General features: G+C 36.3%; 1 protein-coding gene across 1 annotated transcript; it reads left to right on the forward strand.

Moving 5' to 3' along the window:
• The first annotated feature begins 10,090 nt into the window (after positions 1-10,090).
• LOC138713453 (trypsin-1-like) lies at positions 10,091-55,356 on the forward strand. Its single transcript, XM_069845566.1, has 7 exons — positions 10,091-10,245; positions 19,513-19,592; positions 32,461-32,552; positions 40,548-40,686; positions 45,593-45,706; positions 46,541-46,684; positions 55,046-55,356. Exons 1-7 carry the CDS (start codon positions 10,200-10,202, stop codon positions 55,193-55,195), a joined length of 765 nt encoding a protein of 254 aa, XP_069701667.1. The 5' UTR covers positions 10,091-10,199; the 3' UTR covers positions 55,196-55,356.
• The last annotated feature ends 16,733 nt before the right edge of the window (positions 55,357-72,089 follow it).

The following is a 72,089-nucleotide window of genomic DNA, read 5'->3' on the forward strand; positions in this document are numbered from 1 at the left end:
TCTTGTCTGTGTGACTTAGGACTACATCATTCTCACCCCTTCAATTTGTGATGAGTATATGACACTTTCATAATGACTATAATAGCCTATTTCAGCTTAAGTGCCTATATATGTCACTGTCTGTTTAAGAGCCTTAAATAAGTAGTAAATTGGTGCAAGTTAGGCATTTTTCATTTAAATTGTATTTTTCTATTTTTATCCATATCTAATTTTTAGCGATATTTGCCACCACGTGTCATCACATAGAGTATATAATTTGTAATATGTTTAAAATGTATTAAATAGGCCTAGGTGGCTACAGACTGGATTAACATGCAGAAAATTATCATCTGGTCGCTATCATCGACGACAGACGGTGAGCTTTGAGTTTAGCGCAATGAAGTCCAACAGGCCTCTAAATTTTCCAACGGTCAAAGTTTAAATACTCTATGTTGCCGCTTTCTCACTCATTATTTTATACATTATGTCTTGCATGATCATATTTGATCATCTTAACATATCATCTAGGTAACTAACGCCGCCTTCCAGGTGCCCCAAACTCACGAGTTACACGTAAGCCATTGTCACTACCAGGGAGACGACCAGAAATGTCGAAAAACAACTTGGCGGCAATAGCAAAAAATAATGTCTTGCTATTCTCCTTATATAGACCAAAGTGGCAGCTACGCTAATCCCATTTCAATTACTGAGCACGTGCCAGCCACGTGGAAATAATGAATGCATCAATTTATTTTCTTCTCAACTGTCGCCCATCATACTGATCCAGTAATACAATTGTGCCAAGAAGCTCAAATAGTTTCATATATATCTCAGGGGGAGTCAAACGAAAACCGTATTTTTTTTCATTTAATTTATTGAACAAAAGTGAAAGACAAATGTATCATTTTTCGACATAATCTCTTTGACATTCAACACAGGTCTTCCAGCGCGTAGGAAGTGCACGGATTCCAATAAAAAAATCTTGTGGTCGTGTGCGCACCCACTCATGCACCGCCTGGTGTACCTCTTCATCAGAACGAAATGTCTTTCCTGCCATCCCATCATCGCCTCTTTGAGTGGTCCAAACATGTGATAATCACTCGGGGCGAAGTGTTGTGAGTATGGCGGATGTGGAAGAGTATCGAAGTGAAGGTCATTGACAGTTGCAACTGTTGTACGGGCAGTATGAGACCGTGCACTGTCATGTTGCAAAATGACACCTGTAGTCAGACGTCCACTTCGCTTTGATTTGATTGCAGGCCGAAGATAATTTTTTAACAAATCTGAATATGACTCACTGGTGATGGTGTTTCCCCTAGACGTGTAGTGCTCTAAGATAACGGCTCGTTCATTTCAAAAGACAGTCAGCATAACCTTTCTTGCAGATGGCTGCGTCCGAAACTTCTTGGATTTTGGTGATAAGAAATGGTGCCATTCCTTGCTTGCCCTCTTTGTTCCGGATTGGTGTTAGTATACCCAGGTTTCATCTCCAGTAACGATTCTCGCAAGGAAGTCATCACCTTCTGCTTCAAAAGTTCTTCACAGGCGTCAACACGTCGCTGTTTGAGTTCTGGAGTGAGCTGCCGTGGCACCCACCTTGCAGACACTTTATGAAACTTAAGCACGTCATGAATAATGTGATGTGCTGAACCATGACTAATGTTCAGATTTGTGGCTATTGCATCCAACGTTACACGTCGATTTTCCATCACTATGGCTTCAACTGCTGTAATAGACTCTGGTGTCACAATGCGGTGTGCCTGACCCAGGCGGGGATCTGTCACAACGCCGGTACTGGACTTTCTACTCCACTCATACACTTGCTGCTTGGATAAACACGCATCACCATATTGGACCTTCATTCGCCGATGGATTTCAATAGGTTTCACACCTTCATTGCTTAAAAACCGTATGACAGAACGTTGTTCTTCGTTGGTGCATGTCGCAAGTGGGGCAGCCTCTTTAAATAAATTGATACTGTCACAGCGTTTTGCTTGTCTGCACTATACTGCCATCTGTAGGGCTTTGTTAATAGCAGTGGTAACAGTACTGCCAACTTGCAGGGCAATGGCGCAAAATTTACAATTTTTATTACACTTTTAAGGTTTTCAATTTACTCCCCCTTTTGTGAGTGAGTGAGTGAGTGAGTGAGTGAGTGAGTGAGTGAGTGAGTGAGTGAGTGAGTGAGTGAGTGAGTGAGTGAGTGAGTGAGTAGGTTATTTTACGACGCTTTATCAACATCTTCGGTTATTTAGCGTCTGAATGAGGTGAAGGTGGTAATGCCGGTGAAATGAATCCGAAAGTTACCCAGCATTTGCTCATATTGGGTTGAGGGAAAACCCCGGAAAAAACCTCAACCAGGTAACTTGCCCCGACCGGGAATCGAACCCGGGCCACCTGGTTTCGCGGCCAGACGCGTTGACCGTTACTCCACAGGTGTGGACGAGTGAGTGAGTCTATGTATGTATATATATATATATATATATATATATATATATATCATTGGCCGGATGACAATTGACAATTTTACATTAAAATATTTATCCGCCTAGTCTTCGTATTATCCGGTTTTCGGTCATTAGCCGTAACATATACCGTGTGACACAGAAGTCAGTTGACAAATAGGAAACATTACTAATTGTAAAACTGAAATAATTATTGTACAGAGTAACATAATGACGTGCTCCCTACAAGATGCCCGTAATCTGAGTGACCGTTGTCATTTGTACTATTAGGTTGGCAGTACATATTCCCCGTTTGTACCGCTAGAATTCTCCATCTTTTTTCTCCTAGTCCTTATCAATTTTACTGAATTAGTTTCTGCGAAATACGTAAAATAAATACAATATATAAAATGAAATAGACCAGGGTATGGAAAACATTTAGGCCTAGTTTGTGTTTTGTTTCGTTTGTTGTTTGAAGCTACTGTGTTAGCCTATTATTTTGAGTTGAGTAAAGGTTGAAGAAGATACCTACCATTATTGTTCATTGTTTTCAGCTGTTACATTGATATTAATTGAAAGTCAAAGGGATAATGTTGACTCTTGAACAGCTTGTAGAGCTAGTACTGCTCTGTGGGAACAATCATAGGACAACAACAAAAGCTACAGACGAGTTTCATCGTCGTCATCCTGACATTCCAAAACCATCATACCAAAATGTAGCCAAATTATTACATAAATTTAAAACAACTTTCAGTGTACTCGACAAGCAACGAATTGGAAGTCCCAGCGGACAGCATTCAATAGACGTGATTGCGAAGATGACGGCCAGCCCTAAAAGGTCAGTGCACAATGTGGCTCGAGAAAGTGGTATCAGTAGAAAATCTGTTCCCAGAATATTGAAATATGCACGTTTTCACACCTATAGATTACAAAATGTACACTACACACAATGCAAGAAGAGGATCCACTCAAGAGGCGAACATATTGCAGCATGTTCTGTTCAGTGATGAATGCTTATTATTTCTGGATTGGCCGCTCATACACAAAATGCACGATACTGGTCCATAGAAAACCCAAGATGGATACGTGAAGATAACAACCCTGATGCTCCAGAATTTATAGTGTGGTGTGGAATACTAGGTGATATGGTTATGGAACCATATTTCTTTCATGGAAATTCAAACCAACACACATATGGGGAATTGCTGGACAACACTGTAATGGAAGATTTGCCACTGAACAAACGGATAAGAATATGGTTTCAACAAAATGAGGCCATGACACATTATGTTCTAACAGTTCGCCAGAAATTAATGAGATGTTTGGTGTACATTGGGTTGGACGAGGTGACTTCAATCATGGTCTTCACGGTCACCAGACCTCATAGACCTTGATTTCTTTGTATGGGGTTTGTGAAACAGCACGTTTTTCAGACAGAGCCTAAGTCTATAAATGATTTGAAACAAAGGCTCACCCATGTTATTCAGCACAGTCCACCTGCAACACTTTTAAGCGTGACAGAAGAATGTCAGGAGTGAGTGAGGCACTGTCAAGTAAATGGAGTACATTCTGAACATTTGCGGTAGTGAACGTACTATATACAATTGCCTTTCCAATTAGAGTAATGTTTCCCACTTTTAACTGACATTTGTGTCACACGGTATAATAACCACAGTGCACTTCTGATATTATAGTCGCGACGCTGTTATTCCCGGCGTGACTCCTCCTCTTTGCTTATGTCTTAGGAAGTCAAGGCTCTATAAAGTCTAGGTAGGTAGTATCGTTCGCCATTTTTGTTCTTTCGTTGCCGAGCTACCAGACGAGGGACCTATTTGCCATACCGTTAAACATTATCATGTCGTAGCTCCTACGATAATAAATCAAACGCACTATAATTGAGCAGATAATTGAGCGGCAAATAACGTCCTCGTGTGCATTCTGCGAACCCCAACGAAAGAGCCAAAATGAAGGGCAATTATATATTATTTATCCAGCCTTAGGAAATGCTTTACATCTTCATCAGCGAATCACAAGACGCACACGTTTAAATGTAGCCGATCTGCAACGTGATTGGCTTCCGGAAATTAGAGCGAAGGGACTATAACAATAGTGTCAAGCAACTTCTCACAGCGGAAACAAGTACATCTTTGGCTTTGTTTTGCCGCGCCACCAACAATATCATCCTATTTATTAAAAATATTGTTACAAGAAAAGAAACAATTTCTGACTTTTCTAGGGAAGCACGTGGAAGATACGAGACCAGAATGCGGTGTTGCAGTAAGCAGCATTCCCCTTCCCATCATGCCGGAGTGAAACATCAGGCAGGCAGAGATCTTGTGTTTATTACTATTTAGCGCGGAAACATGTTACGATGACAACTGAGCTAAGGATCTACGGGGCAACTTGCCTAAAAGGCGAATGAATTGAATTTACGGGAGGGGGCACTAATGTCCGAGCACTGCGACCTGTTACGGTCTATTACTCTAACCCTCAAGCCAGGCGCGTTCCAAAACCCACACCGGTTGACTACGTACCGAGGTGTCGAGCAGGCAACTCCCCTCGTCCCTAGGCCAGCCCCCTAAAAGGCGAATAAAGAATTTAGTATGTATTGGTGGGCCCATTAGATTAGCCGGTAGAAGGGAGTTTTAAAACACGTTACGGAGCTATTAGAAGCAACTTTCTTGGTTGCGACAGCTAATCAATTTCATTGTCCGATAATAATAATAGACCTTAAACTTCATTTTCCGAGTAAATTTGAGGTGCTTGCTACCTATTTTAAGAATCACTGTAGCAGAGAGAAGTTGTTCCTAAGTAGATCGTAGTGATAAAACTATAATATCATATTGGTGGAAAGTTCATAGTTTTTTTCAACAGTAATCTCACTATAGGTTTTGATTTATCTAGAGAAAATCAAAACTCGAGTGGGATTTAATTGACTATTACACGATTAGAAGAAAGTAGGCTATATAAAGATTAGAAGTAACAAAGTGTACAATAAAATATTAATTGGCTTACGAAAATACAACTGTCTTCAAATGTATTATTGTACCATCTCAACATTACGCTAGATGGCAGTAGTGTTTTATGATGATGTTTTCTTGTTACCGGTATCAGTTGTGCCAACTATGGAATCATCATTGAACTCTTTGGACTGTTACTAGTCAAGAAGGCTTTGTTGATTCAATTTCATTTTTATTAAAACATTTACATTCCATTTCAATCATCAGGATCCCAGTAATCAACGTCACTTGACAGATGAGTTTCAATAAATCTTAGTATTAAACAATCTCTGTTACGTGACTATCCATAATATATAGCAGAAGCTATAACAAACATAACCTAAATAATATAAACAAGTGTTAGAAAAGTTTTAATTAGGGATGATGAAATAAACAAGAAACGTTTTAATTAACGATGATGAAATAAAAAATAAACATGGATAATTTTAAAAGAAACAATTATTGAAAGTACAATTTTCAAATTTGAATGTTTTGGTGGTTCAGTTGATGTTATATTGGACGTGTGCGTAAAAGAAGTGAACTCGTTGGTGTACATGGTGTATCCCTCAACTCATTCAGAATTTCCGAATGGTGCTCTTCATATATGACCAGTGATCTTTATTAATTCTTGTTCTTGAATGCCAAAATGCGAGTCATATTTGAAAGTGATGTGCATCGACTGGAGTGGTTTGTAATTTTCTGTTTTTTGACGGCCAGATCAGTGCAGTTTGAAATGTTGGCAAACAAAGAAACAAATGTTAGGGTAGTGATAAAAATAAACAAATGCTAGGGACGCGATAAAATTAAACAAATGCTAGGGATGCGATAAAATTGTGCGATAAGCGGCCATGATTGGTTGAAAGACGTCCTTTCGTACCGTTTTATTGTTCGAAAGTAGTGTGACGTAGTAAAAGTGTAATAGTCAGAAAAAAATGTTTTTCCCCAGATGTTTAACAATATTTTATTCGCCAACTATTGTGAATAGGGTAGTGATTTTTGTCCATATCGATACGAAATCTAATAAAGAATAATTTATCCCTCTGGCGTATTTCAATAGCTTGAACGGTCTTCGTGAAAATTTAATTTCAAAAACCTCTAAATTCAAGCCATTGCACGAAGCGAACAAGTGGCAACATTTTCCTAGAGAGCAGGTCACGTACCGAGACTCACCGAGTTCGTTGACCTCTTACATCTGTATCACGAGTAGAGCGTATTAGCGACGATGTTGCCGGACTGCTGAAACTTCAAATTTAATTTTCTAATTAACCGTGCATTTAATCAAAAAAGGTAATATAGGTTTTCTAATCATTTACGTGTACCCTATCGTCCCTTTCAATCTACAAGGTTAACTCACTTTACTCTGTATATATAAACCGATCCCTTGCCTCGCAGTATCTTTGGCGTCTTTTGTCGTCTTCAATGTCGTCACTTTAGATTGTGCCAAAGCCATCTCCATTTACAAGCCGGAGCATGGGTAGGTTTGACAACGCTGAGTGGAGGCGGGAGGAGGCGAAATAAAGGCATGACGTTTGACGCTTTAGTGCTTGATTTTTTTGTCAAATGTACATTTTCGACATTAATTGATACAAAACTAAGTGCATATGATCAAGAGCCAGTGTATTGAATCCGAAATGGTATTTTATTTGAGTTTCAGATTACCGCGTAAGTACTTGCATAGAGCCACTAATAGCTTTAAAAAAAATTAAAAGCATACGTGTTTTTTATTGATGATACAAGGGAAAATAATAAATACTTAAAGAAATGTTACTTGTACCAAAAATAAATAAAATAACGATGTACTTTCGCAATACCCTATTCCAATCAATTAACCAATATGTGGCTAGTAAATTGATAATGTTTTGCTGCTTTATGTTGTTTCACCTCTGACGTGAAAGGTCTAGGATATCATATACATTTTAATTTCATGTGATTATCTGTCGTGCTTTTCTATAAATATTTAAGATGCCCAGGAAACCAGTTTTAGTTTGAACCTCGTCAGTCACCATAACAATACTGTTATCCTAAATTATTTGTTATAGATTTTCTAAAATATAATTTTAAATAGCCAAGGCCAAATATAAAGATCTATGAAAAAGTGAAGAAACATACCTTCAACATAATACGTAACAAAACACATCATTATCTAATAATTATGTGCCAATTAGCGTAAACTCAGTGAACTTTAAATTCTGTAAATACGAAGTGAAAAGAAATATGTTTATAAATTTATTACGAAAGAAATAATATTAATAAATAACTTCGTAAACCAACAAAGTGAGTGTATGCATCTACAAAGTACAGTTAGTTCTGACGTTTAGCAGGCAATCTGAATCTTCAACAAAACTGCAACATTTATGAGATCACAAAACAGCTGTTTGCAATGAATTTGAAAATCAACGGCGTAACTTTATTGATATAGCAGGCGAGACCCAACAATTTGGCTAGAATTCTGATACACCACAAACCACAAGTAAGACTATAAAAATGTGGTTTATACAATATTTAATATTTAGAATAATTGTCAATCACTTTGTCATTAATAATAACCTTAAAAAAGCTAAAGACTGCAGCCATATTTCCATTTATTGTCTTGTTTTCATCACCAACACGCAATTCGTTTATAATACATCAACAATTAACGTTTGGTACTACAGCGAACATAATTCCATCGACACACACTTATATTGTAACATTAATTTACATTGAAAATCGGCATTAGTACAAACACGTGTTCTGGATATTAGGCCTCCGTTTGACAGTTAATTACAGTGTTGCCGACGTATGGCTCTGGCTTGTAACTGAAGAAGGCTCTGGTTGTGCTTAACCATTTCTTCCTCCTGGTCGCATAGAACGCAGAATGGACTCGATGTTAAGTTCTTAGCCGAACAGTATGCAGGCGGAAGTTTACAAGAGCCTCACTCCTTGGTCAGTCGGGTGTATGCATGACATAATCTTTCCACTCTTATTGCGAGTTCTTCATTTCTTCTGATTGTGAAAGTCTTCTTTACTATAGTTTTAATAGCATGGAATGCTATGTGTTGTAAGATACTAGTATCCTTTTCCTCGAGGGCAGTGGTTCCCAAACTTTTTTGATCGCGGATCCCTTTCGATTCGAAAAAAGATTCACGAATCCTCAAATTAATTAAATTCAATTCAATTAATTTATTATTAATTAATTTAACACTTTGTTACATGGCACACACAGGGCGTCCGGAGGAATTTTATTGCCTGTAGTAAATCCAAGAGCCAAATATGATTAATATATTTTCGTTTTTTGTTTATTCACTCGTTTTTAAATTAGCAGCGCTGGGGTGTGATACATAGGTGATCGATTGGTTTCTGAATTTGTAGAACTGTCATTTTTATTGTCTTATACTAGCCATCGACATCCTGACGACTCTGTATAGGCCTAATACGAAAATTAAAATTATTCGTAATATTAAATTAATATTATTATGTTCGGAATCAAATACATGTGGTTATTAACACAGTTTGATATGAACACCTCACATAAGCCTGCCCGCACTGAATGAATAAAAACTGACTTCACAATGAAAGTAGCAGAAGCATAACGCGTGTACAACAATGGAAGAAATTCGATTCTTTTTGAAAAGTACGTCTCAAAATGTATTGCTGACTAAATAACATTGTCAATCAAATTTATTTTACAAATAAGCCATTACAAGCAAATTTACAAAACTTATTCTCACACTGTTGGTCTCGAGAGAAAAAATTGCAAACATTCATACACTTACTTACTTACAAATGACTTTTAAGGAACCCGCAGCTTCATTGACGCCCTCACATAAGCCCGCCATCGGTCCCTATCCCTATCGGAAACATTCACACACCAAGCAGATAAGAACTATTAATAACTCGCAACCCTCGCCAAGCAGATATCTTACATTTTCAGTAGAATTAACTACCTTAACTGAAAAAATAAAGTCGTGTTTTTACAACAGCTCGAAAGCCAGATCACGCAAGGATGAGATCTGGTCACCTACTCTTGCCGAATACACTAAGTTTCACAAGTACAGTCGCGTCGAGAAAAGCTGTAGTATTATATGTTATTTATTTCAAAATATATATTACCAACCGCGGATCCTCTGATAAGTGTTGACAGATCCCCAGGGATCCGCGGAGCACACTTTGAGAACCACTGCTATAGGGTATATGCATGCTGGTATAGGCCTAAAGTCAGAGCTCTATAATATGTAACACATTTTTATTCTGAAAAGCGTGCTTCAATTTATTATTAATAAGCCTAGTTAGTACAACTGTTACAATTTCATTACTGTTTCGTGTTCATATTTTGAAGATGCAAATGACACTTCCTCTTCCTCTTAAACATTGCACCACATTCGCCTTCTTGGAATACCACTATCTCTGTGGTACGGTAACATAAATGCTCTTAATGTAGCATGATTATCATTGGTCTATTGTGTATCATTAAGCTTATTTCATTGGCTAAGAGAAGTTCGCGTGGAATTCTCTGAACAATGCAGGGACAAATAATTCACATTTGACGAGTACTCGTGCATCAGTTTATCTCGACTTGTGTAACCATCCTCTCACTTATCACCTCTTGAGCGAGTTAACACGTTCCGTCAATTGCAGTGTAATGAAACTCCACTTATATCGACCAAAATGTGAATTCCCACAGATAACGGGGATGCATGAGCAGTGAGATAAGGCACACTTGATTAGTACTTAAATCACGATATGTTGCTCTCCGAGTTACACTCGCTCCGTTCCGTACATAATAGTTTACTTCGTCATGTTTTATATCATTTTAGTCACTGTGTTAGGTTCAGTATTTGCGGGTAAGTAATTTGTTTTCTTCTATCGTAATACTCAATTGTGTACTGAATTAAGACAATGTGATTTCTTCCTTCCTCCGCGATAAACACATTAATTTAACATGTCATGAAGTGTTATGCAGCACATAAAATTAGCCAAGGTAGGTAAGGATGGAAACAATAAATGCATTATTTTAAAGAAAAATAGACAAATTGTACAGATTAAAGAACATATTTAAAAATATTACTAGACTAAAGGCATACACTGTCAGTCACTTTTCTACGAAATTAATTTTCATAAACGCTTGCCACTGTTAGATTCCGTATTTTCACGGTGATTGTGGTGTGAACAATTTGCTATATTCAATCTGTCTCCAAAGTCAGCGTCTTCGAAATTTCGAAACTATCTACATGTTTCATCATTACAACCATATTATCTAAGCATAGGATAGTCCGTTATGCCTGAGTAGCCAAAAAACAGAACATAACCAGACAATCCAACACTGCAGGCAACCTCTACAATTTTTAATAATACTTTCTATACAATGAAAATTTATTTTTGTGTGACGTCTGCGACTGACGATGTATTTCTGTAATGTCATCCTGTAAAAATATGATGATTATGATGATTATTATTATTATTATTATTATTATTATTATTATTAATCTAAATATTTACGAGGATTGGTGAGAAAGTAATGCCTCCTATTTTTTTCTCCTTAAATAACCTTTTTCTATAATCCACTGCAGTAACAGCTTCCTCAGTCAACAGATGGCAGCACTGCATCAGTTTAGATAATGGCTAACATCGACGTACGTATACGTGGTATGGTGGAATTCCCGAATGCGGAAGCTGAAGCGCCCATTCGCATTCATGAAAGACTGAAGATGCAACAGTGGATGTCAGCACTGTTAGACGATAGGTTTATCGCTGTACAGAAGCTGAAAGGGAAACACCGTTGGCTGATGAAAAACGAAGTGGCGGCCAGCGACTGCGGTAACTGTACCCTACAGTAAAAGATATGGTTGTCATGTAGCGACGAAGAATTGAACTGATACATACACAATACTTCAGTGTTTCCGATTTACGCCACATGTTGCCTGCAGTGCTTCAACAGCAAACTCGCCAAGGCTGGGAGTCAGTGACCTTCAGTGCCATGGTGTGACTGTAACGCGATTATTTGTCCCACACTTGGGTAAACTTTTGCCCAGGTTATTCAGTTTTAGTTACCTCGTAGTACCATTATTGCGGTACATTTTATAAACAAAACCACGTCTGTTCGCATTTGTATTTTTGTTGTGACTTGTCCTGCTAACGTAAATGAATTCGTTCTGTTCTATTAGGCCTATATAGTTGTTAATACTGTTGTAATTTAATTCATTGTTACATCTATTAACAACAGATGAATTGTGCCGCATGTTCTCCATTGATAAAGACAGTGTGATGGCCATTATTGATAAACTGGGTACCAAAAAGTTAGTTCGACCAGAATAAAGAGGCAAGAAAAACAATAGCCTCCGATCTGTTATCGTTTTAGTGTGGAAGGCGAGAAGTTCTTGGCGAAAATTGTAACTGGAAATTAGATTTGGGTTCATTTTTTTTAACCCGAGTTCGAAAGGCAGTCGATGGAATGGCAACACAATGTCGCGGAAGAAGAAAAAAAATTCAAAACTTTGCGATCTGCAGGGAAAGTTATGGCGACAGTCTTTTGGAATGCGGGATGTGTGATTCTGATTAACGTTTCAAGCAGAGGCGCACGATAAATTCCGTTCAATACGTCTAAATTCTCAAGAAGCTTAAAGCACGTCTTCGGCGAGTTCGTCCATTAAAAGTTACGGTGGATATTTTTCTTTTCGATGATAATGCAATATCACACACCAGTCTATACACCACTGCACTGGCGAGATTGCGAAAATTGTGTGGGAAGTCTTGCCTCATTCACCATACAGCCCTGACCTACCATCATCAGACTTCCATCTGTTCGGTCCACTAGACTAAAGGAAGCTCATCATGGACATGACTTTAAAGATGAGGAAACCCTGAATAATTCCGTGCGCCAATGGCTGAGGAAAAAGGACTGTGATTTTTATCGCACTGAAATACATGCTCTTATTTCAAGGTGGACAAAAACTGTGGAAAAATACGTGTTAACTTGTTCTAAAATGTTGGCATCAAAGTGAATTTTGTTTCTTGCCGTATTATATTTCTCATGAAATGCCATTATTTATTTTCCCATATATTTTGTAAAAGTCATAGTAATAAAAATATGAATTCAGTTTTAAAGCCCATACATGATTAAGAGAGTATATTATCTTGGCAAGACCTAAGCCTATGGTTCTGAAGCCTGGACAATGAATAGGAGCCATTAGATATCCAGTAAATAACAGTGAAATGAGATTCTCGAAGAAAACAGTAAGATACACAATTTGGCATAAAGAACGAAATGAACATAATTTTGAAGAACTGGAAGTTAAGTCGGTGACTGATATCCTACATCAATACAGAGCTAACTGGAAGAATCATACAAAAAGGACGCCGGAGATCATATGGCCGAAAGCACCCTCAGGTTATCGTCCTTTCGGAAGAGGATCTATTAGAAAATCCTTTTAAAAATGACATGAAGACCTCAAAGTTTCACTAGGTCCAAAATTTGAACTCGATTATTATTATTATTATTATTATTATTATTATTATCATTATCATTAATCCTTACCTACCTAACACAGAATGTAAACGATAATGCTATTCTGTAAATGACAGCAAATAATAATAATAATAATAATAATAATAATAATAATAATAATAATAATAATAATAATAATCATCATCATCATCATCATCGTCATCATAATCATAATCATAAAGCTCAGTTGGTAAAATAACTAGGTACGGACTGTAAGGTCTCAGGTTCAATTCTGGTTGTTGATGGAAATTTTTGTCGTTGCAAAGCTTTCAGAGTCGCTCTGATGTTCACTCAACCTCCTATAAAATTTAGTACCAGGTCATTCCCGCAGGTAAAAGGCGATCGGAGCGTGATGCAAATCACACCACTTCATTGTAGTATCGAGGTTAAGAAAGCATGGATCTCTACCTCTATGACCCCAAGCATCCTTATTGCGTACGGGCCTAAAGGGATGAGGGTGGGTTGGTTATTGTGGCCCCACGTTGGGCGCCATTTGTGGGTGGTTGGTGTTATTGAGGCCCCACGTTGGGCGCCATTTGAGGGTGGGTGCGTCTCGGTGTTGCGTGAGATTCACTCAGGGTAGCCGAGGTACGGTTGTGGTGTAGGATGATGTCGGGAATAAGACCAAGCCGGCTACTTATATAAAAGGCAGTGTAAACTCCAAACTATAAGTTTATTGTCGTATTCACTTGGTAAACCCTAGAGTATGTATTTCCGGGTGACTTATAATTCAATCGTTGGTTGCACTTCTGTATCGACTCTATGGCCACTCTGAATAAGACCTAACCGATACTATAAATTCAATACTCTGCCCAGTACACTATGATCGAAGCTCCTAAACGTTGACGAGTGGTCTCGCCGATGACAAAGTTCTATCTATCGAGTCCTCGCCGGAAGAAAGACTATTAAGTTGGGCCGCCGACACGGAAAAAAAGATGTCGCGCCGTCTACACGAAGAAAAGTAGTTATCCTGTCGGCACGAAACGAAGTAGTTATTCTGCCCTGTATGTAGGGCCGTCGACACGAAAAGGAGTAGTGATTGTGCCCTGTATGTAGGGCCGCCGACACGATGAGATGTTGTGGTTGTGTCGACACGAAGCGGAATAGTCGTCCTCTCTTCTCCGCGTCACCCTTATTTATAAAAACCTATCCTACGCTAAAACTAACTATCCTATTGGCTAACAACTACGTCACTTAACCGGCCTAAAATCCACTCTCTATTGGTCCAAAGTGACCTCATAAGCTGGACCAAGATCTCTTCTTATTGGGCGCGAAATACGTCATGTCTAAATTTAAACTTTGGATTTCCCATAACATCTAATTAGTTTGAAGATCTTGGAGAACCCCGTTCTTTGGAAAACCCATGCTCGCAATTACTTTCCCACGGGTCTAGTCCAACTTTGGCTTTTCCGCATCGCCGAGTGTCTATATACAATCCCGCACAAGGTGGCCCTAAATCTGTCCGATGCTGACAGGTGACGAGAGGGTGTGAACCATCTGCGTGTGAAACTAATTCTAACCAAGTCTCTGGGACATCCCCGCGAATACATGTAACAAAAATATGGAGATATCACTTCGCTATTAAATCGGTCTCTCCCTCTCCTAATTACTGCTTCAGGGAGGATACCAAATACGATTCGAGACTTTTCGGATTTCAACGTGATACGATATGTTTGTGTTTTTGCACCTTGTCATAGATCAAAAACACCCAACGCAACGTTTCGGAGTTGTATATCACCTAAATTATGAGAGAAGGCAGGGAAAGAGGAACCGCTACTTTGCAACGGATCCAACAAATAAATATATTTCCATTTGCCTGTCTTTCCTGATGATAAACCCTATACGCAGATTCGAAACGTTGGATATTTCTGCATCTATGACACAGTGCAAAACCCCAAGAATCTTGCATCTCTGTAGGTAGCCCATTTAATAGCACAAAAATTTAGATTTGGTCCCGACAAACGTTGTAAAATTTGTGGCACTTATGTGACTGTAGGCGGTTTTTCTCTTTGTACTTTGCACTTATCACCGTATCACTAGTAGGTTATTATTATCGCTTCAGTCCAATCTCTACCTTTTAAAAGAGACGTCACATAATAATAATAATAATAATAATAATAATAATAATAATAATAATAATAATAATAATAATAATAATAATAATAATAAATCGGTCTGTGATCACGTGAACTGAAGTACAGTGCTAGATGTTTAGCCTCATGCACAAATAGCTTCGTTAACAACATAAGTCTTCCTGCCTCTTGCACACTTCCTCCAACTTACTGTAGCTGGAGGTCGGGAGTTCTTTAATCTTCCCATTATAATCAAAGGCGTTTCAGAGGATTTTTTTAATACTGCCACCCTTCGAAAATATTTTTAAGGAATATCTTTAATGTTCCTCAGTAATTTTTTACTGCTAAATGAAAACTGGAAGTCCGGTTTGTGGTTACACACTTGTGATTTACCATCGTACTCACCGGGGACAGCTTAGCCGAGTGCGCTACTCCATCGCACAGGTAGCAGGTCTGTCTCGGGGAGTTGATAGGATAGTAGATCAAAAGTGATTATGAAGAGGTAATGAGGATTGGGAAGGAGTTCGGTCGTGATCTTGAAATGGTAACTCCCAGCATTAGCCTGGAGGGATTTGAGAGACCATAAAAAGCATAGGCGGTCCCTGGAATCGGATTCCGGATCTCACGAATGAAAGGTGAGAATGATAATCATTACACCACTGTGCTATAATATAATATAATAATTAATCATAATAAAGTGGACAGCTTCAAATACTTGGGGTGTACCATAAGCAGTAACATGAGCTGCTGCCAGAAAGTCAAAAGAAGGACAGCAATGGCCAAGGAAGCTTTTAATAGAACCTCTGGAAAATGAACTAAAGAAGAGAATAGTGAAGTGCTTTGTATGAGTGTGGCATTGTATGGGGCAGAAACATGGACGAAATGAAGAGAAGCTACTAGAAGCATTTGAAATGTGGATGTGGGGAAGAATGCAACGAGTGAAATGGACAGAGAGAACAAGAATTGAAGCTGTGTTGGGAAGAGTAGGTGAAGAAAGAATGATGCTGAAACTGATCAGGAAGAGGAAAGGAGTCACTGGCTGAGAAGAAACTGCTTACTGAATGATACACTGAAAGGAATGGTGAACAGGAGAAGAGTTCGGGCCAGAAGGATGTATCAGATGATAGACGGCATTAAGATATGTGGATCATATGCGGAGACAAAGAGGAAGACAGAAAATAGGAAATATTGGAGAAAGCTGGGTTTGCAGTGAAAAACCTGCCTTTGGGCAGAACACTATGAATGAATGAATCGATCTATGGTCAAGCGAACTGTACACTAGGGCCACTGGGCTATTAGATGTTTGGCTTCATGCGCAAGTTGCTTCCTTTAACAATCTGTTAAGTTGCACCTACATGATTTAATTTTCTATGTCTGGAGTACAAATGCAATTTGGGAAGAATATCGAAAGAATCAAGTTGAAAATGCACGTTTAATTACTATGCATGCAGATTGTGTACATGATGCGCCGTGTTGAACGTCATCTTCACTATTAAACATCAATCCAATACTTTGGCCTACTCGATTCCCAAAATTGTGGTTGAACACTCCATAGGCACTCGTATTTGCAACAATCTTCAATAAAGACAATCATACTTGCCGCCATTTTCAGCTTGAAAGGTCCATCATCACCAAATAAAATCAATAAAATTAAACATGTTTTTTGTTAAAAGATAAAGAATGGGTGATTCTTATAGAATTTTTCGTGCTGATTTCAGATCTGTTTTCAAAATGTTTCTATCACCCAGGACTTTTGAGTAATTATATGAAATGTACTTCAGACTTTTCTAGTATTGATATCTTGTAACATTTTACCTAAAATCATATTTATTTACCTAAAATGTGTGTGAAATAGATTTTAGGCTTTACTTCGCTTGAGAAACATCTCTTTTGATGTCCAGCGTAGTCTAACAGAATTTTTGGGCTCCATTTTCTTAGTAACACCTTACCATTTCAGAAAATTCCCGATGAAAACGCTCCTCATATTCGTTGCTTACTACCCGAAGGTTTTTAGGAAAGAAAAAATAGATGGAATCGAAGAAGTTATTTTGAGAGATACATGACACCCCACCGCATTATAGTTCTGAATCATTTGCTGACAAGTTCTCTGTAATCTTTTATCTATGGTTCCTACAAAATAACAGTCTGTTGAATGATCCTTAGGTTCCCGGGATATCATTGGTACTAGAAAAGGCATACGACGGGATCCTTCTAGCCAACCAGTTAGGCTAATAGAATAAAATTACATAAAGCACAACAGATTTCAGTCAGGGACCCAGTTCCTGTCCTCATCTATTTTGAAATCAAAAGAACACTCGTAAGCTCTTTTAGCTAGTAGTAAAATTCACCTGTGTGCTTTCATAGTTAATTAACCACAAACGTAAAAAAATTGTCTGTGATTTACACAGTATTTCGAGGTATGTTTTACTTTATAAGATACTTTTACCACACTTAAAATGAGAAAAAAGAAAACATAGGATATGAAACTTGTTTCATGATTGTAAGTTCCAACTCAACTGAGAATTAATACTAACTCTTGCAGTCTTATGAGGAATAAAATTAATTTTTATGAATTCTGACTTCACAGGCAACAGTGATTTAAAGTGTTAAAGCAATAAAATGAAATATTTGAAATATTTTCTTTCCATTAGCATGTTAAGGACTGTATATAGCAATAAAAATACATCATTTTTTCTAAAATTACAAAAAAAATTGTGGGTGGCAGAAAAATTCTGACTTCATTTTTGGAATCAGCAGATGACATTACGTAAGAAACAGCAGAAATTACACATTTAACAAGATCATTGTTTACCAGTGAATTTTCAGTTTATTCACGGCCACCTAAAACAATCAGCAACTCGCTGCATGCTACTGTTGAAAGAAATAACGCACAAGATATCCACCGGCGATCGGTAGTTTTCAATTGCTGCATGCGCTCTCATTTTTAGTGGAAAAGAATGTATTTCGTTCACTCTTGCATGCATTGCTTGAATGCATTAAGCTCAAAGAAAAGTTGAATCGTGTAGGTGCACCTTTACATGCCTCTTTCACATGCCTCCAACTTAGCTGTAGGTCGGGTATTGCTTATCTTTCTAATAAATCACAGATATTCTCTAGAACTTTTTCTATACTATCTTCTTCGAAAATACTTTTAAGGAATACATTTCCTGTTACCCAGTAATCTTCCACTTAAAAAAAAGGTCGGTTTGTAAGTTATAAACTTAAAATTCCCCTATAATACCCTAATGAAATTACTATACTGAAACCACTATACAGTCACGAAGCTCAATACGTAGTAAATATGCATCCATAGATAGTTGTTAACCACTAGGATCGCTAATATCCCCCCATTACAGAAAATGCGAAATAGTACTGGCACAGTCTATTGTTCCTAGCACCCTCACAACTCAAGCTTCGTGACAGTATATACAGGGACATCATTTTATTTTTACTTCAATTTTTATTGTACCTGAGTTTTTGAATGTACTTCACTCCCACCCCTTCAACCGTCTTCCACATAGATCCAAGACCGCATATACAGTCATAATAGCCACAGTACGTTCCAAAAATATGTTCGCATTTTCCAGTGACGAAAGAGCTTTCAATATTGAATCATTTTCGCATAGGTACTGTCGTCCATTTGCCTACGTCGTATCCCGGTTTCCCCAACCAGCTTTTATTCGCCAGCTAGTGGCTGGGCTGCCTTAGCTCTTTTCTGAGAACATTAATTTCTGTTAGGAATTGGACATCTACGTAATATTATACAACTATTTAAAATAACTTAAATAAAAGGGCCTCGTTAAGTAATTAACTGTCACGTGAGTTCCCTCCTTTCTACGACCCTACGACATAACCACTTGGACGGACAGTAGATAGTATGTCTGAGTAATTTTATCTTTTCGGATCGGTCAGAAGTGAAGATTGAATTTACAGTACGCAAGGTACTCTTTTATAGAGTAGGTACAGAATTATTTCAACATGAGTTACTAGTACGAAGAACTGGTAATTGGAATTAAGTACAATATGCTATAGTGCGATAATATGCACATTAGGACTGAAGCCTGTATCGAAATGTGTTTAATATTCATATTATGATTATTTTTCAATTTAACTTCATTCTCTACATTGTACGCTAATGTGCTGTAGACAGTATAATGTACACTGCATAATGAATACGTCCACATGGACAGCTCAGTTCGTGAGTAAAAACACTTATTGTTAATACTGTACTGTATTTTGATTAAACAAAAACCTAATGAAAATGATTAAACTCAAAAGCGCAATATTTCCTAGTTTACGTAAATGGATTAACTACTTTTCTTCCCTCCTATACCTAGTAAAGTGATTTATTTGTATATTACGTCAGTACCATCGAACTCCAGTCTTGGAAGGGGATAGCAAACAGCGTTGATCCAGAGGTATAGTCAAGTTAATATTAAAAATGTTAGTAAAAATAAAATGATGTCCCTGTACTATAGACTGTGCTGAAACCTATACTTCATCATAAGAAATTAAAAATTATGCATTGAAAACAGGACCTTTGCTTCGAGACGTTTCTGATGACTGGCGAATAATAAACGGCACTAATGCAGAACCTGGGCAGTACCCTTATCACGTGAGTATTCATTGCATCTTCATTTACGTAATTTCAATACTCCTATATTATTTTAAGTAGGTTAATTTTTCTACACAAGGGAATTTATTAGTAAGATATAATTAAAAAATTATTTGGTACCTCCTTGGAAGTTTTATAAAAGCGTAAGGTATTCTTAAGATAAAATGACAGCAAAAATTAAATTTTATAAGAATTAATATTTATATAATATTTGCAGACTCTGAGAGGCAAGGAAATATTTGTATATTGTATTGAGATGCCAGATTTTGTATGAAGAACCAGTTGTCCACACCTGTGGAGTAACGGTCAGCGCGTCTGGCCGCGAAACCAGGTGGCCCGGGTTCGAATCCCGGTTGGGGCAAGTTATCTGGTTGAGGTTTTTTCCGGGGTTTTCCCTCAACCCAATACGAGCAAATGCTGGATAACTTTCGGTGCTAGACCCCGGACTCATTTCACCGGCATTATCACCTTCATATCATTCAGACGCTAAATAACCTAGATGTTGATACAGCGTCGTAAAATAACCTAAGAAAATAAATAAAAATAAGTATGAACCAGTTGTAATTTTCATTAGTAGCTCTACAATATGTAAGTCTATTTCTTTATTATGAAATTGTAATTTTACAAAATTAGATGCCAGATATATAACGGATTGAGTTCCAATTAGCCTAAAGCCACAAGTTACAACAACATATTTGTTATTAACGGAGAAAAATTCGCTCCAACATCGAGGATCGAACCCGGGTCTCCCAGTTCTACGTACTGGGCGTTCTAACCACTGAGCTACGCCGAAGTTCAATCCACCGCACCGGATCGAATCTTTCTCCTTTGGTTCTTTTCCCTTGTGACCTTACTCCGTGTTCGACTTATGTATATTGATTGACATAATATATTTTAAGTCAACAGTCATCTCATCACACAAGGAGCGCACTCAATTGAGTGACTTGGTGGCCGGTACTCCTACAGTATATGCACTGTTAGGCGAATAATCTATGTGGAGATTAATTTTTGGTCCTACAGAATTATCTGTAATGGTCACCATTAAAATGTGTTATTAACGGAGAAAAATTCACTCTGGCGCCGAGAATCGAACCTGGATCTTCCAGTTCTACGCACTGGGCGCTCTAACCACTGAGCTATGCCGAAGTTCAACCCACCGAAGCGGATCGAATCTTTCTCCTTTGTTTCTTTTCCCTTAGTGGTCTTACTAGTCTAGTGTCTAGTGTCTGAACTATAGACGGTGTAATATTCGTTAAAGTAGGTAATGTAAAGCACCGGATAACTTGTGCTGGAGATTTGAACTTCTGAACTGTGAGCTGTTGTGCAATGTTACTTTTATTCTTCCTACTTTTTAATTTTCTTTAGTGTTAGTTTCCCAAGACTATATTATTATTATTATTATTATTATTATTATTATTATTATTATTATTATTGTTGTTGTTTAATTATACTTTTTAATTCTTAGTCTAGGTTAGATCTACTAGCTTTTCAACTGGGTTTATATTTAGCTAAGTTATTAATTAATAGGAAATCTTTACTTGTAGCAACCTCATATTTTTATATAACATTTTTTTTTCTTTTAAGTTGGATACCCTGATTTTTGACAGCAATAATCCGGTTGTCTCCAACGAGCACAGAATGCATAGAGTAGATATAAACAGCTTTGAGGTGAAGCCGCTTTTGTGGACAGTCGCCATTATGATGCTACCAAAACATTGGGCTCCCGGTTAGCACATGAGCAGTTGATTGTGATGTTGCATCGTTGTTTTAATTAATAAATTAACTAATTTCAATATGCCTACATGTTCTGCTTATGGCTGTACAAACAGGTTTTCAAAAAAAATTCCTGGAATAACTTTTCACGGGTAAATATGCATGTGTGAAATGTACTTATTACCGGTAGGCTAGGTACGGTAATGAATGATTTAGCCTAAGTTAGTCGGTTAGATTCGTATTGTTCACGTATTTGTTTGATTAAGAGAAAGGATTAGTGTATTGATATTATTGTAATTAATTTTTATAATCACTAAATCAGACACGCTTTGTAAACTTAGCATTTACGAGCGAAGCTAACCTAACTACGCAAGTTGGAAGTTTGTGTCGCGTGCTGTAGAAAATGGGTGTAACGAGGTTTCTCTTCAACCGAATGCACGTATTCGTTTGATGAAAAAGAAAGAGTGTATTAATATTATTGTAATTAATTTTTATAATCACGAAATCAGACATGCTTTGCAGACTTAGTATTTACGAGCGAAGCTAACCTAACAACCCATGTTGGAAGTTTGTGTCGAGTGCTATAGAAAACGGGTGTACCGAAGTTTCTCTTAAACCGAATGCACGTATTCGTTTGATGAAGAAAAAGAAATAGTGTATTAATATTATTGTAATTAATTTTTATAATCACGAAATCAGACTTATGCTTTACAGACTTAGTAGCTTCATTAACTCGGTCGTGAACTGACTTGACCCACTTGGTAATAAAACTTCACTTTTGTTCGCCGTTATAATCTAATTATATACTATAAACGAAGAGCCTATCAAATATTATATGGTTAAGAGCATTCCATTTTTTCTCCAAACAAAATCGGGACATCTATACGAAATACTGGCAAAAGGAAGAGAATGATAATTTGCGTTAAGAAGCAAGTTTCATTATTAAATCGAAGCAAATGGATCAACCTATAAAAGTAATTATTATAGGGTAGCATTTTTATTGGACTAGTAGCAAAATAAGGTCAAACTGTTATTTTCCTTTTTTATCATTATTGTTTGTTTAACCTTCCAGATTATCTATTAAATACCATACTGCAATTTGAAGAGCTGCCAATTTAAATAACCTGTATATATGTGATTTATCGATGACAGTTTCGTAATTTTTGCTAAAAATACGTGCATAGCGATTCTGTATTACGAAACAAACAAGAAAGTGTGAGTCCTACAAGAAATTAGGGACATATGGAATTCTTATTATCATAAGATCTTCTATAACGTAATAGCTATTTTTCAATGTTTTGGTAGCAACAAGATGGCGTCAGGTCCATCAAACCGGCTTCACTCCGTCCAATGGTATTAAGATGCTAGTGTCTACTCTATTGTATTCTGTGCTCGTTGGTTGTCTCTGACAGAACATTGTACAATGACCTTCACTCACACCATTCCCCTATACCAGCTGACCAGAACCCTCTCTCTCACCCTGAAGCATTCAACATTTTAACAACAGCATTTTCCAAGAACTCTTCATCCCTTCACGTAGCCCATATTAACGCTCAGAGTTTGGTTGCACACTTTGACGAAATTCAATCCATATTCTCGAATCAGAATTTGCATGCTCTTCTCATCTCTGAATCTTGGCTCAAACCTACATTATCCTCAGCGACATTACACATAGATGGTTATACGCTATTAAGAAATGATCGTTTAAATAAACAAGGAGGAGGCGTTGCTGCATATGTCAGATCAGATCTCAATCCCAGAATAATACACACATCTCCTGGCGAGTATGCCGGAAAACCTGAAATGCTATTTGTAGAAGTCTTGACAAGCTTTCAGAAATGCCTTATTTGTGTAATTTACCAACCCCCGAAGATTAACGATATTGCAGAGATCGAGAGATCGTTATTGGAATTCATCACAGATTATGAACACGTCTTAATAATGGGTGATCTTAACACGAATTTGTTAGCCTCTGATTCGAACTACACTAGACATCTATTGACCATGTTCCAGGGTCTTGATCTAGCACTCCTTCCCCTTGAACCAACCCACCATACCCAATCTTCCGAATCCCTATTAGACTTAATTATTACGAAGAATGCAGACAAAGTACAAAAACATGGACAATGTGCGGCTTCGGGAATTTCGTACCACGATATTATTTATCTAGTATATTCTTTGAAGTGTCCCAAGCCCACACCTACACTCATAAAGTATCGTGACTTGAAACGTATTGATGAAACCCAACTACTTGAAGACGCAATAAAGATTCCCTGGGACTCAATATGGACCTTACATACTGTTGACGAGAAACTTGTTAAACTAAATGAGTATATTATAAATTTATATGATAAACATGCTCCTATCAAATCTAAACGCGTAAAAAGGACACCAGCACCATGGATGACTGCTGACATACGTAGTATGATTACGGACAGAAACGCTGCATACAAAACGTTTAAACATGACAAGACAGAAATCTCTTATAATTATTATAAACTCTTACGTAACAGAACTACTCAAGCCATTAGAAACGCAAAACTGAGACATTTTCATAACATCTTGAAGGGGGAAGCTGACCCTTCCAAACTGTGGAGAAACTTACGGACAATTGGCTTAGGAAATCCCAGGACTCAGGTAGACAGTGTGCCAGTTTCTCTTGACGAACTAAATGACCATTTTGCAACTGTACAGTCAATAACTTTGGATACGGTCGATAAACAGCAGACAGTTAACGAATTACAAATGACTCCAATTCCGGATAGAGAAATATTTTTCTTCACTTATGTCACAGAAACTGAAGTGAGAGCGGCAATAAAACGTATTACTTCTAAAGCTGAAGGTGTGGATAATATTAGTATAATATTATTGAAGAAAATATTGGACATAATACTGCCGACATTAACACATATATTCAACGCCTCACTCATAACTTCTACCTACCCGAACCTCTGGAAGAAAGCCTTTATCCGTCCGATCCCTAAAATTAAAACCCCATTATGTGCAAATGATTTCCGTCCAATTTTTTTTTTTTTTTTTTTTTTTTTGACATATTGATTTATTGATATAGTTCACAGCTACAAAACTTAATAATATAACAAAAGATCTATAAACAAATGTAGTTCTACATACTAAATATACAACCGTCCAATTAGTATCCTACCTGCCCTATCAAAAGCTCTGGAACGTATTGTTCACAAACAACTAATGAACTATCTAACCGAACATGCCTTACTGGACGAATACCAATCCGGGTTCAGAAATGGACATAGTACGACTACAGCACTACTAAAAGTGAATGAGGATATACGTGAAGCCACAGATGAACGTAAATTAACATTACTGACATTACTTGACTTCAGTAAGGCATTTGATACGGTTGACACGGACCTTCTATTATGTAAATTAAGACTTCTGAATCTTTCTGAAAGTTCTGTTACTTGGTTTGAATCCTACCTTCGCGAACGTCAACAATGTGTCATTGCATGCGATTATTCTTCAAGATGGTGTGTCGTGAAATCTGGAATTCAACAAGGATCAGTTCTCGGACCTTTACTCTTCATGATTTATATTAATGACGTGACTAAAATGATGAAACACTGCAGATACCATATGTATGCTGACGACTTGCAAATTTATTTGCATTTCCACCCTGATGAGACTAGTGACGCAGTAAATAAAATAAACGAAGACTTAAATTCGATTTCACTGTGGTCACACAAATTTGGATTAAGGTTAAATCCAGAGAAATCGCAAGCAATCGTAATGGGACATAATCGTCTACGAAGTACTCTGGATAGTGGTACTATACCACATATAACATTGAATGGGATTGTTAAATACAGTGAAACAGTTAAAAATCTTGGCATTTTTATGGATAGCGATCTAAATTGGAACACCCAAGTAACACACACTTGCAAAAAAATATTTTCTCAACTTCACTCTTTGTTTCATATGAAAGAATTTCTACCACTTAGTCTAAAAAAGAATCTTATTCAGACGCTTGTAATGCTCCATTTTGATTATTGCGATTCCTTACTAACTAATGTAAGTTCACTCTTAGCTGAGAGACTACAACGTGTTCATAATGTGTGCATACGATTCATCTGCAATACTCGTAAATTTGACCATATAACACCTTCCCTCCAGTTACTTTCATGGGTGCGTCTGAAGGAACGAAGAACAATACATTCACTGTCTCTTCTATTTAGAATCATGCATACTTCTACTCCGAATTATCTCTTATCGCGCTTTCAATTTCTTACAACTCTTCGAAACCGACATCAAGCACTTCTTTCTATCCCTCATCATAGAACGTCTCTATACTCATCCTCCTACACTGCAGAAATACCTCGTCTCTGGAATTCGTTACCTAATGATGTCAGGGACTGCCGGACTTATCACAATTCAAAATTAAATTGGAAAATTTTGTCTTGTTTAATGCTTTTTAGATATTGCTAGAAGTGTTGATTTGTGTTTTTTTTACTCCAGATTAAAATCGCAAGTTTCTTGTTTATGTTAGTTAATTAGGATACAATTAATTATACTTAATCACTCATTTAAAGTTTGTGTGACTGCAACCTGTGTATATTTTTGTGTGACTTTACTTCGTTTATAGTGTTTTTTTTTTTCCTTTTTATTTCTGTTATTGTATTTGTATTCCTGGTGTTGTGGAAGAGAAGGCCTGATGGCCTTAACTACACCAGAATAAATAAATAAATAAAATAAATAAATACTTCATGTTCGACTTACGTATATTGACATATATTTTAAGTCAACAATCATCACACAAGGAGCGCACTCAATTGAGTGACTTGGTGGTGTTAGGCGAATAATTAAATCTCTACATTAAAATTAAAATGAATATCTACATAAACAACATATTTGCATAATTAAAGTAGTTAATAATAAAGTATGATTAAAATATATCTGAATAATGTGTAGGAGTGGGAAAAACGCTGCATTACATAACGTTACGACGCTTTACTAGAAGTAAGACTAACTTAAAAACAAACACACTATTTCATTCATACAATACTACGGTTTCTTAATTTAATACAGTAGTAAAAACTGGAACTTTATTTTGTGAGTAAATACGTCTGCGAAACGAGGCCGCAGGGCGAGTGTACGAAGCTCACGAACAAAAAAAAAAAAAAAAAAAAACATATTTTTTAATAATAGGCCTATATGTATGTCGTGTACTATTTTATAGACAGTCGTTCGTCTATGTTGTTATATAAATATTTCCTCCCACTTCTCCATTGCTGTATTCCCCTCATCGCAGTAGTGAAACTTTATTACATTGGAATCAAGCGGTGGTAGAGGACTCCACTGCAGATCGGGAGGTCTCCGTCTTAAATTTGGTTGCCTCCTAATTTTTATAATTACATGTAATTCTTAATTATTTCATACAGTTAAAAATGAAATAGTTTTTTAAATAATTTAATTTTTGTACGTTTCTCAACCAAAATCAATTATTTTAAAAAAGTAGGTCTGGCATTGATAAAACCGTTATTGCTGCTTTGTGAATTTTGGTTGGAAACAAACGACAATCTGCACAAACAGTTTAAAATCAGTGATAAAATTATATACGGTTTTTTCAAAAGTAAGAGGTAAATTTAATTGCTCAATTTTTCTTCATTTTCTACGTACCAGTATACGAAAAATGTGATTTTATGCTTCATCACCCATTGGCATAATGTCTTCGTATATGCTGTATATATCCTTTGTTCTTGTACAGGGACATCACTTTATTTTTACCAACATTTTTAACATTAACCTGGCTATACCCGGAAACACAGTTGCCCCCTTCCATTACAGGAGTTTGATGTTACTAGTGCAATATGTAAACAAATCATTTTACTAGCTATAGGAGGAGAGAAAAGTAGTGTATCCATTTATGTTATAGGGAAATACGATATTACGATTTTCAGTTTGATCATCACTCTTACGGAATTTTATCAAAATACAGTAGAGTAGTAACAATTTAAAAAAAAAACTCAACTTTTCATGCGGCTATGTTCGTTATGTAATGTCTACTTTATTTAGCATAATTAATTATTGGTGTTAACATACAATATAGAGAGTGCATTTAAATTGAGGGGGTCATAAGTAAAGGGCTGTAAGTGCACTTAAGTTACTTTTGAGAAAATGGGGTTTAAATATTTAAGCTTTCGTAAAATCGGTGAAATTTTTTATTTAAATTTGCCACTAAAATTTTAGATACTTTAGCTTACACTGGATGCACTTAACTCGTGTTATTACAAATGTCACTAGCATTCCTTTGCTTCTAGCCACCTCAATTCAAAATAAGCTAATCTGAATTTTTAAACACGTTGCTGAAAATGGTTGCCGTCCATTACAATGCAGGCTTAAATTCTTTTATGCATATTATTAAAAACATTTTGAAGCATATTCTCTGAAATTGAATTTATCGTTTCTCGAATATAATTTTTTAGTTCTTATATTGTTGCCGGATGTTTAGTAAATACAGCTGTTTTACAGTACCCCCACAAAAACTAATCCAAGGGACTTAAATCGGACGACCTGAGTGGCCATAATCCTGTGCTTATTAATCTTGTGCCATAGAATTCTTCCAAGAAGTTTATTGTACTGCCAGCAGTATGTGCAGTAGCACCATCTTGTTGGAAATATCCCTCTTACAATTCATCATCATGGACTTCTTCAAAGAATTTTTGCAACAATTGTTCTCTGTATACCGTAGCATTTACAGTTTCATCGAAAAATATTGGTCCTATGATCCTTCTTCGTGACATGGCAGCCCAGACTCCAATTTTTTCTGCGTGCAAGGGTGTTTCAATAAATTCATACGGATTGTTTGTACTCCATATCCGGAAATTTTGACTGTTGACATACCCAGAGAGATGAAACCATGCTTCATCTGCATAAAAGGTCAGGTTCAGGATTTCGTTTGTCACCTGTTGTTCGAACCAATGACAATATTTAAGTCTTGCTGTGAAGTCAGGAGGTTTAAACTCCTGAACTACGAATACTTTTGTATGGGAACATTCCTAATTTCTTCCTGAGAATTTTGTGAGCACTTCCGTAAGAAACCTCAATTTCTACAGCTAGCTTCTTAACCGACTTATTAGGACTTCGCTGCATCCTTTCTCTAGCATCTTCTACAGCGTCTTCTGTCACCTTTGTTGGCTGTCTTACACTTTTCTTTCTTTCTGCACAACCTGTTTCTCTAAATTTAATTACATTTCTACGAAAATATTCCGTAATGACATAACCAGGAAAACGTGAAGAAAACTGTTGTTCACATTCGATTATATTGTAATTCCAGTTTCCATCATCGTCCTTCATACCTACAAACAGTAAAACAAAACTCTTGTTCAAATAATGCTGTTAAGTACCGTGCCATATTATAGGGTACCGTACGTTCGGTAACTCTAATCTTCACTTCTGCTCAGACCACACAGATAAAATTATTCAGTCAAGCTACACACAGTACCTGTGAGAAAATAAGCTTCAATAATATGGGTTCTTTATTCTATAGAAAACGCAACCATATTTCTGAAACACACTATACACTGTAGTGTTTACTTCACTGCTTGAAGACTTAGAATGCAACAGCTGCCGTAAGTTTGTGTGTCTGACGGGAGCAAGGACATTAGTGAAGGGGTGGGAGTGAAGTACATTCAGAAATGCAGGTACAATAAAAATGCAAGTAAAAATAAAGTGATGTCCCTGTATAAGTAACAGCCCCTCTTTTATGGGCTGCATATAGAAACTCTGAGTTCGTATTCTGAAATATAATATGTCCCAGTGTGTTCGATAGAGCCTTCAACTCATCTGTAGGTTAGCTCAAGAACACTCATTCCTTCAAACAGCCCTACAAACAATAATAATCTGCCGGGTTAATATCTGGCGATCTTGCAAGTCAAGTTATAGGAAAGTGCCGACTGATAACACGATCACCAAAACAATCACAAAAATAAACTCATTGCCATAGTGATACAAAAAGTCATATTCCTTGTGTGATAAGCCAGTGCCAGGATTAAGATTGTGTAGAAAATGAAGAAAATGTTAGTACCGGCAATTAAGTTACCTCCTACTTTTGAAAAACCCTATACTTTTCGCACTAGTGTTAAACGTACTTTTCGCACGTTACCATATAAATCAACCTTTAAAATGCTTGTCTAGCATCAAAAGATCTAATTTTAGGAATGGGTGTCTAAAAATACTGTATATTAACATAAAATTGAAATTTGACTCGTATTTTAACAAGCTCATGCATCAGACATGGTCTATGATAATGGTTGTAATTATTAGGCTCGATCGACTCGATCCTTGAGAATCCCACAGAAAAAAGTCATAGGATCTCAGGTCCGGTGAACGTATAGAATCATATTAGGACCACCACGGACAATCCATCTGTTTGTAATCAGTCATTGAGGTAGCTTCTTACTTCATCGTGAAAGTGGGGGGGGGGGATTGACTTTGTCTTACAGACGCAGCTCTTCTCCTTAAATTCCGAATACCACTTACAAATTGAATGCCCACTGGGTGCTACTGCCGCAAACTTGTTTCGAAAATTCCGTTGCACAGGAATAACACACTTATGAATGTGGAAATCCGGGATAGAAAAAGCTCTCAGCTGTCTTCTATGGGAGTAATTTTTTCTCCTACCGTTCTGACGGCTAACAATACATATATCACTATAAACTGTAAGAATTTCTCTATCATTATCAATGCTGTATGCCTAAATTCTATTCAACATGAGGGACATAATTTGAAAGGTCATTTAGCCTATACTAAAAGCCAGGTTATGAACCGACTAAACCGGAAGCAACGTTCTGTTGCTCTCTTTCTGAGCTCTGTTTCCACACAGTGGCGCGAGATTCAAAGAGTGTTCAGGGTTTGTCACCGATATGTTTAAAATAACTACAGTATATAGTTCTCGATAACACTATCAACAATATTAGTAATTAAAATTACTGTTTTTAAGAAAGCACGAGCTAATGACGCTGGTACAAAATGCGACTCGTAATGCACGTGGTACTGCAAATGAACTAGGAAGTTTGGCTACACTGTCTCCGTGATTCCGTTGCCAGATTTTCGTTAGCAGACGACATTTTCACTCGAGGTCCAATGAAAAGCTCCGTTCTCCTTTTCCCCTCCAACCCCCCCCCCCCACACTCAACGTGTCATCACTGCACAGGCTACCCCTCTAACCCGCACTTTCCTCTCGCCCTCCCAACTACTTCCTGTTTAGTCGGTTCATAACCTGGCTTTTAGTATAGCCCTGTACTGTATACGAGACAATAAAAAGAAATTAAATTTGTAAAACGTTGCTAGTGAAAAACTGGTCACGTTAGAAAAAAAATCCGAAATAATGTCTCTGCTTTTAATGTTACAAACGCATCGATATAGAAGTATTTGGTACCTATGTTTTACGAAATAGAATTTCAAAATTCGACATAATACGAGTATAAATAATTAAGGTGTAATCTACGAGATGTTAGGGTCCCTGGACGATCAAGGAGATCATAGGAATATTGTCTAAGATGTCGAAATTCTTTAAAGGTCTAACTTCAGATTGTTGTTCATATATTTTCGAATATGACCAACACGTAAAAAAATCCATGCAATTCATTCGAAGGCTAATCAGGACAAAATAATTGTTATTTTTTTATTTCAGAAATGAAATATGGCTTATTTATTCCAGTGAGCTCTTAATGAAAAATTATTAAGTCCAATGATTAATTATTTAAACTGTAAACGAAATTTTAGTAGGCCTAGTTTAACTTCCTGATACTGAGACATTTGTTATTTTTTAATTTCGATATAATTCTACACTTCAAAGAAAAGTCACTGAAATGAAGAAAAATGTTGAAAAAATTCTGCAGCTTACAGTCCGGGCACAAATGCAGGTATATTATACTATTTTTCGGATCTTTGCACATACATCTTATATCATAATCATGTTTGAAATATGGTATAGTATACTGTACTCTCAGAACTCAGGAGGTTAATGCCGCTGTATGCTTCAACAAAAGTTAGTAACTTCCTCAGAAACTGTAATAAAAGTTTTTACAGAACTTTTATTTTCACAATAACCATAATAAGAAAATTAAAGTGTGTTTTGCTATTAATATTTATAGTTTAAGAATTCGGAAAGTCTAGGAAAACAGAGAGGTCTGGAATTGAACGGATTACATCAGCTGCTTGTTTATGCGGATGACGTGAATATGTTAATAGGGAATCTATAAACGATTAGGGAAAACAAGGGAATTTTACTTGAAGCAAGTAAAGAGATAGATTTGGAAGTAAATCCCAAAAAGACAAAGTGATTATATCTCGTGACCAGAACATAGTAGAAACTGAAATATAAAAATTGGAAATTTATCGTTTGAAGAGGTGGAAAAATTCAAATATCTTGGAGCAACAGTAATAAATATAAATGCCACTCGGAAGGAAATTAAACGCAGAATAAATATGGGATACGTCTGCTATTATTCGGTTTAGAAGCTTTTCTCATCCAGTCTGCTTTAAGAAAACTGAAAGTTAAAATTCATAAAACGGTTATATTACCGGATGTTCTGTATGGTTGTGAAATTTGGACTATCACTTTGAGAGAGGAACAGAGGTTAGGGTGTTCGAGAATAAGGTGCTTTGGAAAATTGGCCTATTTGTTTCTAAGAGGGATGAAGTTACAGGAGAATGGATAAAGTTGCACAAATCAGAACTGCATGCATTTTATTCTTCACCTAACATAATTAGGAACATTAAATGCAGACGTTTGAGATGGGCAGGACATGTATCACGTATGGGTGAATACAGAAATACGTATAGAGTGCTAGTTTGGAGACCTGAGGGAAAAAGACCTTTGGGGAGGCCGAGACGTAGATAGGGGGATAATATTAAAATGGATTTGATGGAGTTGGGATATGATGCTAGGAACTGGATTAATCTTGTTTAGGATAGGAACCGATGGCGGGCTTATGAAAGGGCGACAATGAACGTCAGGATTCTCTACAAGCCATTTGTAACTAAGTTTAAGAATTCGACGACCTATTACGAATCTCAATGAAAAGTGTGACCAATGTATTTAAAAATATCATAAAACACTTTCTCGCTAATCTTTCTCTTTTGCTTTACAAATCTGAAAAAATTATTCATTTCCTAGGTGTCTCTTCAAAACAACGGAGAGCATTTCTGCGGGGCCACCATACTGACACCTACCTGGTGTCTCACAGCTGCCCATTGTGTAGTAGGAAAGTAAGTAACTTGTTTATTTAATACGTTTCGTAGAAATAAACTTGCATTACAATCTATAGTGTAGCAAAGAAGCAGACCCACTATGGGACTAGCCAGAGGTGTTGGCAATAGTTCTCTCTCTACACTTAGATATTCTCTACAATTTTCTTTGTCAATCGCGAATGAGATACTTGTGATGATTAATTATTAGGGGTGCTATTCATAGACATTTCGCTAGCCCGCGCTACGAGCGTGCCAAACTAGCCACGGCTATCGACTGGTTACTTGTACGGGTTTCATATCATATTATATCGCTAACACATTACGAAAAACGTTAGTTCGCTGATAATCCACCGGAAGCCCGCGCTAAGAATGTCTATGAATACGGCCCTAGGAGTTTTTCATATGGGTTTTCCTCAACAAACTGTACGACGAATTTTGGGTAACTACATGAAGTTAGATAACCTTGTAGTTGATGCAGTGTCGTTAAGTAACTGATTTCACAAAACAGACATGTTGGACGTCCTTGAAGACGATGCGAAGATTACTTGCATAAGTGTAACGGACTTATAAGGCAAACTTTTTGAAGATGGTGATGGTGGTGGTGGTGGTGGTGGTGGTGGTGGTGGTAGTGACAATGATGGTGGTAGTGGTAATGATGATGGCAGTGATGATTTGAAGATAATTATAGTAGTGGTGGTAGTGACAATTATGGTAGTGATGAACTGATAACAGCAGTGATGATAATTATGATGATGATGGTGATGATGATAGCAGTGATGCTGATAGTGGTGGTGTTGACGATGATAGTGTGATAACAATGGTGGTGATATTGATTACAGTGATGATAGTAGTCGTGGTAGTTATGATGATGATTATGATGATAATGATGAAGACGATGATGATGGCAAATAACGAAATGCCTCGTGAAAATCTATTCAACATCGTATTTGATCATCATAAATTCCACCTGGGCTTGTAGAAATTTAATAGTTTTTTTTTTTTGTACATTGGCATTACCTATATTTTTTGTAGGTTATTTTGCGACGCTTTATCAACATCTTAGGTTATTTAGCGTCTGAATGAGATGAAGGTGATAATGGCGGTGAAATGAGTCCAGGGTCCAGCACCGATAGTTACCCAGCATTTGCTCATTTTTTTAAGTCGGTTATTTAATGACGCTGTATCAACTACTAGGTTATTTAGCGTCGATGAGAGTGATGATAGCGAGATGGTATTTGGCGAGATGAGGCCAAGGATTCGCCATAGATTACCTGGCATTCATCTTACGGTTGGGGAAGACCTCGGAAAAAACCCAACCAGGTAATCAGCCCAAACGGGGATCGAACCCGCGCCCGAGCGCAACTTCAGAGCGGCAGGGAAGCGCCTTAACCGACTGAGCCTCGACGGTGGCAGCATTTGCTCATATTGGGTTGAGGGAAAACCCCGGAAAAACCTCAACCAGGTAACTTGCCCCGACCGAGAATCGAACCCGGGCCACCTAATTTCGCGGCCAGACGCGCTAACCGTTACTCCACAGGTGTGGACAGGATTACCTATAAATAGTCTTTATCGTTACCGGTAGTCAAATCGTTCATAATAATGTGCCAAATTATTTTACCCGTGCCGTAAATTATTACCATGTCAACTAAAACGTCATGACTTCTATTATGGCGGCATAACTTGTGCCATAAATAGTCATTTATGTAACTGTCCAAATCTCCTGATGTTTGGAGCGTGTTCACTTATACGGCAATAACAGTAGCAACAGTACTGCATTGCCGTGTACGGATATTCGTTTACGCTGCTTATAAAAATAATACGTGCGCTCGGACAAGTTCTTCATGACAGGGTCTCTACATGTGATTAGGTTGAATGACATTATTTTTCTGAGTATATGGAAACAAGAATCTCATTTTTACGCCAAGCTGTTCGCATTTAATGCGTCTTAAATCGCGTCCCAGATTATTAATGTTTTTATGCCATCCTAGCATTATAAACTGGTTGTTATTACATTGAAAATAGTGCGTAATTGACTTATTATAGTACGCGTGCTGACAAAAGGAATGACTTATTGCTATGACGTAATACCGGAACGCTTGCTATCTTGGTTATCGCTTCTACGCGCGACGTAACAAGAAATGAAATGCAGGACAGAAGAGAAGATAACATAATTTATTTCCAATTTTTAACAATTTTGTATCACTTTTGTAATATCACATACAACAGTTCTGTGGTTCAGAGAAACTATATTAACAAAATAAAGGAACATTTGTAACATAACCTGCATGGTCATCCATTAGGCTACTCTTTACTCAATGTCAATGCCAGGCGCAACTAATCGATACGAACATATGAAGACGAGCTATGGATCCCGAATTGAATTTCTTTCATAATTTCTTTCCTACAATTTATAATGCTAAGATGCTAAAGTGTTGTATCCAACTAGTGGATAATCTTATTATAACACTCACTCATGTCATAGTCATCAAGATTAACCACTTGTTGCATAAATAACTATTATGATCTTAATTAATTGATTAACTAGTGGACTTACTCGTGTTAATTATGTAAGATTTGTCCGGCTTACAGCTGTTTCAGTGCTTCACGCACCATCCTCATAGCCTACTAAATCACGGCGTCATTTCGAACTTCGCTGCCTGTTAAGTGGGTGTGTTTTATTGTTGAAAGGTGTTGAATAGTGGAGTCGAATAGTGTGTGTGTACTGAAATTGATCTGTGTGTTGAGAATTTGATCGGGGTGTGTTTTAGTGTGTTTGTATATTTTGTATTGTTCTAGTGTGTTGAGTTTTTGGTTCTTGGGTTGTATATGTAGGATTTCCATGTCAGTATTTATGTTATTGTATGTATGGTTAGAATTGGTTATGTGATCGGCGTATGTAGATGTATTGTGTCCTGTGGTTATTGCTTTAATGTGTTCTTTGTAGCGTGTTTGGAATGATCTGTCTGTCTGTCCTATGTAGAACTTATCGCAACTATTACATGTGAGTTTGTATACACCTGTGTGGTCGTATTTAATTAATTATATTCAAGTGTTAAAAGTAGTGTAGGCCTACGCAAGATTCAAAATGGATTATTATGATCTTCCACGAATGATGTTTACACAGCTGCGTATCAATAAAAAAAAAAGCCTTTCGAAGCACAAAGACAAACAAAAACAGTACCCAGTGACCAATATTAACAACCGAGAAAAATAATTATGAAGCGAGAGCCGAGAATGTCAGTTCGATTTCTGTTTGCGTTGTGTGTAAGTGTTCGACGTGCTTCGTGTCTGAGTGACATCAATAATTTGTTTGTTATAACTAGGCTTATAATGTTGAGGACCGATTACACAAGTTGATTGCAGCATGGCACATAGGTCGGGGACGTGAGCTAGTACGAGGACATTGACTTGATTCTGCGATCTATTACGCGAATAACAAGGTGCACATAAACAAATCTGGACAGCTTTAAAAGTAAATATACACTAAATAGCATATATTTTTACGTATCTTTCATTATGTGCAGAAGAATTAACATACAATTATTCGTGGGTTTGAGTTTCCTCCTTTCTTTTCTTGTGCTACAGTGTCTCTGTATATAATATCGCTTGTCACCTCATATGTTTGTATTACATAATTTACATGTAATTTTCCCGTGATTCACTTCAAACACTCACCAAATTCCGCTATAAAAATATGCGCCGAGAACTTTCAACCTTCGACATTATTATTCAGCACGAACACTGTTTACGTATGCTACGGTAGTGACTGGCGAACGGAGTATTCAGCAGGTACATTGTTTATGCATGCTGGTGAACGGATAGTCAACTTGAAACCACCGTAACGCACCCTATCGGTCCCCAACATTACAAGCCTAGTCATAACCATTTTCTGTGTATTCTTATCAGCTTAATTGATTTTCCATGTTGAATCTTTCGTACACTACTTCTAACACTTGAATATAAATAATTGATTTGTTTATTAGTAGTACAAAATTAAATTATGTTGTTCAGCAAGGACAGACTAGTGAAAGTAATAAATTCAGTAGATATAATATAAAAATTCGGAAAATTATATTTACAGTAGTGCATAATCTTGGTCATTACGGCATGAGTGAATGTTTAGCGCATGAGTGTAAACGACAGCCCTATTTTTCACGAGTGTTTATAATGAAGATTACACACTTGTTACATACAAAGTTTTATGTTATTCTAGCATTAAAATATGTAAAAAAAACTATTATGAATTTACAAAATGTAATGTTATGACGTAGTAAGTAGAGACATGAATACTAGATATGACGTAATATACTGCATGGTTGCTAAGTAACCGTTTCTAAGACAATGTTAGTTTGTTGTTTAGAAGCTTTTTCTTACAGGTACGTTGTACAAAATTGTGTTGTGAAGACGGTGATGACATCATGGAATACTAGTTCCTAGGTAACCTTTTCTGGCACCAGTGCCAGAACTAAGTCAATTGAGCACGATTTATAGGTCATAACAAGTGTGTTTTAATGCTAGGATTGCATAAATATTATGAAACGATTTGCTGTATAATAATATCTAATACATCACTGTTGTCATAGCAACACATTCTTAATAGATCATGATGTCGAACTACCCATTATTAGAAATTTGCTAGGCTATATTATTTCTTTACTATCTGTTTTATAATGCTGTCGTACAAATAAATAACGTATGAAACACGTTTATAGTGATATACAGTTAGCCATCGGCATAGCTCAGTCGGCAGAGACGCTTTCCTTTTGATCTGGAGCTGTGCTCATGCGTGGGTTCGATTCCTGCTTGGACTAATTACCTGGTTGGGCTTTTTCCGAGGTTTCCCCAAACGTAAGGCGAATGTCGGGTAATCTGTGGTGAATCCTCGGCCTCATCTCACCAAATATCATCTCGCTATCACCAGTTTCATTGTCGCTAAATGACCTAGTAGTTGATACAGTGTCGTTAAAAATAACAAAAAATGATATACAATTATTGCTTTAATCAAAATTTGGAAATTTACTCGTTTCCTAAACATTCACTCATGCAATAAAATATAACATTATAAACTGGTTTCATAATATACTATTATTAAATAGAATGTGTACAATTTTCATTTTTTATTAGTTCTGCAGGCTAGCTTGGGACCTCGAAGAGTGAGGATGATTGTGTGATATTGGTGGAATGATGAATGGTGAGGGGAAACGGGAGAACTCCGAGAAAAATATCTCGCATCCGCGTTTTTCGCAACAAATTTCATGACCCAGACATAAATCGAACCCGAGTCGACACAGTGGAAAACAGAGAGGCCACGGGCGAAACAGCTTGCCGAAATTTGAGCCTAGATTTTCGGCACAAAAACTGACTCACATATCATATTAATATTTTTTTGTTTTGTCAACTGTCCGAAGACAGGTCTGAACCTCACAAGTGATGCCTTGTTGATATCACTTATGAGGCAACTAGGTCAGGAGATAATGGGGTAGAGTAGCTGGTTCCTTTCCCCCTAATGCAGTCATGTCAAAAGATGCCCATAGGTACAAGCACACGCTTTAGAGCTCAGGATAGCTGAGCACTTTACAGTGAAAAGAAAAGAGACAGACGAAAGAGGTAGTATATGCCGCTTGGTCGAGCTATATACAGGGATGGCCAGCACTGATTCAATAGATAAAGGGAAGAGAACTTATTAAAACTGTATCCATGTTAATTTTTAGATTTGTCTGAGAAGTGTAAGTGCATTATAATAATGTAAGTTTTAATTTTAATGCTCATTTTTCACAAGTTTGCTCTTTTATTCACAAGGAATATTTCCTCAACTTTTTTTACAGAAAAGTGAAATTTTCAGATATGTTTATTTAGTAGCCTTACAGATACTGAAGCAATGTTTTCGTAAGTCTAACAGTGGCGGCTCCTGCATATTTCTTAAGAGGAGGAAAGAAATTAACAGCACTAAATGACACCTTCTTGAATGAAACATGCTACAAATTAGCCTACATGCATACATGTAAGACCAGGTAGTGTTAAGGTTGGCCTTCCCTTCTGTATAGCAATAATCTGTTCTTGTAAACTGAGTTTCCTAAATTGTCCAAAATATATTATGATTTCACTTCCATTCATTGTTGAATAATTGCACAAATTAACAATTACAAGGAAATTCACAACCTCGTAGCATTTTTCGAGCACACTACAGCATCACACGTGTTGGAAGAGACTAGCTACTAACTCGTAACCGGAACCGTTTTACGGAAAAATGGAAATGGGAATGGGAAATAATCTGAGGAAAGCGAGAACACTGCACCCACCCACGTGGTCTGTATTGCCACATGTACATTTTAAAGTTCAGTATCACATACTTTTGAAGAATGTCAGTTCTTGTAAAATCATACTATCATTATTGTTCAAAGTGCCTGTGTCCAATTAATTTTTTTATGTTAAAAATAATGTAGTTTGGAGTACCTACTTTCAGTTTCAAATATATTTGTACAAAACTGACAACTTGGCTGTTGCCCTGTCTAGTAAACAATGAATAGAAGTGAATTTCAGGGGCCAACTACGTAAAACTACTTTCTCTTTGTTTTACATAAACCCCATTTTAACTTTCAAATATCCACGAAAGTTTCAAACCATGAATAGTAGAGCCTATATAAAGTGCAATGAATAATATTTTTGATTTATAATTTAAAAAAAAAAAGTTTACATGGTGTCTTTCATAGCGTTGCGTTAAAACTGTTTTTGTTGTGTCTCCTCCTAGATGTGTATAGTCCGGTTGAATGAACATCATTAGGTGGCAGCGGTAGCGAGATTGCTGCACGACCAGTCGGTTTCTATTTCCCGCCCATGACAGATTCAGAGGAGGATCTCCTCCCTCTCCGTTCATTTACTTGCTTTAAAACTCTGCTTCTTTCTCTGGCCGCTAGTGCGCTGTTGCCTATGTGTGTTAACTGCAGTAGAGGAGGAATGGAGTGCCTTTCCTCTACACAAACAATCTCGCATCTTTCTCACAGTTTTCTACAGCATATGAGCGCGCGTCGTATAAAACTCGATCAACCGAGTTTTTTTATAGCTGTGAACTTAAAAATGATCGAATCTTCCTCGAATTTCAAGGCACATATTTTATTTGGTATTTACTTTCAAAAGAAGAAAATGTGAGGAGGACGTTCCTCCCTTCCCTCCCCCGAGGAACCGCCACTGAAGTCTAATATATCGTAAATAGGTACGTATTACTGAAGGTAGGGTATTAAAAATTTTGAAAAATTCGCATGGAAAATGTTTGTAAGGAAATGAATTAACAAAGCAACTACTGTTACATTATAAATAAAAGATATGTGCCCATGTGTTGTAAAAACGTCAGCTCTATAGCTTCAGCAGATTTCGAGAAAATGATTTAATATTCTGATGATAGGAATTTGCGCACCAATATCACCTTAAAAGCTGATAAGAGTTTCGTTATGTAATATTAGTCACAGTTAAAGCATATACCTAGGTAACTTTGCTTTGTACAATAATATTGTTTTGATTAGTTTATTGGTTACTTTTATAAGGCTAAAAATACCACCAATATCAATTCCAACTTATCACGTCATACTCAATCTCTTTTTTTGGGATATCACTTTCTTTATGAATGATGTGTTTCATTCAATTAGTACATTATAGTTATACTATTATGAAATTTATGTGAATATCCTTCTTAACTCTTTATTCTGTTATTAACGTTTAAAACACAATAGCAATATTAAGAAACTGGTGTTAGTACTGTTGTTTTACAGATAATATAGACAATATCAAACAGAAAGAAGCCATATGAAACTAACGATATAAAATTTTACGTTGCGTTTGAAGCTTGTACACCACTGTTTTCTTAATCCAACAGGCTGCTTATTCATTTACATAATTCTTCCTCCTTCCATGCCTAGCGCCTGATGACCGCGCACGACAAGGTCAGAAAAACGCGCTTGCTTTGACATCACTGCCGTAATGTTATGTACAAGCAAATTAACTTTATTTTCTTGGTCTCAGGGATGTCGAAAAGCTGTCTGTGCTTGCCGGAACTGTATTACTGAGTAAGGGAGGCGTCAGACAGGCAGTGCAGAAATACAAGGTACACGAAGGCTACAACAGTTCCAACAACTGGGAGAATGACATAGCTCTCATTCAGGTTAGTACCGGCGTCTATTTACGACACTTTTAATAAGGCCCAGGCTTTGAAGCCGTGTGAAACAGACACACGTACAATAGCTTCGATTGTAAACTATCTGCACATGTACAATTTTGTTCATACCTATTTCTCTCTCATCCTAAGTGGATCGTGCTGATCTTACTATACTGAAATCCCACCACGTGTCACACTAAATGAATCGGAGTAAACAAGAACAGATTTACATCTCATTTATATAACGCTAAAAAAAATTTACGCTTATATCATACGTACTGTAAATAATTGTGTTATTATCCATCTCAACCACGGCATTAAGTTCTCAAAAACTGTCCAAAAGGTTAAGGAAAGGAAGGCACGTGGTGCCAAATTACAATTTCATTTCCACACAACTATTTTTGCTTATAACTTTCGACTCAGTCATTTCCGGACCAGGGTTCCTTATCTCAAATTGATACATGTGCCCTTCCCCATCATCCCTGAAAGTTAGTAACACCAGCCGGAAACACTCTGTATATGAAGAACCTCGGTTATCATTGGAAAGGGAAAATACTTGAAAGAAGAAGAGGCCAGCACATCTAGACTATGAATTCCACAAAAGAAACGAGAAATAGATAAACAAATAAATCTGGGTTCTACCTCGCAGGATGCAATTTCGGCACACATAGTCACCATATCACTCGAAATTACATATTATCTGTAATGGGAAAGGAGATCTGGAACTGACAGTTAATTCTTATTTATTTTTATGTGATAGCTGCATGAATGTTTAAGTCTATATTTTAAGTATTGTAACTGAAATATAATACATAAAATAAGATAAACTCGAAATTAAAGTACAGTGTATCTAGAGAAACATTCCATGATTATAAATGTGTATAACGTCGCTGTAGACAATCGTATTTAAATGAAACTAGTGACATTAGAATGAGAAACTCAAATATTTTTAGTACTCCACAAACACACAATGTGGCTCCCACGTGTGAAGTTGCAGACTTCAACGAGATATTCCCACTCATACCACACGTCCTCCAGCATATCTAATGAAATGGATTCGATGGCAGCAGGGATACAAAGTTACAGCTCTTGCAGATTTTAAGATGGTACGTGTAACTCCATAAAAAGAAGTCATATACGATTAAGTCAGAGGACCTCTGTGGTTTCCGGCGTGTCCAACAGTGGTGTAGCGTCAATGTAAGCTAAAAAGCTTAGCTTCCCCAGTTAATAGTAATTTCATAATAAACCTGCAGTTTATGAACAAAATTATTTATTAATTTTAATAGAGCTTATATTTATGCGTTAAATATTGTGATGGGCAGCTCAAGATGATTCGTGATGCAGCAGTAAACAAGAAGCCTGCACACACCAGCTTCCAAGCAGACTGGTTTCTTTCACTCATTCTTCTGTGTAACCCACCCCGCAGATTTTCCATCTAAACTACCCTGGTCGCAAGGCACAGAAGAAGCTAGCTTTTACATTGAAAATAATTTAGTTTCCGAGTTATCCCTTTCGTGAGTTGTGTTTAGTTGAAGTGTTAGTGTGCATTGTGGCTGATATAATAAGTAATGAGTGAAATAACAGTTCCTGACACCAATTTACTTGAATTTTTAGGACAATTCTATTATCAAGACTGACTTACGAACAAAAGTGCGATTTAAAAAACAAATGACAGTGTCTATTTGTTAGAGATGTGTGTAAACCATGAAATCATATTTTACTACGTATCATTTGAGGTCATGGCTTACTGGTGTTACTTACGAGGTTCCAAGCAATCTTCGGACTGCTGACTTGACACTGACTACTTTTTATTTTAAGACTATATTTTTGTAATATGTTTTCTCATATGTACATGAAAGACAACTTGAGTTAGCTTCCCCTGCTCAAAATTTCATGCTACGCCACTGGTGTCCAATCCATCTTCCTGCAAGTTGTTCATTCAGAACTTTCCCAACATCGATTTGCCAATGAGGAGGTGCACCGTCTTGTTGGAAGAGAAATTCGTTGCCTTCTTCTTCTTCCAATTGTGGAAAAAGCCACTCAGTGAGCATAACAAGACAATTCATACCAGTGACAGTGTTCTCTTGAAACAAAAGCGGACCATACACTTTCCATTTCGATACGACACAAAACACATTTAGCTTAGGGGAGTCATGTTCAACCTCCAAAATGAAATGTGGATTCTCACTCCCCCAAATCTTAACATTGTGTTTACTTTTCCATTAATGTCGAACGTTGCCTAGTCACTAAAAATGAATTTAGTTGACAGGTCATCATCCTCCAATAGTGTCAATAAATATTCACAGGAAGCTAGTCGTTTTGCAGAGTCATCAGGTTTCAACTTATGCACTAATCACAGTTTGTAGGGGTGAAACCTCAGATGAGTACATAGGATCTTGAACAATGTGGATTTAGGGATGTTTAACTGTAGGCTAGCTCTGTGCACAGATTTCTTAAAACTACGTACAATTGCCTCTGCACATGTTCCACAATTTTCGCATTGACAGGTCGTTTTCCTGAATGGCCTTTCCTATGATCACATATGCATCCATGCTCTACGAAATCATCTGTCAGTAGATGCCAAATGTTGAAACTTCCATTTGGAGGCATGCTGAACTCTCGCTACACTCCATGTGCTATGGTATTCCAATACACACCAACTACGTTCCTGTGGGTTTGCTGCCTTAACTCTCTAAATGCTGCAAAATTCACATTGAGTTTAAATGTAAACACATTAGTTAACACAATTTGCTTCTATCCAAAAATACCACATACCACAATGACTAGCACAAGAGCGGGAACAGCATCTTTTTTCTTCTTATGGTGCCATTTATTGTTTTCTGTCAATAATTACAATTACATATTCCCTGAAATTCTTTGAGCCTTTCTTTCTAATGACACTGGTAAGAATTTCGTAATACCTATGCATAGTTACAAATTTATAACATAGAATGTTTCTGTGGACACAGTGTACATCTGTACTTTTGAAACATCAAAGTGAACTGAAGGGAGCAATCCATTATGCTATATCCAGTAATCATTGATGCAAAGGTTATGGAGTTGTAGAACTAACTATCCACTAAGCATGTCCTGATAACTGTGCTGTGTTACAGATCCATCATGACCATTGTCATCACCATCATCATCATTAAAGAATCAAAGATGTAGGCACAATGGCATGTTCCAATCATATAATGCATCAATCCAGAAGTCTTTTGAGAGGTCGACCTTGACTTCTTTCACTTCTGGTCCAATTTTGAATCATGTCCAAAACTGGGTTCATTCTGAGTTCTGATAAAATTTCTTGATTTTCTTTGTAGTCTAGTGATGTATATTTTACAGTCTTTCTTAAAAATTTCATCTCTGCTATCCTTATTCTGAATTTATCTTGTTCTCTTATTGTTCAAATCTCAGATTCTTACAAAAGTGTAGATACGGCCAAAGTGTTGTATGTTTGGATTTCGGATGGTTTCAGAATTTTATTGATTACACCTGTTATTTTGAGAAAATTTGTAATTTTTGTGTCACAGATCCAAAAAGAAAAATTATATATTAAGTGTCTAGTACTAACTGCTACCCATGCCATAATATGAGGTACATTATTCCCAACTTATTCGTAAAAGTGAGAATTTTCTTTACTCCAAAATTCAACATTTCAGCAGTGGCTACTCCAATAAATTGCATATCCGTTGGTAAAACATACCATGCATCAAGAAGGACTTGTGCAAAACATTTGAAGCAAATTCTCACAAGCATAGCTCCTCCTCCAAATTTTGATCAGTCAACTCACAATAAGGATGGCGTTCAAGATCTCTCTGCAAACACCTTTATTAAGTGGGTCTTGCTATCTCAGCTCCGTAGAATGTTGTCACACAAATTTTCTGGGCAAACGCTTGACTGACTTGATGGTTTCTGGATTTCTGCTAATTCGTGCTGTCAGTTTTCGGGATATGGGTAATCCTTAGTACAGCAAGAGCTGTTGCTTTTGTTGGGGGTTTTTCAGTTAAAATGCCGTTGAAAATCCTCAAACATCTTCACTCACATTGCTTCCACTAGATTACCTATATAGTCATTCATGCACTCATACTGTCAATATCAGTCTTTTCTCAAATGTTTCTGATTGGACATTATGTTTATTTTTAATAACAAATGCAGGAACGACATAAAAATACAGGTAAATATCTTAAAACCATGCCGTAATGTTGCGAGAAATCATAGCCAACTGTAGTATAAATAACTAATTTTCATTCACTGATTTGCTTTTTTGTTGAAAGGAAAAGCACAATTTTTTGGTCGAGGGAAAAGGCTACTGTCATACTGATCAGAGATTGTTTTTCTTCCAGCTAAACGATACTCAAAACTCTTTGGTCCAGGGATAATTATTCGGAATATATTGCAAGAAAACCAGAAAGGATTTTCATCTTTACCAATCTTCGCTTGTTTCTCCTCTCCTTTGGTTCGAAGCTCGACACGGAATAGTAACTAATGCTCAACAGTTTTATTACCTGTATACAAGAGTCTAGTGCAAATGCATGTTTTGCTATGTTACTCCTCGGTTCATATAATGTTTCGTTGCTTATCTATAAGTACAGGAATTTTCGGAACAGTCTGTACATTGTTCAATATTGAAAACCAATCATAATATTGGATTACAATGGGGAAGTGGACAATTTCAGAATTCTATTGAAAAATATCCAAGTACTGAGGAATTCTTTAATGAATTAATACATCTAATCTTCATTCCATATAATGATTTACATTGAGCGTTGTGTTACCAGTAATAACAAAGCTGTTTTTCTGATACGCTATTCCAAATAAATGAGCACATCAAACTGGTTAAAAAAAATTGTAATTCTTACATTTGTTTTGCATTTATGGAAGGTTTCATCTGACAAATTCGTACTTGATTCAGTTGCAGACTCCTTTGGAGTTCAATGATCTCGTACAGCCGCTTCCACAATTGCAACAGGGAGAAGAGACATCCCCAAGGACATCTGTCACTGTTGTGGGTTGGGGACGCACGTCTGTGAGTATGAATTTACTTCTAAAATATAACGCGTCACAGAATTAATTTCACATACTTCAAGCACCCAGCCGTATGTCAATTAACTGACGACTTATTAGCAAAAGATCTGAGGATCAATTATGGACTTCTATCGGATTTGTGTTGGATTCAGAGGCAGGTTTCTTCGAATGAACTTGAAATTATTATTGTAACTTTGTTGGGCAGAAGAATCCAACATTTCGAGGTCTATCTCCTCAATTATCAGAGAAGGTAAGGAATAATATCTGCAGTTGATGGAATAGATCTTTCTTTGAATGTGGTTTTGATCCTAAATCAAGAGCTCGTCGTCCCCTTTTCATTACAATTCTTTTTATTCTTCATTCTTGGATACACTCTTTTAACACTTGTACAATCACTGATTAACGTTATGACTGCTTTACTGTGTTAATCCTATAAAAATTAATTCCTTTTAATTGCAGTAATTTTCCTCATTTTGTATGTAAAAATTGCATTTTTATTATTACCAATAGTTAAATAAGGTTACTACTGTAGACAAGAAACTTGGTGTTGCGAGAAACAACAGGAATTTTTTCTCGTCCTCTTACACATAAGGGAGTTCGCCAACGGGAAACTAGATTTATGTGTAATATAGAACTCATACCAAGTTATGGGGCATGGAAAGCAGAATCATGTCTAGGCTGTAACTACTATGCATGAATGCCTTAGCTTGTCTCCACAATTCCACTTTTTATTTTATAATTTTTTACTGTTCAAAATTATCTTTTACTTTACCATTACATTGATATGTTTCTTTTAGACATGCATGGAACCTTATTTTGATTTACCTATTTATAGACAGGAGGAGAGCGACCAGACAACTTGCAGACAGTGGATATCCTGACATTCTCCGACGAAGAATGTCGCAGTATCCTGAATGACATAATTCACACCAGTCAGATATGTGCCGGACTGCCTGAAGGGCACAAAGGAGAATGTAATGTATGTAAACTTTATGGATTTATAATTGACTAGACGACTAGAGCATTTTATCACTTTTCCCATAAATACTGAACTCAACATATTGGAAATGTGCATTCATAAATTTCAGAAGACTAATTAAGTACCAGTACCAGTTATAAGAAGGGCTAAATCTCTTATTAAGGGCCTATGCCCTAACTCCAATAAAATATCTTAGAAAATTCCTTCTATAACTGCCCTGAATAAGAGTTTAGATATTAGAACCAGAAACAATGACAAGTCAATCAATGCCTCCTGAAATGCAAATAAAAATCATGGGTATCAGTGATGAATTCCTGTGTACAATAAACCTACTGAATTGAGATATTTTGCTTCAGGAGTGGTGACAACACAGGCAAATGCACAGGGAAGGAGGGTAGTAAACATAATTATGATTGAGTACAAGTTACAAAGTAAAATAAAGGGATTGAAAAGCAGGGATGCAGTGGTAACTTGAATAGGTAGGTTTCAGATTCACTCTTGTGATGAAGTATGTATGATGCTATGGGTGCTACCCAAACAGACTTTAACTTGTTAAAATACAGAAATTTATCCCCATTAAATGGTAATTTCAGTTACCCATAAGGATCTTGACCAACATTTTTACAGGTTTTAATAAAATATATGGGTGGCCGGCTAGCTCAGTTGGTAGAGCAGCTGGCTACGGACTGGAAGGTCCGGGGTTCGATCCCAGCTTTCAGAACTGCCCCGAGGTTCACTCAGCCTCCTATAAAATTGAGTACCGGGTCTTTCCCGGCGGTAAAAGGAGGTCAGAGTGTGGTGCCGACCACACTACCTCATTCTAGTGCCGAGGTCATGGAAAGCATGGGGCTCTACCTTCATGCCCTCCAAGTGCCTTCATGGCATGTTACGGGGATACCTTTAATAAAATATATATGACAAATATCAAATTTACTTTATTTAAAATATTTACACAAAAGATATAAATTCACATTCAGAAGAATGTTCATTTCACTTTCCTTCCTCCTCTTTCTACTTTTCTGTTCCTACTGCTGACCTGCTATGGCACTAAAATCGTCCTCCAGTGGCTTAAGGAGGGAAAGCTGGTGATCAACAAGATATCCCAGCTAGGTCCAATGGACCAATCGACCAACAGAAGGTGTGGTCCTTCAGACATTCTGGGGGTTGTGTGTGAATGAAGTAGCCACCAAAACGTTAAAATATCGTGTTCACTTAAATCGGCTACAACTTGTCATTTTAAATCCAATATGAAACCAAGAAATGGTTTCGGAACACCTCAAAATCTGTGCTTCAGTGGCTGACCATGATAATATCTTTGAAAAATATTGGAGTGCAAGAGGTCAAATGACTTTATTGTCAAACGCCTGGCATTAGAAAACAACAACAACATTCACAAGAATTTCCAAAGAGCTTTATATCGTTCATTATCTTTGATCTGACGCTGTCTGATTGCTATGTCATCAGCTGTTTGATGTTTGATCAACCAGTGTTTTACATGAGGTCTTAGATCACAACAAGCAAACTGGTGACTCTAAATTTGTAAACACAAAATTAGACACATTTTCAACCAACAGACGATTTCCAGATGGTATCATGATAATTTTCAGAGAACAAAACCCCTTTTCACAGTCAGCACTCGTTATTGGCAGTGTTATTATAGCCAATTTTACTTTTTTCAAATTCTCTTCAACACACTTCCCATTGCTATCAATGAAGTCCCTAAAATCTTCACGTGGAATTATGGAATGGTATGCAAAATCTGTGAGAGTTTCTCGCTCTCAAGTCATGCTGTAATAATGTCTATTTGTCAAGTTGAAGCTTCCAACACTTGCATTTGTTCCAGTAGAATTTTTATCTCAGACTCATTGGCAGCCTCACTTTCTGAAATACAAATGGAGGCTGCTGTTGTACGTAATCTGCATTTTGGATTGTCAGATAGACTCTGGAGAACTGATTTACAATTTCACCACATTATATCTATCCCTTTTAAGTTGAACACAATGAAAGTTCCTTTTTTTATGGCATTTTCAGCTGCATTTCCAGGATATTATTTTCATTCTCATAATAGCATGAATGTTCTTATGGATTATTCTGTAAGCATCTGTAACTTCAGAAATACCTACTATTAACTTCATTAAAAATGTTAGTCTTCTTATTAGGTTATTTTACAACGCTGCATCAACATCTCAGGTTATTTAGCATCTGAATGAGATGAAGGTGATAATGACAGTGAAATGAGTCCGGGGTCCAGCACCGAAAGTTACCCAGCATTTGCTCATATTGGGTTGAGGGAAAACCCTGGAAAAAACCTCAACCAGGTAACTTGCCCTGATTGGGATTCGAACTCGGGCCACCTGGTTTCGCGGTCAGATGCACTGACCATTACTCCACAGGTGTGGACTTAAAAATGTTAGTTAATAATGATAGAATACACAGCTCTTAGGAAGCCACATTAGTTGTTTAGACAACTGAATAAATTGACGGTTTACAAGTAAAACACATTAAGTTAAAAATATTACTTTTGAGAAGAGGGGATATATAATGTACATAATGTATGTGTATAAACTTAGAATTGGAAAATTAAATACATATAAAGAAAAATGACTCACTAGAAATAATATTTTAAGGATTCAGTTTTGTTAAGATCTTTCAAAACGCCTTCTTCTCAGAGGTAATATTTTTTACTTAATGCGTTTTGCTTGTAAGCCAACGAAATGAAATTTGTTGCAAACAAACTCGACACTACAGTTGCATTTAGAAATAAAGAGTCACTTAGTTTATTATGAAAATAATAATTATATCACACTCAGAAATTATAGGATGGAAGAACAAATATATTATCCAAGAAAACAAACATTCGAATATTTAATAGCAATGTTAAATCACTTTTGCTTTATGGATGTGAAACTTGAAAAATAACTAACCAAATTAGAAATAGATTACAGACATTCATAAATCGCTGCTTGAGAAAAATAATTTGTATAAGATGACCTGAAGTAATAAGTAACTCTGCATTGTTCGGAGTTTAAGGTAGAAACCAATTGAGAAACAAATTAAAATTAGGAAATGGAGGTGGATAGGACATACTTTCAGAAAAGAGGATGAATCTACGAGAAGCAGTACTGGACTGAAATCCATAAGATGAACAGAAAGTAGGAAGACTTGAACATACTTCGAAAAGGACAGTCATAGAGGAGACAAAGACATGTGGGAAAACATGGAATGAGGTTAAAATGTTTGCAAGGAACCGAGTTAGAAGAAGGTGTTTCACAGATGCTCTATGCTCCTGAAGAAGCGAGAGAATTTACTACTATTCAGAAATTAAAAATCAATCACAACACACATTCCAAAGGTTACTAAAACACTACAAAAAGAGTCAAGTTGGCAGTACTAACTAGAACAAAATTTCTTCGCTATTGGCTTTTAAAATAATGCAGGAAATTCAAACTCAAATACAGAATCAGAACTAAGAATAAGCTGAAATAGATTTCTGAATGTGTACCGCTTTTCCTGATAAGTTTCCGACTCAGTTTCATTGCATTACGGCACCACTGCACCCCTGTTTGAAAGCGAAATAATAAATTCAAATGAACAACAGTTTTATCAACATTTTTTTTCAAATACCGGTTAATACAAGGCACTATTTTCAAAACATAAATAAATATGTGGGAAAGCAAAAAATACATAATGTTTCGGCTGATAAGAGCACCAAACTGAAATGTTTGAAATTTTACAAATGTATTTGAAATGTTTCGAAACTGAAGGCAATTCGCACCTAGCTCTTTCATTACCACTGGTGAGGCATGTGTCCATTACTGGGAATTAGAGAGTAAATAGTTCAAGATGTGATTTCTATATCTCTTCTCTTAAAAAATAAATAGAGTTTAAAATCGGTGATAAAGAAATTAACAGGACACTATCACCTGAAAATACAGCTACAAGTTACCGATGACTTCATGTGTCAGTAATGGAAGTAATAATAAACTATAGGTAAGCTAATTCATATAACATGTTCCAGTGTCCTGAATTCACTTATAATTTACAGGGGAGATTAAACCAACCTACTTATTTAAGTTTATATTTAATTTTGTGTTGCATGTAGTAATAATATTCTTTTGTGTGAAAAGAGATTCTCACAAAAGGTCTGAAGGTCATAGTACAATGCAATGAATATATTGCACTGCATTTATTTATTTACATTCCATGGTAGCTTCACAGCTAGAATATGGAACATGTCAAAAAAAAAATCTTAATAGTCTTAATTATAGTCACAGTCTACTCGACATAATATATACACAAGAGTTTTACAATATAGTCTACTAGTACAACAGACAGAAATATTCAAGAAATATTCATGAAGTATTGTTGAATGTCATTAAATTCACCTACAGAATAGAAGGCGTGACAAATTAGATACTTTTTTAATTTGGTCTTAAATAATCTTATGTTTTGAGTTTCATTTTTTATATCCATAGGGAGTGTATTAAAAATTTTTACTGCCATATAATTCACTCCTTTTTTGATAGCATGATAGACTTGTCAATGAAGTATGAAAGTAACTTTTTTGACGAGTATTTATGCTATGAACTGTTGAATTAGTTATGAAGTTTTCACAATTACATATGAGGAGGTTTATTAATGAAAAAATATACTGACAAGTGATGAGCATTATTTGTATTTTTTTTTTTAAATGGTCCTACACGTTTCCCTAGATTTGGCATCTTTTTTTTTTTTTTGTAGTAAGAATATACTGTTACTACTGTTTGTAGAATTTTCCCAGAATATTATTCCAAAACCCATTACCGAGTGGAAATATGCAAAGAATATTGTTTTTAAGGCATTGATATTTACTATCTCTTGCATAGATCTAATAGCAAAACATGCTGAATTTAGTTTGGTGGTAATTTCTTTAATATGATTTTTCCAATTTAACACATTATCGATTTGTAATCCAAGAAATTTGGCTGTTGTTGTTTCTATTAGAGACTCATTATTAATTATTGCACTTGAAATTTACGAAGTTGAATTTGGGCAGGATTTAAATTGAATTATGTGGGTTTTGTTACAAATTTAATACTAATTTATTGGCTGAAATCAATCATATGTTTTGAGGACAATTGTCTCTGTTGAAGATTGGAATGTGTTGGAGTTATTGGCTATAATTACTATACAGTACTTGTGTCATCTGCAAATAATATGGGATGACCTACATCTTTTATTAGGGGAGAAAGATCATTTATGAACACTAGAAAAAGTAAGGGACCTAATATTGATCCTGGAAGAATTCCATTATTAATAGTACTCCATGTAGAGGCAGATTTCATAGTTGTATTGATTTCGACTTTCTGTTTCGTATCTATGAGGTAGCCTATGAGTGACATCATTGGTGTGCAACACCTTTAATTCCATAATATAATCTTCATCTTACGATGTTTGGTGACGTATACACGTCCGTTGATGTGACATATTAATGAATTTTAAATACTATTATAGTCACAATCATGCCATGATATGAAAGAAAAATGTTCACAACCTCGAGCGGGAATCGAACCTGTGACTTCCTGTTCTCCGGTCAGGCGCTCTACCACTGAGCTATCGAGTTCGTCTCACGCCAAAGGCTTGGAATTATCCTTTCATACTGGCGACTCTGTTATAGAGTACTGTCCATAGCATCTGATCTAGTCAGCACTGCTTATGGGACGTCCGTTGATGTGACATATTAATGAATTTTAAATACTACTATAGTCATAATCATGCCATGGTATGAAAGAAAAATTTCACAACCTCGAGCGGGAATCGAACCTGCGACTTCCTGTTCTCTGGTCAGGCGCTCTACCACTGAGCTATCGAGTTCATCTCACGCCAAAGGCTTGGAATTATCCTTTCATACTGGTGACTCTGTTATAGAGTACTGTCCATAGCATCTGATCTAGTCAGCACTGCTTATGGGTTGAAAGAAACTTTACAAATGTAATCTTCATCTTACGATGTTTGGTGACGTATACACGTCCGTTGATGTGACATATTAATGAATTTTGTCTAGCAGCATTTTATGATTTATACAGTCATATGCTTTAGAGTTTAGATCTAAAATATCGCCAACTTATAATATTTTATTAATTGCCTCCAGATAATTGTCAGTTAAACTAAATTTGCATTTCCTGTGGATTTATTTTTCCTAAATCCAAATTGTTCTGTGTACAAGGTAATTCTGATAGAGCTTTAGTCACAGATGCTTTGAAGGTTATGCAGCAATGTAGGGATTATATAATAAATAATCACTGCATTGCTGCATAACTTTGCTGCATATGGTAATTTGGCAAAAGCAGATATGTCGAAATTTGCAAGTTTTCAGGAGAGCAAAAACAAACTTTAGTACCTACTGAAAAATCAGCCTCATATTAAATGACAACTTTTGTTTAATTTGTACAACCATGTTTTGGAAATAACAATTACATGACTTGAAAAGCCTTTTATTGCACTATTTATGAAAAATTTCAATAAAGTTTAAAGGAAGCACATAATATATTGTTATGTTCTTGATCAGTAGAATATGGCGAAACAGTATATGTCAAATAAAATTATTATAATCCAGTTAATATTGCCACATTTTATACAATATCTTTTAAACATTGCCTACAATCCTAAACTATGAATTCACAACTACATAAAATTAATTTTCACTGCATCGAGGGGGAAAAATGAAAAATTGTCATAATCAGTATAGCACTTCCCTACACACTGTCTGAGGAAACATTATTATTTTATTTTTCTTCTTTAATGGAACGTAAACAAAATATCAGGAAATTTTTCCCTTCAGTTTAGTTTTCCTCATCTGATGGCGAATCTGAAAAATCACCCTACTGTGAAGCCACATTACGTGTTGATAAGTTTCAGTAGAAGTTGTGGTACCGGTACACTGAATCCACAAGTGGTAAGAGTGAAATGAGATCTACTTTCTTAGCTGGATTTATTTCAACAGGTTTGTCATCATTTCACTTGAGCACCATATTATTATTTTTCATTGGTCTTCGTTTTAGTTTTCTTAGGTACATTCTTATACTGGATTATCCCATCAGTCTTCTCATATCGGAGCCACTTTATGTTTTGCCAATTTATTGGTTCCCCTTCCACTGACTTGTTCTTCTTTGTTAGGCTTTCATTTACAAGACCTGAATAGCACATTATATCGTCTTAGGAAATTTCAACCTTTCTGAACTGTTAGTGTCCACGGACTGTCCTCACAAACTGAAACCAATCATGAGAAATTCTGATTTCAATGGATGATGTTTTTTTTTTTAGTGATCTGAATCATATTCAAGTCTTGTATGACCTGGTTTAAGGAATTTCTGGTCTAGTATTTTCAGATTAAAACTTACATAATATGACAGTGCTATAGCAACATTTATGTTTTTATTCTGACCAGGGCAAGAGTCAGAATATGTTATTACTGATTCAACAATTTCAGGTAAATGTTGAAGTTGTTTAACCAGACATGAGGCTATTTCATCTCAGCCTCTTTCTCCTAGTCCTTCATGCCATATATAGCATGTTGTTTACTCTTCAGTTATGTCTCTAACTGTGAAATTGAAAGTCTAGAGTTGTCTTTTGTAGTAAACAATGTTACTGCTTAAACTTGGCTGCTGCAGGTCAAACACAAACATTCTCTGTTTAGGGTTTTCTCAGATAGCATTTTTGTCTTCGGATTTTGATCTGTGGCCAGTTTCTGCTGCATCTAGATGTAAATTTTTCTGAGCAATATCAATTTTATCATTCTCCATGGCACATTTTTCTCCCATCCTAAATTTGTCACATTTTTTGACAGGTGTCAATCCTAGGCATTGTTGACATATTTGCTTCTAACATAGACACAGTATTAATATAAGAACTGATAACTCAACATATCTGCTTTTGGGAGTTGCATGCTGCATCTGTTTGACTTAGCATTATTATCTATGCGTTTTTACAAGGTTCTTGTCCATAAGCCATATATGCTTCAGGCAAATTGAAGATTTTAGTGTTAGTGACATGTCTGCATAAAAATTCGAGAAATGAAAAAGTGGATATATCTGCTTCTGCCATATTGCCACAGAATTATTATTTCTTTATACATCTTGATTACACAACTTTTAACACTATGTCACTTTGGAAAACATATTATATGTCTTTCACGTGTTAAATTTTATGTTACTTTGTTAACATATTTTGGCCTGCTATTGGGCATCATCAAAACTGCGCCAAGACCAGCAACAACCAGTTCTGATGATGGCCAATAGCATGCCGAAACATGTTAACAAGGTAACATGAAATTTAACATGTGAAAGACATATAATACGTTTTTCAAATTATTTCTTTGTGCAGGGAGATTCTGGCGGAGCTCTGGTAGCAGATGGCTTTCAAGTTGGAATCGTTTCCTGGTCATACAAGCCCTGCACTAAGCCACCACGTCCATCAGGGGTGTACACACAAGTGTCCTACTACATTGACTGGATCAAGGATAATATTGAGTGACATATAAACTGTAATCATACTGAGTGACATATGATCTGTACATAGTTCATTATACATATTCGTTATGTAATTTAAATAAATTCTGGAATAGTAAGAACACTATTATTTCGCAAAAATATTAGGAAAATTACTCAGTGAAATAAATCAATATTATATCTGAATATACGTGTAATCAATTTACAATGAGATGTACTTACTAGCATCTATAGCAAAATTGTATGAAGCAAATTTAATACAATTTTTTTTTAGTACGGTATGTCCAAAGTCTATATTCAGTGACGACTGATGGAGAGAATGACTTTAGGGTTTCACCCTCTCTTTGGAATTAATTACTCATAAAAGTGCTTCTCTTTTTCGTTAACCAGACAAGTTTCATTTTATTACTCTAGTTGCTATAAAATTAACATTTCAACATTTATAACATAATAAAATCTGTTTACATGCATTTGACAACACGTACTTTTTGGGTGGACTTGGTCAGCTCCTCAGCTGTGCCATTAATCATGATATTACCGCGACTATGGAACATTGTCCAGGTGCAAGGCCAAAGAGACCACTCACAATGGATTGCCAATTTGAATGTTATGATTTCTTTGGAAGCAAATGCAAATGAATTCAAAATTAATAGATATGAATGCAGTGTCAATTGAATACCCTGCTGGAAAAAGGTCTAACTCAAATGGTGAAACAACGCACCTTAGATCCTTATTCTTGGGGATATTGAATTAAAATTTCATGGTTTTTATCAGTGGCGAAGCTCTTAAGAAGCTTTTTTAGCTTACCCAAAAAGTTTTATTTATTATTTCTAGTAACAATAGGCCTATAAGTTTGTAATAACGATATATTGTAACACTTGGTTGCACTCTGATCCTTCCATATAAGTTCACTGTTGGCAGTCATTCCAGTATGGAGAGAGCAGCGAGGCTTAAGGCAAAGGATGACTACGATCTTGACTTGGAAGCTTGAAGGGGACAAGGGAGGGGGTATCAATTCGCTACATATCCGTATGGGACGAGGCTACCCTTCCATCACAATATTACGTCATGCTATATTGGAGTTCTCCGAAAGCACTGCGTTGTGGTGTTGAGTTTAATAAAAAGTGCATGTGAGTGTGTGTTACATATTAATTCATGTAAAATGACACGTACTGAGAGAACATCGAGGTTATTATTTATAGAATTAAAAGAGAAACTGTTTTCAAGTTGGACGAATGAAACAAAAGGTGCCTACAAAGATAGGAGATCGACAACACATTTACATTATTAAAATAACGGGTGAAGGAAGACAAAATAGAAATTTTCAGTTTCCATAGCATAAGAAAAATCCTTAGCTAACAGGGTGCTCTGAGACAAATAAGTTATATTGCTTTACCTGTGTTCTATTTGGGGGTGAAAATGAATGGTCATCATCTTCTTATGGGGTCTGTGCCACAAAAAATTTGTATACAAAAGCCAATGAACATCTGCTCTATAAAAAGATACAAGGTAAGAAGATTTTTTCAGCCTACCTTAGCTTCGCCACTGGTTTTTATTTAAAGTGAGGGTGTAAGCCCCATGGATATGAATGCAGTGCCAATTCAAGTAAGTAAGCACATGTTCTTACTATGCATCACTTGTCATTCTAAAATTCCGTTTCTCTTTGACACTGTGATTTTCATAACAGAGTTCCTTCATGACTAAACTTCATGGGATGCAAACTTTATTATTAGGAAAATCTAGCAAGTCAAAATAGTATTTTAATGTTTTTCATTATATTAAGAAATATGGTACTGTACCCTACATATGTATTATGTTGTTAATGGTAGAAACATATTATTTTGTATTAGTCTTTTACAATTAATTCCTAATTTTTAGTCTTTTGTGACGTGTTCAATATCATTTTGTATGATACTTAGGACGAAATAAAATACAGTATAATACACCTGAGTTGATTTTGCAGCACCCATAATAAGTACAGCACCCAAAAAGTATAAAATTAAAAAAGTGATTTAATTGCAAAGAAAGGTGGAATTGTTGGAATGAATTACTATATAAAGAAAAATTACTTGCCAAATATTTCATAAATGGGTGAATCTTTGATCTCACGATGCACAATACATGGCAGAGAAAAGATTTACTTATACCTAATTAAAGATACCGGTAACCTCAAAATTGGAGCACACCAGTCTAGAGAAAAGATGTAATCACTAAGGAGCAGATTCCTATGTAATTAAATATTTTTCTTGCGTGTGATAAAACACAATTAACAAAGTTAAAAATTCCGAATGTCAAGTTTCTAGTTTAAAACCCGAATTTTATTTCACATAAAAACACATATTCTCACAAAAAAATTATGTAAATACATATTTTTCAGGAAATCTATTATAAACACATAAATCTTGGAGTTTTTTTACTTAAATAATTTTTTTACAAGAACTTTTAAAAATTTAAAACTAAATCAATTATATCACTCAGAAATACGTGTTTCTATGGGCTGTGTGGTGTATCTGTGATCCATTTTTGTAATAGTATCGCCTCAAGTTCTGAGAACTGCTAGGTAGCATATCATTGTTATTATATGAGAATAAATTAACATGGACAAGGAGAGATTTTGCAACACATAATTAGGAACGTTTATTGTTGCTGAAGATGATTTCATTCCGCGCTTTCTTTGTGAAACACAACGGATAAGAGCTCAGGTATAAACATTATTTAATTTAAACAAATCTCTCGCCTCTCACTCATGCCTACGAAGTGAGGAAATACATCTTGTTGTGATTCCCCATTATCGGACCATAAGCATAATCTGCATAGTGTAGACGTGGTGGCGTCGCTATAGGAAGCTTTTCTCCAACACTGTCAGTCAGTAGCTAGAAACATTTTTTTACGTTAAGACGTGTGTATATTAGCCTCTTAAGATGCCTAAAATCAAATCGAATTTAAGATCGCGTAGGTGAATTTAAAAAATTTTTTACTACTGATGGAAAAGTGTTATTTTGCCAACCATGTGGTAAATCAGTAAGTTCAGATCAGAGCTCTCAGGTAACCCAACATTTTTCTGGAAACAAGCACATTGCCGCTGCTTCACATGTGCATTCACGGCAAAAGAGTGGATATAAAAAATGTGTAAAGTTGCTCAAGTATTGGAGAGTGTGCCTGTAGGTGAAATTGACGGTAAATGTGTTTGTAACATTCCTCTCTTTAAACATGCACGTCTGACGTCCTGTGATGTGGAAAGATCGTTTTCACAGTATAAGTCGTTGTTCAGAGATAATGGGCATGCATTTGTGATGGAGGATTTGGAAATGACCTTTGTTGTTCACTGCAATTCTCGGACAACTACTAGCAACTGATACTCAAGTGTGATTGGTGAGTACCTAGTAACATTTTTTTTTTCAAGCTAAGTATAGGCCTATTTAAAATTTTTTTTTTTTATTTTTAGCAAATATTTTGGTACTTTTTAGCACATAAAAAATAAATATATTTAAATTTTTAGCACATAAAAATCTGCTCCCTAGTAATCACTACGAAAACTGTAAACTCACCCAACACGACCCAACTACATTCGTTTCTTATATACTGGTATCCAATGTATCATTTCCTCCGACATTTTCACAGGCAATAATCACAAGATCCAGTGGTACTGCCATTGTTTTGCACTAAGTTACATGGGAAAGCTGATGTTATCAGTAGTGCTCATTGCACGATATTTGATAATGTCAACTTACTGAAGCATTCCTTTCTTCACTATACAGTCCAGGGAAAATCTACCTACATATGTAAGGCTGAACAAATCAAACCTAACTTGTCACTCACTGTTTATTTTTCTTGCCAGATATTTGCAGTACTGTAGAACTGTTTTCACTGCTGAATATATTCAGAACTCTGAGACATGCAACGGAATGAATTATAAATATGAATAATTCAATCATAAATAAGAAACAGGAAAAAGAAATCGTGTTTACACATGATTGCCCAACATATGGATGTATATCTTTTGCGCTTTTTATTCAAATAAATAGGCCTAGTAGAATTTTTGGAGATCACGTGTCCTTCAGACAGATGGTGCCATAGTGAATTGCGGTATCTATGGTGCTGCGATCTTCAGGATGCAGCAGGACGTAATACGTGAATTGTGAACAGGTGCCATCGATCTGAAAAGACTGCAGAATCAACAGGACGACAAAGAAGTTTTCCTGTTCACGCACACTCTTGAGACCTGGATGCTGTAGCTGAATCGATAAGATGCCACCAAGCAGAGAATCATGTATGTCCTACTCAAAAGAATGAGGTCCTAAGGACTTCAATAATTATCCCATAATAAAAAAAGATTGCACAATAAGCCTGAGGGTGCTGATAATTACATCAAATTAATCCACCTGCAGTCGACTCAAACCCTACATCACTATACAGGGTGTAAGGGGTATAAGTGCTGTCCTTTTCACAGTCGTTGAGGATGGTCTACAAGATCAAAAAATATCCATACAACTTAGCGTCAAAACTTTATGGTTTTCCCAGAAAAAAATATTTATTTTCTTATTTTATTTGCGTTATACTGCTTATATCGTTAGTAAAATTACGAAAACAATTACATCAGTAGGCATATCTAGCAAAGAGTTAATATTAGTTTAAATAAATATTTGTGTGTTCTATTACGTTTTCGTAAAATTGGATAAAAATACATGCTTAAATTTGTTAATATTCTAGTGTGAGAGATGTCGCAACGTTCAGCAGGCAATACTCTGCACAGAAGTAAGTACGAGTCAAGCTCTCTGTCCATAGTTCTACTGCCGAGTGGATGGCAGTTCAGTATAGGGTATTCGATAAACAACTTACAATGTCATTCACAGTTTAGGAATATCATATGTTATTAATTTATGGAGAAAGTCGTCGTAATTCAAGTGAGGCAAGAAGGATGTACCACCAACGTTTTCCTTAAAGAAGGTTACCTAATCGACGAACTTTTGTAGCAGTTTCTCAACGATTATTAGAAACTAGAAATCTCTTACTCTGTTTCGAAAATCACACAACCAGAAATTTGTTAAAAATTTATACTGCTTTATGGAAGCAGGAGAGATTAAAATGTTGCATTAGAAAAAAAGTTAGTGTGATTTTGTGCAGAAAACCATTATTGTTTATTTTTTAGACGTACAATTAAAAAAAAAATGGAGCAATATTGTAACCAGTACATAAAATGTAAATTTGCCATAATGTTTTATTAATGAGATTGAAAGTTTGTATTTGCTGTTCGTTTTATGTAAACAACAGTATTGTCCTGGTCCGCTCCTGCATTAGAACAGAGCATCTGTTTTGTGACTGTATGTCTGCACCCGCTTGAGCTGTACTGTGTACTTCTAAACCCCCTTCTTCCCACTTGAGTTGTACTGTATACTTCTAAACCCCCTCCTCTCCATCCAGCAACATTGCAAAACGTGTGATATTGTAAACTTTAATAATTAGTTAAATATTACAATTAGAAAAAAATTGTAAGGACATTTTTTCTTCCTTATGACATGAATAATCATCAATTAAAATAATGACACTTATACCCCCTTACACTCTGTATAATAAAGTCGGTGCATTTACTTCTCAAGCCTACGAGGGTAATATTTCATTGACAAGACTTACACTGTCAAACTTTCGTACAAGAAATTTACAAACTCTTTGAACCCATATTACTTTTGATATAACAGCAGTACATGAAACTTAGAGGTCAAGATGATAAATTATGACTTGCATGGCAAGCATAGCCACCATATGGGTCAAAGCATCTTTTCCCTCCTTAAAAGTTTGTTTTTTTCATATTCATCAACGACATAGGCCTACTGAATGAAGAAAACTTGTCTGAATGGGACGAATTAACCTTTAATTTAATTTTAATTACAGATCAACATTATAAGTTCCAAAATAATTTCTCTATTCAGTAAAACAGTCGTATAAAATTGCGTACGAGATAGCGTTCCGTCGTATTTCGTGCAATTAGTCAAAACAGTTGTATGCATAAGACTACAGTCGTAAGTACGGGAACTCTGGTTCGCTGAAGGTACTATTATTACACATACATCTCTAAATTCATATTGGACCTGTTGGTCTAATCACGGCCGTGCTCTAATTGACCATTGTCGCACTATCAAACACTTCACACGTTGTTAAGGAGAAAATCGTGTCCATACTAAACTATGTTAACAATACAGATAGCATTTCGTCCAAAAATCGCGTTTTTCGGGAGCAAATATCACCCAAATGGCGATAGTCGTCGCATTAAAGAAAAAAAAAAGTCGTAAAATTCCATTTTACACAGTTCAAAAGGCTTCTACATAACACCCAATCTGGTCACCCTGTTCCAACCTGTCTTTGGACAGTTGATTAAACAATAGGCTAATAATCGGTTCTGAACAAAATAAAATATTACACTCACTTTCTTCCACGATGTATGCTGCACAATGCATGTCCACTAATTGATATTCTTGGGTGTACAATTGCCACCATTTCTTTCCTTTGTATGAATAAGCCACAACACAAATTACGAATGTCAACAGTTTAATTTGTTCACTGGAAATTAAATAAAAAAAAACACATGACAAAGATGGTGGATCAGAAAACAAATGAAATGTCAGTTCGAGACAACAGGTATGCTTGATTAAAGTCAGACGTTCTTGAAGCATATCAAAACGTCACCAAACCATTTTCTGACTGTCAGAAAATTTGCGAATCAAGAGCAAACCAATCTCAAACCAGAGGGCGCATGTGCACTAAACTACTTGTGCTTTACTTTTATTCACTGGACTGACTACAGACGTAAATACTTTTATGCTCGACCATGCCGAAATGTAGTAATTATACACCTGGTAGCAGTCCTTTAATGCATGTCATTAAAGTACACCTATTCATTAAAGTTCAGGTTTTCGATTATTCTCGGATATGCAATCGAAAGACAACGAGGAAAACGTCATGGAGGCTGGAAATCCAATACTGTCGCATAAGGTTATGTTCTGTTACTATAATAATTAACGTTAATTGTAAATAATATTCAAATAAATTCAATTTTTCATCTCGTTTTTCAATTCTAAATCAATTTCCAGGTTATATCAAAATTAGTTCATGTTATTCTTTACATTACATCGAGGTCAATGACATTGTTCCTCGGAAAAAACCAATACTTTCGCGTCTGCGCACATCTCACAATATACGAGCTATGCATAAGGTCACTTCCGATCTTCACTCAGATACAAATAAAATGAATACTTCTGAATAATTTCAAGTTAGAAATATGGTCGAGCATAAAGTCTTATGAAACTTGCCTATAATGGTAATTAAGACGCTCTTATGAAAATTATGAAACTCGCTTGCGCTCGTTTCATAAACAAACATACTCGCGTCTTAATTACTATTATTATAGGCTCGTTGCATAATGTACTATTTGCATATTTTATATTTTATTTCGGAATATAAAGTACCGGTATATAGGTATGCTTTCACGTGACTTTATATTCCGAAGTGATCTAATGTTAAAAGTTATGTAGGCCTAATCTAGATGTACTGTATTATATCTTATGTTTCCATGCTTATCTATATTGATTATTAAAACATACTGTGAAATTTAATAACGTCTCCAGTAAGTTAAGTGAGATTAGTAAATTATTTTACATTACATGAGCGTTTGTGCAGGGATGATTTGAAATTAATTTGAAACAAATCATCTCGGATCATGTGCAATAGTTTAAGATTGGAACAGTTTTCAAACAGTTGTCAAACCATCACAAACTCGCTGCAGAAACAAACCTAACAATTTGAAATTATACCCCAAACATGATACCAAAATATATTACGAATTTATCTCTATTGTTTAAAATTTAGTGAAATTTACTTCTACAGCACTTCACGAGCTTCGGAAATAAAAGTAGATAGAAGAAACCGAGCCCCTACAGTCGAGGTTGTGCAGAAGTTTAGAGTGCTGGCAGACGGCTGTACTATGCAATGTTAAATGTTTAATATATATGTTTGGTATATCTTATAAATCAATCTGAATGAATGAATGAATGAAAAAAAATCCTATTAACATTTAAAGCAGTGGTTGCCAGCACTTGATGAAATGTGCAAAGGGTAAGCGGTGCTGTCCCGTGTGCACCGCCATGCAGCAAGAAGAGGTAGAAAGCATACCTGCTAGCAGCTACGAATGCACCATGGTGCACTGTGTTTTCTGCGGGTAAGAGACGCTAGCCTCGGGGTGCTCTGTGCTGACGACCCCTGATTTAAAGCTACCACGTTATGGACGTAATCAAGCTTAGTTACCATTAGTTTGACATGAAACGAAAGAAGACTGGAACAATTTGATACTGTAACCAAAGACGTTGTATATTTATTTCACATCATATAGAGCGAATAGAAATACAAATGCATATTGTAGTAATAGTTCAGATGAAAAGAAAATTATTAGTATTAACTGTTCACAAAACACTGCCAGCTGTGTAAGGCAATACATAGGCCTACAGTACATTGTAAACACATGTTTGCTTTCATGTGGACGAGAAACGAACATAACAATAACAATAATAACAATAATAACAATAATAATAATAATAATAATAATAATAATAATAATAAATCTGCTTCCATATCGCATAAAATACACCTGTAAAATAAAAACATACATTGTATCTATGTTTTAATTTGAAATATAAGTAGATTTACTATGCATTAGTTTATTATCACAGCTATAGCACAGTCTAGTAGGCCTACATACAGTCACGAAACTTGAGGTGATTTTTTGCATTCCTCGCGATACGTTCCAAGCGGTTAGCAACTGAGAGTAGCCTACTAGGAACAATAGACTGTGCGATAGTAGTGATCCTAGTGGCTAGCAACTTAAGTTCAACTGTCATTGGATGCATATTCCCTAAGTACTGAACTTCAAGACTGTATGTACAGCAGTGGCAAAAAAACTGGACCGACCCTTGTAGCTGATTTCAGAGTCTTGTTCACTCCAGAGCATGATAGACTGGTAACAAAGACTTTCGTGGTTCGAATCCTGCCTGGGAAAGAAACTTTATTTTGTTCCTTATTCAAATTTATTCCCAATACTTTTCGATTGCTGGTAAAATTCATGTTCTGGGAATAATAAGTTAATTGAGTAGTAAAATTTGAGTAAGGAACAAAAAAAAGTTTCCTTCCCAAGCAGAATTCGAACCACGAAAGTCATAGTTACCAGTCTATTGTGCTCTGAGTGAACAAGGCTCTGAAATCAGCTACAAGGGTCAGTCCAGTTTTTTTGCCACTACTGTATTAGATTGTGACTGTAGTATGAAATAAACATCGCAGGCATGAATTAGTCATATAATGGAACTCAGGCCTAGTGTACACAACATCTTACCTATTGATTCATCATCATCATTATCATTATTATTATTATTATTATTATTATTATTATTATTATTATTATTATTATTACTGACTTCGTTAAATAATGTCTTACAATTTTTTTTTTACTTATGTAAAGTCGTGTTGTACCAATAACTTTTAGTTGGTTGTTAAGTGATGCTCTATCAACTACTAAGTTATTTAACATTGATGGTATTGATGATAGCAAGATGGTACCTATTTGACGAGATGAGGCCGAGATTTGCCATAGATTACTGACATTCGCCTTATGGTTGGGGATATCAGAAAAAACCCAACCAGATAATCAGCCCAAGTGAGACTCGAACCTGCGCCCAAGCGCAACTCCGGATCGGCAGGCCTTAGTCAACTGAGCTATGCTGATAGCTCTTTATGTACTTCTATGGTCAATTTAACAAGTTTAAAATGCGATTCTAGGGGGAATCTGGGGACCCATTTTCTAAAATATGTTCCTACAGTTGTAGAAAGATTATAGAGGTGTTCACCTGTTGGATCACATTGTCTTTCACACGATGTAAGGGAGATCCTTGGGTGGTAATATGCCATTGTTTTCTATCAACATCTGTATAATCGCTCTTTCACTTAAGCAGCATATTTCTATAATCTCAGATGATGGTATGACAAGACTCCTATTATTAATCCGTTAAAAAAAAAAAAAAAAAAAAGAGATTTTGTTCACTGCTGGTACATAAATTGAGTCTAGATTTATCACACCATATTTTCTTAATGATTTAAAACCAGCAATGCATACAATCACATTTTCAGAATATTCTGTCATAGAGAATGATGTAAGAATGAAGGAGCTGTAATGACTGTCTACAGTTGAAAGTTCTAAAGAGTCATATCGCCTCTGATTCTCAAAACATTGAGAATTATTATTACAGTGCGTTAGGAGTTTGGAAAATACCATTGGGTATATAGGCATCTCTTTAGCAGACATCCCCCTCTTTGTAATATAACTTAAATAATATATTTACGTATTTTCTAACGTATATAAAATAACATAAATAAAAATATTCCATGTATTCGGTCATTAGAAATAGAAATAAACTAATACATAATTCTATTTGAATGGGTTATTTATGAAAGGGCCTAAGTCTTGAATACTAAATTGTTAGCAATTTAAGAAAAACTGCTTACTGGCCGAAATTTTTAAATTAAGGCTGAAATACAAATTGTATCATAAATTCTACTAAGCATTATACAGGGTGTTTAAAAAATACGGGGCATAATTTCAGGTATGTATTTCCCACATGTAGACAATTAAAATAGTTCATTACAACACGTGTCCGGAAATGCTTTATTTCCGAGTTATGGCCTTCACAACATTGAAATTCACCGGAACATTTTTCTTTCAGCAGGTCGTTGCCGTCAAAGGAGACATTAAGAGGGCACTCTGACAGTTCATTCCGAGGCGAAGGTTACATTCAGTGTTGTGTAGGCATTAGACTGTGCGACATGTATTCAAATCAAGAGCTGGCAGAGATACACTTCATGTACGGTAAGGCGGATGGCAATGCTGCGCTGGCTCGTCGTTTGTACCAGGAGAGGTACCCACAGCGACAATGTCCAGATCGGAAGACATTTGTACGTCTCCATTACCGTCTGTGCAGGTATAGAAAATTTAACTCTCCTGGTTTGGGAAGGGGAAGACCAAGATCTACAACTCCAGAAGTACAGGAGGAGATTCTGGAGGCTGTGAACATGACTCCTCCTATCAGCACACGAAGGGTAGCGTTGCAAGTCAATGTTCCTCATATGACTGTCTGGAGACTGTTGAAAGAGTATCAATTGTATCCTTATCATTTGCAATGTGTACAGGCCCTGTCACCAGCAGATTACCCTGCACGAGTTAGGTTCTGTCAGTGGTTCTTGCAGCAGTGTGGTGTAAATCCGAACTTTTCTGCCTTAGTATTATTTACAGATGAAGCACAGTTCACACGAGATGGCATAACAAATTTCCACAATCAGCATGTATGGGCGTATGAAAACCCACGTGCAACTGTTCCTCTCATCACCAGGTGCGGTTCTCCCTCAACATGTGGGCCGGTATCATTGGTGATCGATTAGTTGGACCCCATGTACTTGTAAACAGACTTACGGGGCAGGCATACACAAACTTCCTGGAAAACACCATACCTCATGTTTTAGAAGACACTCCACTGATCAATCGTCAACACATTCACTTCTTGCATGATGGCGCTCCTGCACACTTCAGTCATACAGCTCGCCGGTACTTGGATCGAAGGTTTCCTGATCGATGGATAGGTAGAGGTGGCCCAATTGCTTGGCCTCCACGCTCACCTGATCTGAACCCTTTCGATTTCTACTTGTGGGCCCATTTAAAATCATTGGTTTATTCGTCTCCAGTGCCTGATTTGGAATCCCTTTGGAATCGAATTGTGGCATGTTCTGAGGACATACGCAATACTCCTGGAGTTTGGGATCGTGTTCGCAGGTCAATGAGACATCGATGTGAGGTCTATATTCAAGCAGGAGGTGGACATTTTGAACATTTTCTGTAATGACAACGACCTGCGGAAAGAAAAACGTTCCGGTGAATTTCAATGTTGTGAAGGCCATAACTCGGAAATGAAGCATTTCCGGACACATGTTGTAATGAACTGTTTTGATTGTCTACATGTGGGAAATACATACCTGAAATTATGCCCCGTATTTTTGAAACACCCTGTAGAGTGTGAAACTTAGTTCTCTTCATATCTAAATCGATGTATCTACACCCAAAGAGCAGTATTACATTACAAACTCATTTTCACAAAATTAGCGACTTAGGCCCTTTCATAAATAACCATTCATTTATAAACAATATAAAGTGTTTATATTTAAACCAATGTTTAGCTACAGTATTTAGATTTACTTCTCTTATTTTATATTATACGTTAGAAAATACGTAAATAAGTTTAGTTATATTACAGTGAAGGAGGATGTCTGCTAAGAAGACGTCTATATACCCAATGGTATTTTATAAACTCCAAATGCTTTATAGAAACAATCATTTGTGTTCTCAAAACACAGCATCATGCAAACTTGCGCGAGTGTGTTCAAATTTGTACACACAGCACCCCAGTGTCAATTGTGTGTCTAAATATATAATTACAACGTCTTTGGAAGGGACAAGGCTTGCTAGGTAGTGGCACCAGAATAAATCAGCTTATGCAGGGCAGGAAAGTGGTGTGGTATGGTATAGACATAGAGTACGGGAAGATCACTATACATCTACACCCAGGCAGCTGTAATCTTGCACTTAACAGTTTAGCGTAATGTTGGTAGCGAGAGATGCGAAGTTGCCACAATACCTCTACACAACAGCTGGTAATTATTATGTAACTCCGTTCTTTATTATTGTCCTCTTAGAGCGGCCTAAGACATACAGTCTTGAAGTTCAATACTTAGGGAATATGATGTCCACTGTGTTAAATTATCTGCAGGAATGGATGGAGTCGCATATATATATGGACAAATTCCTTTCCCTGCTTGTAAAATTGAAGAGTCATTTGCAACAATTCTGACACCTGACTATTTATGCAAGAATCCTCACTACATAGGTTACTATTTTTTGAATGACGTCTTTTTTTTTTTGTAACATTTAACAGCAGTGCTACAAATTATTTATAACACTAACACATAAATTACACATTTGATAGAAATACTGTGTAACATAAGCAAACCGATAACACAGTGCTCCACGTCGTAGAATGAGCAGCTGATAGAAAATGCTACGTTCTGATTGGTTCAGAAGGCTATTGCACAGTGTTCAATTTTTTCACAGGAAGGGTTGTCAACCCAAATAACAATTGTCAAGTGCAAGGTTACAACGGCCTGGGTATAGTGAAATATAAGATTTTGGTTTTATTTTGAGCACAAAAATTAAGAAACCACGATAATATTTCTCAGGCAGGCACAATGGATGCATATTAAAAAACCTCACTGCAGTGGATTAAAGCACGATGTTATTTAATGATTAAGCCTGCCATAAATTCCTCATGAAAATACGAGACACTTTTACTATCGACTTTTTTTATAAGGAAATTGAAGTTAGAAGTTACTGAAAAATGTTTTAAGTAAGATTGAATGAAGGAGTTAACAAAATAAAGAGCACTATTATCTTTAAACAATGTTTATTCATGTCAATTTATTTACGTCACTTAATAGTACTTTGTACTTATCTTTTTGTCTAACCATAGCCTGCCTCATACATAGTTCATCATCTTTGCTTATTTCAAAATCAAACATTTATACAAATCAAAACAATACTTTCAACATTAACCTTCCATCACTCGCATGCCCAATTATTACACAATCACTCGCACGTTGGATTTCGTCCAACCTACAATTAATTATTCAAGAAATCAGTTTTTTAATCTAAATATGCGAATTCTTTGCTATATTATATATTAATATGTACATATTACATATTAATATATACAGACTGTATATATATATATATATATATATATATATATATATATATATATATATATATATATATATATATATAATATATATATATATATATATATATATATATATATATACAGCTACAAGCAGTCACAAATGTAACAGCTGACATAGTTAAAAGTTTTGTGTGCCCTAATCTCAACACAAATCGACCGGACTTTCATATGCTTATTTTGTAATCATTCAACACTCCCCTGTGTACCTTGATCTTCCTCCAGTTATGATTCAGATTCATGTTCACTGAGTTCACAATCTGGAATTTCAACACTCCCCTTTGTACCTCCATTTCCTTCCAATTCTGATTCAGATTAATGTTCACTTTGTTCACAACCTGGAATTTCAACACTCCCCTTTGTACATCCATCTCCCTCCAATTCTGATTCAGATTCATGTTCACTGTGTTCACAACCTGGAACTTCAACACTCCCCTTTGTACCCCCATCTCCATCCAATTCTGATTCAGATTCATGTTCACTGTGTTCACAATCTGGAATTTCAACACTCCCCTTTGTACCTCCATCTCCCTCCAATTCTGATTCAGATTCATGTTCACTGTGTTCACAATCTGGAATTTCAACACTCCCCTTTGTACCTCCATCTCCCTCCAATTCTGTTTCAGATTCATGTTCACTGTGTTCACAATCTGGAATTTCAACACTCCCCTTTGTACCTTCATCTCTCTCCAATTCTGATTCAGATTCATGTTCACTGTGTTCACAATCTGGAATTTCAACACTCCCCTTTGTACCTTCATCTTCCTCCAGTTATGATTCAGATTCATGTTCACTGTATTCACAATCTGGAATTTCAACACTCCCCTTTGTACCTCCATCTCCCTCCAATTCTGATTCAGATTCATGTTCACTGTGTTCACAACCTGGAATTTCTACACTACTCGTGCACCTTCATCTTCCCCCAGTTCTGATTCAGATTCATGTTCACTGTGTTCACAACCTGGAATTTCTACACTACTCGTGCACCTTCATCTTCCCCAGTTCTGATTCAGATTCATGTTCACTGTGCTCACAACCTGGAATTTCAACAATGCTCTGTGCACCTTCAACTTCCTCCACTTATGATTCAGATTCATGTTCACTGTGTTCACAACCTGGAATTTCAACACTCCACTTTGTACGTTCATCTCTCTCCAGTTCTGACTCAGATTCATGTTCACTGTGTTCAAAACCTGGAATTTCAACAATCCTCTGTGCACCTTCAACTTCCTCCAGTTATGATTCAGATTCATGTTCACTGTGTTCATAACCTGGAATTACCACACTCCACTGTGTACGTTCATCTCCCTCCAGTTCTGACTCAGATTCATGTTCACTGTGTTCACAACTTGGAATTTCAACAATCCTCTGTACACCTTCAACTTCCTCCAGTTATGATTCAGATTCATGTTCTCTGCGTTCACAACCTGGAATTTCAACATTCCACTGTGTACGTTCATCTCCCTCCAGTTCTGACTCAGATTCATGTCCACTGTGTTCGAAACCTGGAATTTCAACACTCCTTTGTGCATCTTCATCTTCCCCCAGTTCTGATTCAGATTCATGTTCACTTTATTCACAACCTGAAATTTCAACACTCCTCTGTGCAAGTTCATCTTCCTCCAGTTTTGATTCAGATTCATGTTCTCTGTGTTCACAACCTGGAATTTCAACACTCCACTGTGTACGTTCATCTCCCTACAGTTCTGACTCAGATTCATGTTCACTGTGTTCAAAACCTGGAATTTCAACACTCCTTTGTGCATCTTCATCTTCCTCCAGTTCTGATTCACATTCATGCTCACTGCGTTCACATCCTTCGTCACTAAATTCGCTTTCACGTTCATTGTTCTTAGTAGCTGCATTCTTTTTGTGCTCTTCTTCTTCTTCTTCTTCTGCTTCTTGCATTTTTTTGCAGAATTCCAGGGATGTCTTCAACTTTGACATAGCTAGTATATGTAAACGAGACTATTCTTATACATACATACAACCATACATACACACATACACAAATACATACATACATGCATACATATATACATTCATATATACACGCATACATGCATACATACACACATACATACATACATACATACATACATGCGTACAATATCTCTTTTTGGCAATGAAATTGCTAAGAAAAATGGAAATAGCAAGAGCACAAATTTGCTTACACGGCCACTAGCGCGTTGGATATAGTCAAACGGTGCACACTCCAGTACCTTTCAAACAGTACTGACTGTTTTAAGCAATTAATATATATGAAATGTTTCGTAAACATATCGAGAAATGTCAATAATGGAATAGAATTGGAGTGTTAGTCAAAATATGACCTATGAGAGGAATAATAATCAAAGATAAAAATGTGTTGGATGAAGTCCAACAGTGTGAGTGACGAAAGGTGTATGACATATACACTAAAGCCCGGAAAGGAAGTTGTAGCTATTTTCAGGTTGAATAAGGACATATCTGACTTGAACCACATCTTGGCAAGAATGGAACTTACAACACAGAAGAATGTCCACTGTGCAATATACTAAGATCGTCGATGAACAAAGAAAGTCTGCTTCAATGCACTAAACTGAAGAAAGAAGTGCAGCAGTGCAGAAATCTGAGTCCTCTTTATTGGGAGACAAGAAGCAAATTGGGTTAAAAGATCCCAAAAGTGGCCATTGGGAAACAACAAATTAATGTACGAAATAAATATCAGTTAGAGAAATTATTGATTTTTACATTATCAAATAAAGTTGAATCAAAATATGGGACTTATGCATGTTCCAACAAACATTGCGAGGATGCCGAACACCTAGCCAAAAAGAGGACCTTCTCATTTTTTAAGGATGTATGGTAAACTTATGTAATGATGTTTATTTCAGATACAGAAAATTAAACAAATAGGCCCAGGTCTACATCAAATTATGTTATAACGTCCTTAACCATTGTCTGTAATCTTTCACAGTGGGGCCTATATTTATATTTAACTTTTTGGTTCTGTTATATTTTGTGTGCATTATTTTAATACCTAATAGGTGGGGGTGGGTTTTGGGC

This window comes from Periplaneta americana, chromosome 14 (genome assembly GCF_040183065.1).
Source record: "Periplaneta americana isolate PAMFEO1 chromosome 14, P.americana_PAMFEO1_priV1, whole genome shotgun sequence".
Taxonomy (NCBI): domain Eukaryota; kingdom Metazoa; phylum Arthropoda; class Insecta; order Blattodea; family Blattidae; genus Periplaneta; species Periplaneta americana.

Excerpts from the sequence above, each read along its gene's own strand:
- LOC138713453 (XM_069845566.1), top strand. The coding sequence starts at position 10,200 with ATGTTTTATATCATTTTAGTCACTGTGTTAGGTTCAGTATTTGCGG. Across the intron at positions 45,707-46,540 it reads TGGGTTGGGGACGCACGTCT|ACAGGAGGAGAGCGACCAGA; the intron begins GTGAGTATGAAT and ends ACCTATTTATAG. Across the intron at positions 46,685-55,045 it reads GGCACAAAGGAGAATGTAAT|GGAGATTCTGGCGGAGCTCT; the intron begins GTATGTAAACTT and ends TTCTTTGTGCAG.